The sequence below is a fragment of the Sminthopsis crassicaudata genome, chromosome X (assembly GCF_048593235.1).
Source record: "Sminthopsis crassicaudata isolate SCR6 chromosome X, ASM4859323v1, whole genome shotgun sequence".
Lineage (NCBI taxonomy): Eukaryota > Metazoa > Chordata > Mammalia > Dasyuromorphia > Dasyuridae > Sminthopsis > Sminthopsis crassicaudata.
This window is the reverse complement of record NC_133623.1, coordinates 72,634,255-72,692,883: the sequence shown is the minus strand read 5'-3', so window position 1 is coordinate 72,692,883 and position 58,629 is coordinate 72,634,255. Positions and strand designations below refer to the sequence as shown.

General features: G+C 49.0%; 1 protein-coding gene across 1 annotated transcript; it reads right to left on the bottom strand.

Moving 5' to 3' along the window:
- Positions 1 to 852: 852 nt before the first annotated feature.
- PLXNB3 (plexin B3) lies at positions 853 to 49,745 on the bottom strand. Its single transcript, XM_074278678.1, has 36 exons — positions 49,588 to 49,745; positions 47,284 to 47,372; positions 41,475 to 42,521; positions 41,005 to 41,184; positions 35,590 to 35,718; positions 35,391 to 35,491; positions 30,737 to 30,875; positions 30,429 to 30,585; positions 30,202 to 30,310; positions 29,872 to 29,986; positions 29,485 to 29,610; positions 29,274 to 29,390; positions 29,065 to 29,158; positions 28,768 to 28,937; positions 28,173 to 28,324; positions 27,120 to 27,225; positions 26,047 to 26,177; positions 25,510 to 25,686; positions 25,068 to 25,281; positions 24,748 to 24,987; positions 24,199 to 24,360; positions 23,836 to 23,987; positions 22,765 to 22,865; positions 21,373 to 21,590; positions 9,249 to 9,427; positions 8,431 to 8,497; positions 7,879 to 8,194; positions 7,157 to 7,260; positions 6,924 to 7,017; positions 6,184 to 6,350; positions 5,471 to 5,631; positions 4,221 to 4,368; positions 3,877 to 3,941; positions 3,621 to 3,696; positions 2,121 to 2,195; positions 853 to 1,659 (listed from the first exon to the last, which is right to left on the bottom strand). The coding sequence occupies exons 3-36, from the start codon at positions 42,510 to 42,512 to the stop codon at positions 1,555 to 1,557; spliced, it is 5,685 nt and encodes a 1,894-aa protein (XP_074134779.1). The 5' UTR covers positions 42,513 to 42,521; positions 47,284 to 47,372; positions 49,588 to 49,745; the 3' UTR covers positions 853 to 1,554.
- Between the last annotated feature and the right edge of the window lie 8,884 nt (positions 49,746 to 58,629).

Below are 58,629 nucleotides of genomic sequence, written 5' to 3'. Positions count from 1 at the left end.
CTGAGCCCCGGAGCCAAGGGGCGGGAGGCTTCTCACAGGAGCTGGTTCTTAAAACTGACTCTCACAAAAGAAGGGGGGGGGGGAGGTCATTACCTACCTCTGCCCAAGAGGCAGAGCGTTCCAGGCCGGGGGCAGGAACAGGCAGAGGCCGGGGTCAATGGGCCGCAGAGTGCACAGGGTGGGGGGCCCGAGTGGGCTGTGTTCGATCCCAGAGGCGATAAGGGACCCGAGGAATTGGAGGGGACTGGGGGGGGGACTGGGGGGGGAGGCTTCAGGGGAGAGAGAGTGAATTCTGCTTTGGACACAGATGTGTGGAGGGCAATTAATTGGAGACCAGGGATGGAAGGACGAGCTGAGGGTCAGGGTGGGATGCGGAGATTTGAGCATCACCAGGAGAGTGATGATGGCATCTCTGGGAGCAGGTGAACTCTGCCCAGTAGCATGGAGGAGGAGAGGGCCGGGCAGAGCCCTGGGGGCGCCTGGGGTACATCTGGGGAGGAGCCAACGAGGAGGCCAAGAAGGAGCCGTTAGAGAGGGAGGAGGGCAAGCAAGGGACAAGGAGAAGGCAAAGGAGAGGGAGAGAGAGAGTGAGTGTGTGTGTGTGTGTGTGTGTTGGTGTGCGCGCGCGCTCGTGCGTGTGTACACGTGTGTGCGCATGCGTGTGATTGCCCCTACACTCAATTCCCGCATTCTGTTCCTAGCCCCAGCTAGTGCTCGAAGTTGAGGTTTTCTTCTGCCTCAGCCCCTCTCCACTCTCACCCCCTTAAGGATGCCCATGGGCACCTCCAGGGAGCCCGCCCGCCTTGCCCCCACAGCCCCCCCCCCACAGATGCCAAACGAGGTTATTAGAACTTTGTAAAAAGGCTTAATCTCCATTTATTTCCAAATTTTCCAGCAAGTAAATAAATACATGGGAGGGGGGAGGGGGCGGGATTGGGGGCAGGCCATCCTCTAGTATCCCCCAAAGGGCTGGAGCTGGTGTGAATCAGGGTAACTCGGGGCTGCCGGGGACTCGCTGGGCCATAATTAACAGAGCTCTATAAGAAAGGCAAAGCTCGGCGCCCCCCCCTCCCCCCTCCCCCCCTCCACCAGTGATCCCAGGGTCAGGGGCCCAGGGAAGTGGAGGGCGGGGCCAGAGGGGCTTGAATGGGAAGTCCTGAATGTGCGCCCCTCCCCCTTCTCCGTCCCAGATAGGGCTCATTCTTCACTATTTCCTCCACACTTGGGAAAAATTGGATCAAGCTTTGACCACTGGGTACCAACAGTGTTCACCCGACCTCCTGGCTCAATCTGCCCCCAACCTCAGCGGAGGGTCTCGGAGAGAGAGCCTCTAGGCCCTCTCGAGCTCCATTTTGGGGGGAGGGGGGAGAGAATCCGTAAGGACGGAGTCACCCGCTGGGTCTATAGGGAGCTGGGACAAAAGGCACTACTGGTAGGAGAGAAGGGGCCCTGGCGTCGATGTGAAGCTGGAGGGTCTGGCTGGAGCAGCTCCCACACCCCAGGCCCCCGTCCATCTTCTGCTTGGCCCAATGTCTGGGCTCTGGGGGCGCAGACTCACAAGTCAGTAACTTTATTCTCCACCAGAGCCGCAATCTGTTGAAGCCGGTAGGCCAGTTGCATCTTCTGACCCACAGGGTCCTCCTCCAGGGCACTGATAATCTGGGAAAAGCCAGAGAAATCGGTGGTGAGCACGGCCTCCTGCTCACTGTCCCTTCCCTTTTTGCTCCTTCCTCCAATTTTTTCTCTGCTGAACTCCCAGAGTGCAGTCTTCCCTGGACCTAAACAGACCCCCCCCCCCCCAGAGCTGGAGCAAATCTTCCATGTCAGAGCCCCTGCTCCCAGCATGGCTGCTCTGAACTGGGCTGTCAGGATCTCTTTTTCAGGGAGCTGATGACTTCCCCTCTGAAGGCCTTTCGAGATGTCAGGCATTAAAGCAAAGCTCTGATCTAAGCAAAGCGGACTCTGGGAGACTGCGAAGTTAGTCTCCCTCAGCTCCCCTGCCTCACCCTCCTTTCTAACTATAAGTGCTTCTAGATATCTAACCTCAAGGGGCTTTTTTCCTCCCCTCCAGGTTCTAGGCCCTTCTCCAATCCCTACCCAGAAGCCCACTTGCTTCTCACCTGGTCATAATACTTGTTGATGTAATTATACAGCTCATGCAGGGCAACCAAGCAGGTGGTGTCAGAAGCATAATTCTGGGTTTGGGAGGAAGACACATTGTTGGGAAGAGCATCAAATCTTGGTGGGGAAGGGCCTTCTTTTGGACACTTGATCGTCTGCAGCCCTGTCCTGTCCTCCCTTCCCTCTGTGCCCCACCTCCCATACAATAAATCTGTCCCCATCCCACCCATCCAATCTTTTGCCCCCGCTCCCTTGCCCAGGTCTCCTTACAGCCCTTTTCTATAGTTCAAGTCTCCACCTTGAAGTCAGCAAGACTCCCTCCAACGTTTGTGGAGGCAGCTTGGCGTAGCTGGCCTGGGCTTCAGGGCACTAACTGTGGCCCTAGCGAGTTAACTTCTCTGAGTCCCCATGTCCTTATCTGTACAATCAGGGAGCTGGACTCATTAGTCCCTACAGTCCCTCCTAGCTCCAAAACCCATGATCCTCAAAGATGAAAAAATATTTATAGTTGCTCTTTTTGCCGTGGCAAAGAACTGGACATTAAAAGGTATCCATCGGGGCCGCTCGGTGGCGCAGTGGATAGAGCACCAGCCCTGAAGTCAGGAGGACCTGAGTTCAAATGGGACCTCAGACACTTAACACTTCCCAGCTGTGTGACCCTGGGCAAGTCACTTTACCCTAATTTCATCAGGGAAAAAATGTATCCATCTATTGGGGGATGGCTGAATAAATGATGGCATATGAATATAATGGAATATTGCTCTGTTGTAAGAAATGGTGAAGGGGTTGGTTGTTATCAGAGAAAGCTGGGAAGACTTGCATGAGCTGATGCAGAGGGAATCGAGTAGAACCAGAAGAACAACCAATAAGACAAGAAGAGTGTAGTCTTGAGAACTCTGATCAATGCCGTGAGCAACTGTGATTCTGGGGGACTCCTGACAAAACAGATTGCCTACCTCCTGGCAGGTGGTGGAGTCAGGGTGCAGAAAAAGACATACATTTTGGGAAATGGTCACCGTGGGAATTTTTCTTGCTGTTGACTGTGAGATTTGTCACAAAGGTTTTGTTTTGTTTTTTTCCCTCTCCCCCTCCCTTGGGCAGTGGTGGTGGTGGGAGAGAAGAAATCGATGCTTATTGTTTGAAAACATTTTTACCAAAGAAAAACTATGATCCTAAGCTCTATGATGCATTATCTTCAACCATTCCCCTCCCGCCTGCCTATCCTTCCAGATTCCTTTAAGGGGCCCCTCTTCCAACCAGTCTTCCCCAGTCCATCCAATCCGCATTCCTTCCCAACAATTGAAAGCTCTCACTCCAATCTGTTCACACCTTTTCCAGTTGGTTTAAAAACATCCTTCTGGAGGAGAGGCCCACCTCCCAGCTGGGCCAGAACAAATTACGGGTCTCTTGTCTCTTCGGTCTGCCCTGGTCGTTGTTGCCAAGGCCCTGTTGTCTGTTCAGCCTAGGGCAGCCCGGGCCGAACTAACCCTGCTACTCACCCCGGACAACTCTGTCAAGGCTGAGTTCATCTCCTGGTAACTGGCGGTTGTATTCTGCCGAATGTCTGAGTAATACCTGGGCAGCAGGGAGAGATGAAGGCAGAGGCGAGCGGCTTGAGGACCGGCGGGAGTCCCGTGTGGGCCTTCCCCTCATCCCAAACTTCCACCTCTGACAGAGCTGGCCCAGTGGGCCCCTCTCCTCAGTCGCCCTCCCTGCCCTCCCGGCAGCCCCTGCCCCCCTCAGCCAAGCACACACTTCTCCACCATCTGCTTGTATCGAGGGATCTCGCGGGCATAGAGGAGTTTATTCACAGGGGAATCCTGCCATCCACAGAAAAAAGAAGAAAGGACTCAGTGAGACATTGCAGGCAAACTTGTGGCCATCTGCCCTCGCAGCTTCTAGTCCCGCCCGCCACTGTGCACAGTTCTCATCGTCAACACCTCACCCTTCATGCCCCCAAGTACCCCTTGGCCGATATGTTGTTCTGGGTCAAGGCTCCCCCAGATGCTCTTTCTAGCTTTCTGAACTCCCCCCACCCCACTCCAGTGAAGTATCAAAAACTCCATTCTGGAGATGTCATTTCCCCCATCCCTTCTCACCCGGCCCACTTTGTGCTCAGAGATGGTGCACGAGTCGATGAATGTCTGCGCGATGACGGTGAGAATCGCATCCACATTGTCTGACACCCGGACATCAAAGATGAACTGGGGGTTCTTCAGGGTGTTTACCCAGAAGCGCAGCAGCAGGCTGGCAGTAAACACCAAAGAAGGAAGAGTGCCTTATGGCTTCCCTCAGACCCCCGGACCGGCCTTTCCCAGAAACACGCATCGTTGTTGAATATGAACCCTGGTCTAGTCTTTTGGAAGAGCTACCTGGCAGTTTCTTAAACAAGAGTTTTATGAAAGCGACGATAACACTGCATGCAGAGAGCCCACAGTTTGGCATATAGATAAAGAAAACCCAGACAGAGCTGCATTAGTCATCACCGGAGGGAGACAAGCGTGTGGGTTTCGTTTCTGTGGTCCCATAGCTCTACACAGTACCAGACACACAGAAAGTGTCGAATAGTTTTTGTTGCCGGAATGAATGGCTGAGACATGGAAGAGGAGTAGCTAAATGATGGTATTTTGAGAAAATCTAATACTATGGCAAGATTAAAGATGGCATACGTGAGAATTAGAAGGAAATATGGAAAGGCAGAAGACAGTAGAGTGAAAAAAAGAGCCGAACTCCAAGAATAGCAGAGAATTTGGCCAAACCCCTACATTTAGCCGTCTCTATGCAGGTATAAATGGACAAGGGTCAGAAGGGGTGCAGTGTGGGTCACTTGCTATTTTGATGGCAAAGGGTTCTGGTTATATGCTCGTATTGGGCTTTATTCCAGGGATTCCTGGGGTGGTGATAGTGAGTTGATAATAAAAAGGAATTCACAAAAACCCTCCAAGCCCAGGATTGGATAAAGTCATCCGCTCCTGTGGATTTCGTGAAGCATCATGGAAATGTGCGAACCATCTGTCCTTCCTAACATGGAGGAAAAGGGGATCCCCTGCCCTTTGGGAGCCTTGGGGGGATATAGTTCATGTAATTAGGGGACTCTTTCATCATCTTTCTACAATCTATTTTTTCTAATAATAGATTACAATCCATTATAAGGTGGCCCCTTCCCCCAAGAAGCAGGTAAGCTGGACTTGGGAGACAGGACACCTGGGTTCTGTCTCTGGTGCTATCACTTTCTCCATGTCCTTGGCAGGTCACTTTACTGCCACGGACCTTAGTTTGCCCACCTGTGAAGGGGGTAGCTTGAAGTAAGTGGTGGAAGTGCTTTTCTGGTGGGTTGGGAGAGGGCTACCTGTTGGTTTTCCAGATGTGCAGGGTCTCCTGGTCCTCAATGCCATGTTTGTCTGCCAACTCATCCAAAAAGTCAAACAAATACTTGACTGCAATGGGCACAGGCCGGTCCACACTAAGGATGGCTTGGAAGGTATCGTCTACAAACTTTTGCAGTGTGCCCTAAGTAGGAGATGGGTAAGATTCTATTTGTTTTACTTTAAATTTCTTTTCTCTCCTCCTCTCCCCCCCCAAATTCTAAAAGAAAAAATGAAAAGCAAACCCCATCATTCTCAAAACCTGGTGACAAATATGCAGTCAGGCAAAAGAAATTCTCTTTTTTGGTCCGGGGTTTGTCCATAGGTCTTTGGAACAGCCACTACTGGGACTCACTTTGCTTCACTGATGAATTGTAGTGGAAAGATCCCGAGCCCAGGCCTCACAAAGCTGGGTGATCTGAACTTTACTCCTCTGCCCTGTCTGGACCTGGCTTCTTCATATGTAAAGAGAGGGTTTGGAAGATAGCACTGAGGCCCCTTCCAGTCCCGGCTGTCTGTCGTGGCTGGGTTGGCTCCCTTCTCTCTGCAAGGCCACCATGGTCACCCTGCTACTTTGCCTAATCTTCCCCAGCATCTTATCTGATTTGGCCGTAGGTGTTCCCACCGAGCAGTTGGGCATATCCCTTCCCCGGCAACCTGACTTTGGCCTTGGCAGCCGGGACGCGGCCCCGCCCACCTTCATAGAGAGTAGGCGCGTGAGGTAGATTTCAGGGATGGCTTTTGCCCGTTCCCGGTCTCGAAGACTGCTTCTCCTCTGCTTGGCTACCTCAGGTTCCTCTGTAGATTTGACCAGGTGCCACAGCCGGATGCCACTCTCGTCACCATCCTCCAACATGGGTAAGCCTGGGAGGGCACAGATCACGTGGAGAGACTACCTGCCCCTTCCCCAGGGAAGACTGGCTCTGGTGACTGGAGGGAGATGGGTGTGTGGGGGGGACAAGTGCAGAAGGAGAAGGGAGACAGGGTGGAGCTCGGGAACCTCGACTCAGTGTGAGCCCTTGATTTCCCGGAGAGGATGGATGCCCACAGACTTGGGGCAATTCTTCCCCCCTCCTTCCTACTTTAAATTTCCCCTTTGGTTCAGCCCAGTTGGGCCTATGGCTAATTCGATAACTGATCCAGAGTTCTTATGGGAAAGAATCTGCCCCCACATATGTGCATCCTTCCCGGCCCTTGACTCCCCTTTGGTTTAACTGGGGAGAACTGGGTGGGGACAAGCTGGGCCCCCATTTAGTATGATTCTTCTATCCAAAGGAGCATCTAGTGAGTTAGGCCCACAGCATTCACAGATAATCAGTTTTAGATGAGGATTTTGGACCCCTGCCTTTGCCCTGATTTCTCCCAACAGCCCCTAGTTAGCACACCCCAGTCCACTGCAGTGCTTCCACCTGGCTCCAAACACCATATGCTACTTACTCTCTCCAGAGAGAAAGCTCTGATTAGGGCTCTTGGAGATGCTATTCCCGTTGTGCAGTCGGGGGATGAGCCCCACAGTTGCCCCGTCTGGGACCTACAGGGAGGGAGAGGGGAGCGGGACAAAGTTGGCAGGAGCGTGGCCTCCTCTGGGGTCAGGGACCAAAGGAAAGGACCGGCTCTGGTCTCCCTCCCCCCTCCCCCTTCTTCCCCGACTTCTTTGCTCATCCCAGCACCTTGTAATGCTGTAAGGTGTTGAGTCTTTTCCACTGATTCTGGGTCACAGAGGTCAAATCCTCATCTGACAGGGTCAGGTGCCCAGCCACTCCTGAACGCCACTCTAGGGAAATAAGGCAGGGAGGTGGTATGGGCTTGTGATAGGGGGAGATTGCAGGGGTCCCCCCACTAGCAAAAAGAAAATCTCCAAATCTTAGAACAGTCTTTGGGCCTTAGCTCCCTTGATCTTAGAGGTCGCCCTGGTTTAGCCCCTTTTCTCCAGCCAGATAAAGAATTAGGATTCTGATCTTATCACTCCCTTGCTCATCAGATAACATCCAAAGTCTTAAGCCTGGCATTCAAGGTCCCCCCCCTCCCCCCTGGCCCGCGACATCCTGGTTTGACCTTTCTAGTCTCATTTACACATACTGTTCTTTATGTTCCATGGAGCTAGGGACATGGGGTCTGTTCCTGTCCACCAGCCCATTCCCGTTCCCAGCATGCCTTCAGCCCTCCTCTCTGTCCCAATGAATTATCCCTCTAAGCTCAAGTCAGGCACAGCCTTCCCGGCCTTCCCCAGGCCCCAGGGTTTCTCCCCCTCAACCCATGTTACAGGGCTTAAATGGAGACTGCTCCACTTGGGATATTCCATGACTTGGCAGGTGGTGGTGTATCTCAGGGCTATAGGAAGAATCCTAGAGGGCTTCTCCAGATAGGGTGCTTTGGGAATCGAGTATCTCACCGAGGTCAAGGGCATGCACTGAGGGCCTCTGGGAGAAGGGTGTGCCCTTGTAGACCTGGTCCAGCACCTTCTCCTTGACTTGAGTGATGGTGTCGGTGTTGAGCACGCGGGCAGGCACACGTTGTGGCTCACTGGCCCCAGCCGCAGGCCCTACCAGCACGGTCAGTGTCAGCGGCCAGAATTCCACGTCCTCCCGCAGAAGCCGGCTGTCGTTCAGGGTCCTCTTCGCTTTGCCCGTCACCGCGTCCACGGGGCCCTTGTCGACCTGGTACTTGATGGCCCGGAACAGCATGTACAAGGGCTCCCCTGCCACCTCCTAGGATCCGGAGAAGAGAGAAATATCATCCATCAGTAGAACTGAAGGAACAGGGAGGCACTGGCCAATGAGATCAGAGAGAAGGCAGGCGTTCATCGGGCGATCCAACTTCAATAGTGAGGGTGATGTTGATGGGCAGGAGAGTAGGATCTGTGGTGCTCTGGGTCAGGAGACTAGGAATCAGAGCGCTCCCCACTCTGAAGTCCTCAGACCTTTCCGGGGGGGGGTTACCTCACCTTCAGGAAGGAGTAGAGGCATATGGACATCCAGTTGGTTAGGAGCTTTTCCACCATGGTCTCGGTCCTATAAAGTGACACAGACCATCACATCGAGAAGTGGGCAACTGCCCTGTGGAATGGTGCATGCACTGTCGGACTTGGTCAAAGTATAGATTTTGCTCAACTCTTTTTCTGTGTTACAGAGGGTGGGAAGGACTGTCAACCAAAAGGTGATGGTAAAGAAAAGGAAGGGCTTTAAGTCCTTGCCCACCCTTTGAACTCGTCCTAGACCTGCCTCCAGAGCATGGAATATGTGGAATTAATTCAGCAAGTCCCCTTGGAAGCAGTGATTCTGAGGACAGAATCACACAGAAGGTGGGAGAAGGCCGACATATCCTTCCCCCCTTGTTCTCTTTCTTTCTTTTTTGTAAGTGCTATTTTCTTTTTTCTACATTCATTTTTGTAAGATTCTGATTCCAGACTTTTCTTCCTCCTCTCTTCTTTCCTCAAACAATCTGATAAAGGGCGCACAGGTACTATCATGTTAAACATTTCCACATTAATGACATACCCTCAATAAGCACTTTCTACACAACTTTGCCAAGTTAACAGTGCAAAGTTGATCACTCCTGTGTTCGAGACGAGGAGATTGCGCTTCAGGAGAAAGGGAGATGACTAAGTCACATGACTGAACAGCAAAATCGGAATGGGAATTTTGGCTCCTAAGGCCAGCAAGATTTCTCCCCCTCCCCCCCCATCAGGTGACTTCAGCAGGCTTCCTAGGGGCAGTAAGTGGGGCTAGGAGCTTGGGCTCCTGGCTCTGTAACCTTCCTTACCTGCGAAGCATCAGTTTGGGGTTCTTGTGGACATACTGAGCTGTGAGGTCACTGAGAAGGGTCTTCATGATGTCGGTCAGATATTCTAGCTTGCCGTGGAGAGCCAGAGACAGCAGTGAGGCCACGTAGCACCGATCTCTCTGGGAGAACGTGGGCTGTTCCTCTAGAGTGTGGATAAACTTGGGAAGGGAAATGAGAGCTTAGTATCTTTCATTCAGTCTGGTCTCCAAGCGAGTATCATCACCAGTCCTGGGGGGATCCCTGATTCCCCCCGTCTCTCCAGCCCTCTCCCCAGCCAAGTTTTAGTGGATTGCGAACTCTTTTTTCTCAAAAGACAAAAAACAGCAACCGAGGACTGAGGGAATGACGATTTGGCCTGAGGAGCTGAAGTTCGGCTACCTGCGATGCTCACTGGCTTCAGAAGATCTGGCTGCTTGTCTTGTCTCTTCACTAAGTAATAAGGGGCTGAAGGGGAGGATTTCCCCACCTCTGCCAGCTTAGCTCTGCCAGCTGCGCCACTTAGTTGGAGAACTGCCTGGGGAACCGAGAGATCTGGGGCAAATAATCCACAACTACCTTGGGCCTGGCCTGGAGCTGGCAGCTAGGGAAAAAGAGCGGCGGGCTCTGCTCAGATGGAGCTGGCGTTCTTGAGAGGGGGGCAAGATGTAGACAGGGTATAAATACAAAATAAATATGGAGAAAATTCAAGGCGGGAGGAGCTGAAGAGGGACTGGCCAGATGAGGAAACGCTCAAGAAGAGCCTCACCAGAATCTGGAGATTCCAGGGTTGGAGGAACAGTCTGGGCAAAGTCAGGAGAAACTCATTAGACGCTTTTGAGTAGGAGAATGAGTGGTATGATCAGGCCTATGCCTTAGAAAAATTACTCTGTCTGGAAGGAATGCAGTATTTGGAAGCCTACCTACTGAGAAAAACCCGGGAACTCCACTGTTAAAACACCTTTCCCCCCCCTCCCCCCAGAAAGATAACTAATTGAAGAAATGTTCGTTACTCATGGGTAGGTCATACCTAAGTTAATTTCTCTGTCCAGTAACAAAACTACCAGAGGATTGTTTTGTATGGCTAGAAAAAAACAATAAAATTCGGATGGAGGAACGAATGAGCAAGAATATGAAAAGAAGTAATGGGGAGAAAAGTAAGAAGGTAGATGATCTAGGGCAGTTAAGTGATGCTCCAACGGACAGAGGCTCAAACCTGGAGTCAAGAAGACACATTTTACTGAGTTCAAATCAAGCCTCAGACACTTATTAGCTGTATGACCCTGGGCAAGTCACTGTTCCCATTTGCCTCTTTTTCCTCATCTGTAAAATGAGCTGGAGAAGGAAATGGCAAAGCACTCTAGAATCCCTATCAAGAAAACCCAAATGGAGTCATGAAGAAGTGGGCATTCTCAGTCTCAGTCTCAGATCTCACACTTCCCACCCACAAAGCAGCACAAATCAAGAATCATCAAAAATGGTTTGGTATTGGTTTTAAAAAAGAGAGGCCCTTTCCTCAAATATAGAGAGAACCTAGTCAAATTTTGAAAATAAGAGCCATTCTCCTGTTAAGTAGTCAAAAAATAGTCAAAATAGGGTCATTTTCAGATGATGAAACCTAAGTTATCTCTAGTCATATGAAAAAATGTTCTAAATCACTACTGATCAGAAGAAATGCAAATTAAGACAACTCTGAGATACCACTACACACCTGTCCAGATTAGCTAAGATGACAGGAACAAATAATGATGAATGTTGGGAAGAGGTGAAAAAATTGGGACACTAAGGCACTGTTGGTAGAGATGTGAACTAATCCAACCATTCTAGAGAACAATTTGGGACTACACCCCAAAGGCAACAATTTGTGCAGCGATATCACTACTAGGTCTACATCCCAAAGAGATCCTAAAAGGGGGGAAAGGACCCCACGTACAACAATATTTGTATCAACTCTTAACGTGACAAAGACATGGAAGTCAAGGGGATGCCCATCACTTGGGGAAATGGAACGATGAGCAGGTAGATTTCAGAAAAACCTGTAAAGACTTCCATGAACTGATGCTGAGTGAAGGAGAACATCATACACAGTGGCTGCTGGGAGCTTTAATAACTCGTTCCCTGGGGGGGAAAACTACATGTGTACATACTTTTTAAAGTTTAATGTGTATTATTAACACTTCCTTGACTCTAGACAATCAACAGAACAGTAAATCAAGCCTTGATTTTTAACTTAACTGCTTATTTTTGAGGTGTAAATACTCACTCTGAAAATTTAATAACCAGAATAGCTTCAGCACACTCAAAGACCCTAGTTTCTGGGGTGGGGTAAGGGACAGGGGAAGGAGAAGAAGGACACACTGTTAGACAAAACTTCCTGGGAAAATTGGAAAGCAAGTTGCCAGAAATTAGGCATGGATCAACATTCACACCGGATACCGAGATAAAGTACAAATGGACACACGACTTTTGATATCGTAAGCAAAACAGAACAAGAAACTTTTCAGACCTATAGTAGAGGAAGAGTTCACAATCAAACAAATGATAGGGACGTCACAGAAGATAAAAAAAAGGCAATTTTGATGATAAAAATTGTAAAAGTTTTTGTACAGCTCTAATGTAGTTACAATTAGAAAACAAACAGTAACTGAGTGGGGGAAGGAGAATCTTTGCAGCAGGATAAAATACTATTGAAAATAACATCTTATAGTCAAGATATATAAAGAATTGATTTGAAGCAACATCCAATAAATAAACAGCAAAGGATGTAATCCGGTAGTTTTCTTTCTTTTTTTCAATTAAAATAAAATGTGTGTTTCTTTTGAATAATATATATATATAATATATATAATAAATATATATATATATATATATATATTTAAACAGGCAATTTTCAAAGAAAAAAAAAATCCAAGCTATCAGATATATGAAAAAAAATGCTTCAAATCACTAATAATTAGAGACTTGCAAATTTAAAAAAACCTCTGAGGCTCCATTTGTCACATATCAGACTAGCAAAGATGACAGGAAAAAAAAGAGAACATCCAATAAATAAATAGCAAAGGATATAATCAGGTAGTTTTCTTTCTTTTTTTCAATTAAAATAAAATGTGTGTTTCTTTTGAATTATATATATATATATATATATATATATATATATATATATATATATATATATATATATATATATATATATATATTTAAACAGGCAATTTTCAAAGAAAAAAAATCCAAGCTATCAGATATATGAAAAAAATGCTTCAAATCACTAATAATTAGAGACTTGCAAATTTAAAAAAACCTCTGAGGCTCCATTTGTCACATATCAGACTAGCAAAGATGACAGGAAAAAAAAGAGAACATCCAATAAATAAATAGCAAAGGATATAATCAGGTAGTTTTCTTTCTTTTTTTCAATTAAAATAAAATGTGTGTTTCTTTTGAATTATATATATATATATATATATATATATATATATATATATATATATATATATAAACAGGCAATTTTCAAAGAAAAAAAATCCAAGCTATCAGATATATGAAAAAATGCTTCAAATCACTAATAATTAGAGACTTGCAAATTTAAAAAAACCTCTGAGGCTCCATTTGTCACATATCAGACTAGCAAAGATGACAGGAAAAAAAAGAGAACAGTTCTGGAAAGTGACTGGATGCCCATCAGTTGGAGAATGGCTGAATGAGTTATGGTGTATGACTGTAATGGAATATTACTGTTCCATAAGAAATGATGAACAGGCTGATTTCCAAAAAGCCTGAAGAGGCTTATATGAACTGATACTAAGTGAAGTGATAGAACCAGATCACTGTACACGGCAACAACAAGATGATGTGATGATTAACTGTGAGAGACAAAGCTCTTCTCAACAGTGCAACAATCCAAGACAATTCTAATAGATTTGGAATGGAAAATGGCATCCACATCCAGAGAGAGAGCTATGGATACCGAATGTGGATCAAAACATAGTATTTTTACTTTTTTTTGGTTTGTTTTTTTCTTGTGTTTTTTTTCCCCTTTTGGTCTGATTTTTTTTTTTTTGTACAACATGACAAATACTGAAATATATTTAAAATAATTGCACATATTTAACATATCAGATTGCTTGCTGTCTTAGAAAGAAGTGAGGTAAGGGAAGAAGAGAGAAAAATTTGAATACCAAATCTTAACAAAAATGAATGTTGAAAACTACCTTTACATGTATTGGGAAAATAAAATACTATTGAAAATAAGTTTTTAAAAAGGCAATGATTTGATAAGAAAGATACTTGGGAAAATGAGGAAGCCCTTCATACTCCTCTATTTTCATGAACAGATTTCACTATTACACAAGACAAAAGTTACGCACACACACTTATCATGACTTGATTTAGTCTTTGTTTTAAGAATCGGCTCCCATTTGACAATATAATTTTAATTTTGTTAAATCTGAACTAAAGTAATCATGTTTCATAATTTGTAATTTTGTTTTTCAAGACAAAATTTTAATCATACTTTAAAAAACCCCACTATTCCTGAATTCAAATCCAGTTTGCTAACTGTGTGATTCTGGGCAAGTCACTTAACCTTGATGACCTCCACAAACAAACAAAATCATTATTTACTATGAAACATTGATCCTTGGACCAGCTAGGTGGCAAAGAGGATAGAACACTAGCTCTGAAGTCAGGAGAACCTGAATTCAAATCTGCTCTCAGACACTTAATATTTCCTAGCTGTGTGACCCTGGGCAAGTCCCTTAACTCTAATTGCCTCAGCAAAAAAAAAAAAAAAAAAAAAAAAAAAAAAACCAAACAAAAAACAACAAAAAAAAACCAAACATGGATCCTTGAAATGGGTTAACTTTAAGTAGACTTTTCCTGGAACCAATTCTCTTTGAATAATGAGGACCTCTGAGTACTTTATACAAAATTCATTAGTTTAAATGTCAAAGATTACTAAATAGTTATAGTGAAATGCACTGCGGTTTAATGCTGTGCGTTTCCTAGAACATTTGATTTTAAAAACTCTTATCTGATCTGCTGCTGCATTAAGAGAACCAGCCTCCAAAAGAAGGGAGATGCCAGCCCTTGCTGGCTTTTGCCTCCTGGGGCCATAGTCAAAAGGAATAGGAAAGAAAGAAACAACTAGTTAAGTGTCTGAGATGGATTTGAACTCTGACTCTGGGCAAGCCAGCTAGAGCACTGTGTTCTTGTCTTCCGAGAATTAGGGATTCCCAACCTTGTCCTCCTTTATGCCTCATGTACCACGTGCCTCTAGATTTCTATTCCTCTGAAAAGAAATTGCTTTGGATTTGGGCAGAAACTCTGAGGGTCTTCCCCTCTCAGACTGATTATTTTGACTAATTTTTTCGGTCTCATATCTTTTAAAAAATATTATTTTTCCCCAGTTACATTTAAAACACATTTTTCACATTTGTTTTAAAAACGTTGAGTTCTAGATTCTCTCCTGTATGCCCGTCCCCCAGCCCGGCCTAAGAAAGCAAATGTGAAGTTATGCAAAACATTTCCATAAAAGTCATGTTGTGAAGGAAAACATATGTCTCTTATCTTAAAAAACCTCAAGAAAAATAGACACACACACACACACACACAGAAATAGAAAGACAGACAGAGACAGAGACAGAGAGAATGTTTTAATCTGTATTCAAACACAAGCCGTTCTTTTTCTGGGTACGGATGGGATTTTTCATCATAAATCCTTCAGAGTAGCTGAGGATTATTGTATTGCCGAGAATAGCCAAGTCATTCACAGCTGAGCATCCGGGAACGTTGTTCTTGCTTTGTATACAGTATACTTTGTATACACTTTGAGTTCACTCTGCCTCATTTCTTTCTTTCTTTCTTTCTTTTTTTTTTTTTAATAATAGCTTTTTATTTTCAAAATTCACTCAGATAGTTTTCAACATTCACCCTTGCAAAACTTTGTGTTCCAAATTTGTTCCCCTTCCTCCCTCTCCTAGATACTAAGTAATTCAATGTAGGTCAAACATGTGCAATTGCCTACATATTTCTGCGCCACTCCCCCCTCGCTTTAATCACTGAAGGGGTGCAGACTGAGACCCGGTGAAGACCTTAACTTAAAAAGGCCCAGGTCTCCCGTGGCATCCCAGGCCAGCTCCAGCTGTCCTGATCTCTATCTGGCCACTGGCCCCAGATGGCTCTGGAGGGGAAAGTGAGGCAGGTGATGTTGCCCGGGCCTCCCTCACTTCAATCCAGCTCACTTGTGTCATGGAAGCCCCTCGCTGATGTCACGGGTCCTCTTCGAGGGCAACAACAAAAGACAATACCCTGTGCGTCAGCCAAACTAGGCAATTCTGCCAACCCTGCCCCATCTTCCCTGCCTCCCCTTTCAGTGTGTCCCCTCATGCTTCAGGCCTTTTCTCAGGCTCTTTTTCTAAGTCTGAAGTGAGTCCTCCCCTTCTTCTCTTACCAAGCTCCCTACCCATACCCAACTCCAATGCTGCTTCCTCCAGGAAGTCTGCCCCAAACCCCTTGTGGTTAACAACAGGGGGCTCTGAAGGGGTGCTCTCTCTGGCCCCAGTCTGATTAACTGACTCCATCAAGCTGCAGACTGTATGTTGTGAGAGATACGGCACAGAGTGACACAGTATGGAGGGGAGAGAGCCAGCCTGGAAGGCAACAAAACCCAGGCTCAAGTCTTCACTTGGGCACATAGTGACCGTGTGATGGAGCTTAGCCTCTCTCTGCCCCAGCTGCGGAAAAGTCACTTGCCTGATTAAGCTTCCTCATGTGGCAATTTTCTCTATAACAATGACATTTAAGGTCCAATGCTCATTCTCTCCCCCCCCCCCTGCCCCCAAGCAGACTAGAAGCTCATGGGGCGGCTGCTAACCCTCACCTGGACTCTATCTCCCCATGCTCTGTATACAGTAGGCGCTCAAAAATACTGTTTGTATTATACTGTGCATTGTTTAAAGGAACATTTGCTTTGACTTGCCTCAAATGAAGAAGTAGGAAAGATGAAGTTCTCTGGAGAGTCAGTGATTTCTTTCTTAATAAAAGGAAGCTGAAAACCGGGGAGTGGGGATAGAAAGGACCAAAAGTGGTTTCGAGTCCATGAGCCCAGTCTCCAGTCAGAATCAGAGGGGACTAAGGAAGGGGAGGCCCCGGACCGCTAAGGTCTTGCAGAGGGAGGAGGTCATCCCTAATAATGGGCTCCCCGGGGCAGAGGAGTCAGAAAGTAGTACAGCCGGCCGGCCGCCCGAGAACTGGGGACATGTCCGGGCCCACGTGGCAGGCCTCCGAAAGGCCACGGCGGTGATTCAGGACTTATTCGGGTGCCCCCAGTAGGCAGAAACAATGGGTGGAAGGTTCAATAATCATGAGCCATTTAAGGCCCCCCCCCGGTCCAGACACCCTCTTCTCTGGATTTCAGGGCTATTCAGGGCCGTGCTAACTCCAGGGTAATAAGAGACTGGGGGAGGAAGTATCCGGACACAAGTAAGAAGAAGCGGGGGAAAAAGTAACAGTGTGCTCCAGAATGATAACAAAGTAGATGAAAAGGTCCCTGAGCAAAGTATCACAAGTTATCAGAACACTGATTACCAACCTGGTGACCCCGTAAGGAAGTGCCTCCCTCCTCTGGGGGTCAGATGCTGAGGACTGAGAACAAGGCTCGAGTCTGCTTTTCACGCCTTATCTAGCTCGGGCAACCTTGGTTTTTGCAGTTTGTAGCCATAATGTTTCCTTAGTGTTTTTTTTTATCATCGTTAGGAAAAATAAGAATCAATTCTGGGAGAGGGGAGTGAGACGGGGGCCATATCCAGAAACGGGGGGGCCGCCTCAGCAAGCTCCGTCCCACAGGCCTCCCCCACGTGCCACTATCTAGTCCTGCTTCCTGCTCCATCCATCCCTACACAGTTGATTTTTCCTGCCAAATATAGATCTTTATATTGCTCTTTTATTTTTTATGATGGCTTTTTATTTACCAGCTATCTGCACGGGGAATTTTACAGCCTTGACAACTGCCAAATCTTTTGCTCTCATTTTTCCCCTCCTTCCCCCCCTCCCCCCCAGATGGCAGGTGGACCCATACATGTTAATATATTGCTCTTTTAAAAACAGACTCTGATTTGATTTGGCCCGCCATCCTCCCAGTCACCTGGACTCCCAGCATTGCCCCTCCTCTTCCCTCCCCATATTCAATCAGTTGCCAAGTTTTGCACGTCCCCTGCGCCCCCTGTATGACAACAGTTTGATTTCGGACTCTCATCTTCTCTCACTTGGATCATTTCTAAGGGGGCTTCCTGACTAGGCTCTCCCCCCCCCCACATTCTCTATACACCTGCCGAGTGACGTTTCTACCCCTGTCACTCTGCCGCTGGAGACGTTCCGCAGGCTGCCTCTGGCCCTGAGATAAAATACGAATCCCTACTTGACATTTTGCAGCTAGGTGGCCCCGCAGAGAACGGCGCACAGGGCTTGGAATCAGAAAGACTCCCCTTCCTGAATTCAAATCCAGCCTCAGACACTTATTAGCTGTGGGGTCCTGGGCAAGTCACGTCACTCGGTTTACCTCAGCATTCTCACCTGCTGAAAAATGAAATGGGAAAACGCCCCAGTGACTCTGCCAAGAAAACCCCAAGTGGGGTCGCAAAGGCTCAGACGAGCACAAATCTGGCCCTGTTTTCGGAGGGGCTCCGTTTCAGTTTGTCTCTAATTTACCTTTCCACGCTGATTTCATGTTGTTTTCCTTACTTATTCTATGCTTCTGCCAAGGTGGCTCATCAGCTGTTCCCCTTCTACGTGGTCTTTCATGACTCGCCTTCCCGCCTCTGATCGGACTTTGCCTGCGCCTGACACGGTCTCCCTTTCTGCTGCCTCTTTGGGACCCCGAGCTCTCTTCAAGTCTCAACTCCAGCGCCCCTGCTTTCAGGAGCCCTTTGCTAAGTTTCCTCAGTCGTTAATACACCCCCTTTCCCATCTAGTCACTGTTTTATATCGCTATCCTGTAAATATACCATCTTAGTGGAACACAAGCCCCTTGAAGGCAGCCACTGTTTCCGTATTATCTCTGTGTGTCCCTTTGGGTGTGTCTCTCTCTGTCTCTGTGTGGGTGTCTCTCTCTGTCTCTGTGTGTGTGTCTCTCTGTGTCTGTGTGCCTATCTCTGTGTGTCTGTTTCCTTATCATGTCTGTCTGTGTGTGACTATGTCTGGGAGTGTGTGTGTTTGTCTCTGTATATATGTGTCTCTCTGTAAATCTGAGCATCTCTGTCTCCATATGTGTGTCTCTGTATGTTTGTATGTGTCTCTATATGTGTGTTAGTATGTGTGTGTCTTTGTGTCTGTGTGTCTGTATGTGTTGCTATGTGTGTGTGGTCTATTTCTTTATTATGTCTGTGTGTGTCTGTATGTCTCTCTGTGTGTCTGTCTCTGTATAAAAGAGGTTCCTTGTGTCTGTGTCTCTGTGGGTTTGTCGCTAGATGTGTGTATGTCTGTATACGTGTGTCTCTGTGTCTGTATGTGTGTGTGCGTGTGTGCATGTGTGTGTGTTGGGGCGGCAAAGCAGGACCAGCTCCCCCCTCGGCCGCCCCCTCGGCTGTTCTGTAGCCGTTGCTTTGTGGATCCCTGCCGCCGCCCGCTGCGCCTGCTCGCCTTCCACGTTTTACGCCACCAGAAAACTGTGTGGCCTCCCCCCCCCCCCTCAATGTGGGACTTAAAAGGAAGGAAGGAAACAAACATCTTAAGTTCCTACTAGTGCCAGGCACTGTGCTAAGGGCTTTAATCCTTTCCACAACTCTGGGAGTGGGTGCTATTATGATCCCCATTTTATAGCTGGGGAAACTGAGGCAGAAAGCGAGGCAGAGAGGTTAAGTAACTTGTCAGGGTACCACAGAGAGGATGTGTCTGAGGTTAAATGTGAATTCAGGTTCCCTATCTCCAGGCCACGTGGCGCCACCTAGTGGCTCCTGGTTTTTTTTTTTTTTAAAGTTTGAAGGAACCCTATAAAATCAGCTAGTCCAAGCCCAGCACTTTCCAGAGGAGGAAACTGAGGGGAAGGGATGTCGTGCCCAAGGTTACACAGCCGGTGAAGTCTGGGGGAGCTTCTGAGGCCGGCTTCCCAACTCCAAGCAGCATTCTTCCCACTTCACTACATTCCCAAATCAAATCCCAGCTGGATCTCTCCCTTGTGACAATCAGCCTGGCCAGGCCCAGACATGGCAGCCTGGCCCAGCCCAGCCCAGACATGGCAGCCTGGCCTTGCCTAGTTATGGCAGTCCGTCCCAGCCCAGCCCAGACATGGCAGCCCAGCCCAGTTATGGCAGCCCGGCCCAGCCCAGTTATGGCAGCCCGGCCCGGCCCAGTTATGGCAGCCTAGCCCAGTTATGGCAGCCCGGCCCGGCCCAGTTATGGCAGCCTGGCCCAGCCCAGTTATGGCAGCCCGGCCCGGCCCAGTTATGGCAGCCTAGCCCAGTTATGGCAGCCCGGCCCGGCCCAGTTATGGCAGCCTGGCCCAGCCCAACCCAGGCATGGCAGCCTGGCCTTGCCTAGTTATGGCAGTCCGTCCCAGCCCAGCCTAGCCCAGCCCAGTTATGGCAGCCCGGCCCGGCCCAGTTATGGCAGCCTAGCCCAGTTATGGCAGCCCGGCCCGGCCCAGTTATGGCAGCCTAGCCCAGTTATGGCAGCCTGGTCCAGCCCAACCCAGACATGGCAGCCTGGCCTTGCCTAGTTATGGCAGTCCGTCCCAGCCCAACCCAGACATGGCAGCCTGGCCTTGCCTAGTTATGGCAGTCCGTCCCAGCCCAGCCTAGCCCAGCCCAGTTATGGCAGTCCAGCCCAGCCCAGTTATGGCAGCCTGTCCCAATTATGGCAGCCCAGCCTGACCCAGCCCAGTTATGGCAGCCTGGCCCAGCCCAGTTATGGCAGCCTGGCCCAGCCCAGCCCAGACATGGCAGCCCAGCCCAGTTACGGCAGCCCGGCCCGGCCCAGTTACGGCAGCCCGGCCCGGCCCAGTTACGGCAGCCCGGCCCAGTTATGGCAGTCCAGCCCAGCCCAGTTATGGCAGCCTGTCCCAATTATGGTAGCCCAGCCTGACCCAGCCCAGTTATGGCAGCCCGGCCCAGCCCAGTTATGGCAGCCTAGCCCAGCCCAGCCCAGACATGGCAGCCCGGCCCGGCCCAGACATGGCAGCCTAGCCCAGTTATGGCAGCCCAGCCCGGCCCAGTTATGGCAGCCTGGCCTTGCCTAGTTATGGCAGTCCGTCCCAGCCCAGCCTAGCCCAGCCCAGTTATGGCAGCCTGGCCCGGCCCAGTTATGGCAGCCTGGCCCAGCCCAACCCAGACATGGCAGCCTGGCCTTGCCTAGTTATGGCAGTCCATCCCAGCCCAGCCTAGCCCAGCCCAGTTATGGCAGTCCAGCCCAGCCCAGTTATGGCAGCCTGGCCCAATTATGGCAGCCCAGCCTGACCCAGCCCAGTTATGGCAGCCCGGCCCGGCCCAGTTATGGCAGCCTGGCCCAGTTATGGCAGCCCAGCCTGACCCAGCCCAGTTATGGCAGCCCGGCCCAGCCCAGACATGGCAGCCCAGCCTGGCCCAGTTATGGCAGCCCAGCCTGACCCAGCCCAGTTATGGCAGCCCGGCCCAGCCCAGACATGGCAGCCCAGCCCAGCCCAGACATGGCAGCCCAGCCCAGTTACGGCAGCCCGGCCCAGCCCAGTTACGGCAGCCCGGCCCGGCCCAGTTACGGCAGCCTGGCCCGGCCCAGTTACGGCAGCCCGGCCCGGCCCAGTTATGGCAGTCCAGCCCGGCCCAGTTATGGCAGCCTGGCCCAGCCCAACCCAGACATGGCAGCCTGGCCTTGCCTAGTTATGGCAGTCCGTCCCAGCCCAGCCTGACCCAGCCCAGTTATGGCAGCCCGGCCCAGCCCAGACATGGCAGCCCAGCCTGGCCCAGTTATGGCAGCCCAGCCTGACCCAGCCCAGTTATGGCAGCCCGGCCCAGCCTAACCCATTTGCACAAGCCAGGCCTTATAGATACAAGCACTGGGCAGTCTCCTCTCACACCCTCCTTCTCTCTTATGCACCCAGCCTTTCTTAACTGCAGAGTCAAACGCTGCCCACTACGGCGCCTGGATCCCCGCTGGGTCTCACCTTGATGAGGAAGAGCTTACTGTTGAGCAGGTTGGCGAGCTGATTGAGGCCCTGTTTTACCGTGGCCTGGCGGGCGTCGGGCACATCTATCTCGGATCGAAGGGGTGACCCGTGGTGGCCGGGAAAGAAGACGCGTTCGGTGAAGGTTTTATAATCCAGGAAAGGGATGCCGCTGCCTTCCAGATCGCTGCTGAGGTCTGTCATCTCGGTCATCAGATCTGCCGTGGAGGGATGGGAAACAGGAGCCATGAGGCCTGGATTCCCAAAGAGCTCCCCCCGCCTTGGTGCTAGTGGAGCTCAGTCATCATCACCACAATAATATCTCGTGTTTCTGTAGCGTCGTCAGTTTATACCTCATCATGGGCAAACTCTAAAAATGAGGGCTCGAGTTATTGTTTTGTTGATTTAAGGAAATCCTGCAGATTAAACTCGAAAGTGGCTCCTGTGTGCATGTTTTTCCTCTGTCAGTTGTTTAACTTTTTCCCAGCATACTCTTGACTTTGTTTTCAAAAAGCTTTACAAATATCTTATTTGGGCCTCACAATAGTCCTGTTCTCTTAAAAAAAAAAAAAAAAAAAATATATATATATATATATATATATATATATATATATATCCCCCTGTGCTCTTATGACATCCATTTTACAGAGGAGCAAGTTGAGGTGAGAGAGTCTAAGTGACTTTTCCAGAATCATACAGCTAGTAGGAGATGGAATTTGAATCTAAACTCTAGAGGACAAGGCTGTGTTCCCTAAACTGATGCCGTGTCCTAACGCGCCCAAGCACCCGTCTGGGGAGGAGGGAGGGAAGAAGGGGGCCAAAGAAAATGCGACTGGGAAATAACGAAAACAAAACTGCACTAGAACGCAGATAACATTCATCTGTGGTTCTCTAAGTTATTGGGAAGCCAGCAGGGATCTTCAGGTAGGGATTAGTAGCCCCAATTTCGGCCCCACACCAGGCTGCCTTAAAGCAAGCAAGCACCACTTCCGACCTCCTCGGGTTAGGGATGAGGGCTTCTGGCCTTCAGGACTTTTCCTATAAAGGCCTGTGGCTCTAGAGACAGAAGCAGAGGTGATGGGCAGGGGGTGGGGCGGGAGCATCTCTCAGTTACTGTCGCCTCTCCTCACTGCCGCTGGCCTGGATTCTGACCTGGCCCAGCCAGCCAGCCCAATCACTCAGCCCAGCCCAACTTGGCAGTCCAGTCCAGCCCAAACTCAGCCCAGCTCAACCAGCCCAGCCCAGCCAATCTAGCCAACCCAGCCCGTCTAGCCAGCCCAGCCCAACCAAGCTAAGCCTGCTCCCTCTAGCCACCCAAGCCAGCCCCGTCCAGCCCAGCCCAGCCACACTCAGCTGAGCCCGAGCAAACTCAGCCCAGCCCAGCCCAGACACCTGTGAACTCTTTGCGGCACTGGTCCCCAACGCTGATCTCCAAGTTTTCTAGTTGTACCAGGACTTTCTTGTAGTCTCGCATTGCCTGCTTGCTCTTCCGCCTACACCAAGACAGGGGTCGGGGTCATCAGGGACTCATGAGGAGAGAGAAGAAATGGGGAGAAACCCTTCCGGAGAGCAATTTGGAACAGTGTCCAGGGGGCTATAAAACTGCGCGTACCCTCTGATACAGCAATGTCTCTGCTGGGTCCGTGTCCCAGAGACCACGAAAGAGGAAAACCCCACATGTACAGAACCATTTCTCACGGTGTTTTTGTGGTAACAAAGAATCGGAAGCTGAGGTGGCCGCCCATCGATTGGAGAATGGCTGAACGCGCCGTGGTATATGCGTGTAATGGAATACTGCTGTTCTATAAGCTAAGCAGGCAGATTTCCCAAAAAGCCGGAAAGACTTGTGCAAGTTGGATAAATGCTTGTTGAATTGAAATCAAAAAGGTTACAGACTCCTCAGGTGCCAGAACTGAAGGCTCTAAGGAACCAGCTAATACGATTTCCGTTTTGAATTTGAGTTTTAAAAATGTATATTTGATTTTTTTCAATTATCATCAAGCATTTTCTCTCGCTCTCCCTCCCCATGGGAAAAAGAAAAAAGAAAAACAAGGTCTTTGTAACAACTGTGCAGATGGTCAAACGGGCAAGCCGAACACATTCCCACATGCACGGCCCGAGTCTGAAACCGGCAGTTTCCTTCTGCAAATTAGTCTGTCACCTGTGTCTTGGAGGTGGGAGACGTTTGTCGTCACTGCTCCCTTGGAACAGGAAAGGGTCACCTGGAAAGGTCTCGCAGGCCCAGAGAGGAAAGCCCAAACCCACAGCAATTTATAAAAACGTACCGTTCTTTCCCTCATCTATTTATTAGTTAACCTAGTCGTAAGAGGGTCTGACCTTCGGACCAGTGTGCGGGGGAGGCTGGAGGGTGGAAGTTTAACCAAAAGAGGAAGGAGGACTGCTGGGCAGAATCAGGAGAGGAGAAGGCTGCTGAGGAAGGGAGAGAGAAGGCTGGGAGATCACCTGTACATGAGGATGAGGAGGAGGACCATAGAGATGAGCACAGCAACTCCCACCCCCAGCCCGATCTGGGCCTCCGTCGGGAAGCTGGGCAGGGCGGTCTCCACCTCATATTTCACCGGGCCCAAGTTCAGCTGAAGGTTCCCCATTTGTACCTGAGGGCAAGGAATGGGACCCAGGTGTTTGGGGCTGTTCTGTCAGCTTCCCCATTCTTTGGGGTGCATTTCCCCCAACTCCTTCCTTATGGGGATGCTAATGGGCCCAGAAATCTCCCCCCCCATAATACACTATTTTCCATGGAAACCAGCCCTCTGCTCTCCCTCCAAGAGGTGGGATTGGGGAGGGAGAAGGAGGTCAGACACTTACTATGAATTCAGGCAGAGTACTGGAGCTATTGAGGGGCTGGGGGGGCCACATGGGGGGTTCGCAGTACAAGTGAGTCAGTGTCAATGTCTTCACCACACACTCGCCTTTTCCAATTTGCACTTGGACCTCCTCCTTGCTGATCCCCAAGTTTAACCCTTCACCCTGAGGATGGGGAAGGGGGAAGAGGGGCTGAAACCACTTTGGTCCCCACTCCAGTCTCCCTTGTGCTCTTCAAGGCCCTGGAGCTGTCTTCTCCATTGGGAGGCCATCATTCTCTGGGTTTGGCTGAGTCCCGAGGCCGCTGGTCACCTTCCTTGCTTCCCATAAACCCTGACCTCAAGCCCTGGCGGACTGGGCTCATGGTCAGCTGTGAGGAGTGAGGACAAGGAGCTGAGGTCTCAGCTCTTCCTTTCTTGCCCTCCTCGTCCAATCCCCACAAGAGTAAGGCCTTCCCTCCCGCCGTGGGCCCGAGCTGCCTCTCCTGCCTGGAGCCCAGACTTTCTGAGCCTCCCCGCCTCCCTCCAGTCACTGCCTGCCACGGTGGGTCACCTCCACATCCAGAACATTGCCAGGCTTCAGGCGGTAGGGGTGCGCCGGCCTGTCTCGGCTCAGGGGATGGAGACGAGGATTGGGCTGGTACGAGAAGTCTTTCCCGCCGCTCGCGTTGGCGAAATCCACAAGGACGTTGTCCAGGGTGAAGAACATCCGCCTTAGGCGGGCAGCCCCCGGGATGGCAGGACTTGGACACAGGAGCAGGCCCGAGGAATTGGCCCAACACACGGTGGAGCACTTGGAGGGAGAAAAGACGTTCAAGGCTCCAGCAGGAGGAGAGGATCGCAGGGCTGGGGGTGGCAGGGTGGGGTCCTCACCTCCAGAAGCCCCGCCTCCAGCCAGGTACAGGTCTGAGGGGCGGCACTGCGCTGGGCAGCCTGGGGACGGCCCCCATCTTCACACTGCTGCTCAGCCGGTCGCTTTGGCTCCAGCTGTTGGGGCCCGGCCGGGGCCTCTGCCAGCCACACTGACAACAGGGGCCTCTGAACCACATCCAGATTGCTCCCCGTCACCCGGATCACTCGACCCCCCCTATGCCAGGAGGGTCCACGGTCAGAGGCAGCCTCATTCTTACCCCTCCCCCCCGGCACCTCCTCCCCACCCAGCGTACCCCTCTTGCCTTCTCCATCCTTCCCAGTTTTTCCCACCCAGGCTGGGACCCCTCACTCCGCAAGGATTGTGAAAGCCCAGCTTTGTCAGCCCAGAGGCTTCCAGAGCTCTGAAGCCCTGATGGGACCGGCCCAGAATCCTCTTCCTCACCCTCTGAAGCTGACGCTGGGCTCGGCCGACAGGAGCTGGGGGTCGGGCTTGTAGGAGAAGCGGCCTTTGGCCAGAGTCCTCTGGGCCAAGCCAAAGACCACGAGGAGATCTGCCTCCCCGGGGGTGGCCCGGGGCCCAGTCAGGCACACAATGGTTTCAGGGCACACAGGCCCCTGGCTGCAAGGAGAGGGCGAGTGCCTTGGGACCGCTTGCCTGAGGTTCTTGTTTCCCTCTTCCTGTCCCAGACTCCAGCCCACTCCCACCCCCAATCCATGCCTCCCTAGTGGCAAAGCTGGACCCCACAAAGGATGCTGACTAGGAGGCCCGATTCAGAGAGCCGGGGATGAGGGGGTCCTAGATTCTGATTTGGAAGGATGCTAGTCAAACCCATGGATTTTACAGAGGGGGAACCGAGGCACACAGAAAGAAAAGAAAGGGACGGCCTAGCAGAGCGAGTTAGGGGCAGAACTGAGGACTAGAAGCCGGGCCTGGGCCCAGCCTCTCTCATCTCCTGGAAGGCAGCACCAGGCCACTCACATAAGGCAGGGCTCATCTCCCAGGAAAGCTCGGACGTTATTCTCTGTCAGCAGGTGCTGCCCGAAGATGGTAAGGAGCGTGCCTCCTGCCTTAGGGCCCTGCCAGGGACTCAGAGCACTCAGGACAGGGTCCTAGAGGGCAAAGAACCAAAGGGAAGAAGCTCTCAGGATCTTTCAATGGCTCCGACAGAGAGGATGTGTAGCGGCCCGCCCGTCTCCCTCCTCCCCTCCACCATCGACCTTCTCTAAACCCATCAGTCAGGAACAAACTTCCATTGCCTTCTTTCACCTCTCTCCTCGTATCCTGGTAATCTGATTTCCATTCACTTATTCCATTTACTCACCAAGAGTCTAAGCACCTACTATGTGCAAGACATACTACTTTCATTCCCAGAATCCCAGACTCTCGAGCTGGAAGGGATGGAATCCTACCAGCATCCAACTCAAATCTCCCCAATGACATTCCTGACCAATGGGCAACCGGCCTTAGCCCAAGGCCCACCACTCCGGGGGAGGCACCTGCTTCCTCTGAGGCCGCCCCTTCCATGAATCCTAGGAAGGTTTTCCTTGGATCCAGGCCTCTGGAATAGAGGCACTTCAGAAAAGCTGCTTGATCTTCTTGATCGATTTAAATCTACCCTCTACTGGTTATCAAAATGGTGCCCCGGTCCAAAAGGCCATCCCAGCCCTTCCACTACCCCTCCCAACCCCTCCAACTCTCCATTTGGCCTTCTTTGGCTCTCTCCAAGGAGGCACCCCTAACCCTCACCTTGGAGCCACCCTCGAAGCCACTCTCTTCCTCCATTCCTTCCCAGTGCTCCCCACCAATCCAGTTGGTGGCCAAATCCCACGGAACAAATCCCACGGAAAGGATCAAGCCCTTATTGTTTCACACATGGCCTCACTGTTGGAGGGACCTCCCCGCCACCACTGTCTCTTCCTTCTAACCCATCCAACGGACCATATTTGTAAAGTGCCCAGCGCTGAGCCTGGCACGTAGCCCCTCCCCCCATCCTGTAGAAAGCTCGGGGAACCGAGGGAACATGGGGATGGAGGGTCGGTTTAGGAACTGACCCGGTAGGTGAAGAGCTGGGCAGACTTGCTAGGTGGACGGTTCTTGATGGTGACTTTAATGGGGCCCGTGGTGTCCTTGGGAGCAGGTGATGTCACACATACTATCCTGGAGGGGGGAGGTGAGGAGGCTGCTGAAAGAATCTGAGAGAAGCCGCTCCGTCCCCTCAGAATCTGAGCCAGCCGCGAGATCAGTGGGGCAGGGGCCAGGGGAGAGTATCCCACCCACAGTCAGACGCAGAGTGACAAAAGGATGCTGGATCCCCGAGAAACACACGCACACATTCGCTCCCTACTGCCCTTCTCTCTTCTCCTGGCCTTTCTCTTCCCTGGTCCCAGGAGACCCCCCAAGTGACAACTGTGGCAACTCCTGTGAAGGCACGTTCTCTCTGACCCCAAGCTAGGCGTGCTTCCACACACCCTATTCTCTCTGTGTGTGTCTGCCTCTGTCTTTGTCTCTGTTTCTCTGTCTCTGTCTCTTTCTTTGTCTCTAGTCTGTCTTTTTCTGTTTGTCTCTGTCTCTCTCTATATATATATCTGTCTCTTTCTCTCTCTCTTGTCTCTCTCTTCGTCTCTTTGCTTCTCTCTCTCTTTGACTCTTCTCCATGTGTCTCTTTGCTCCTTGTCTTGTCTCTTCCTCCCTTCCACCTGCCTGTTTCTCCATTTTCTTTCTCTATCTGCTTTGGGGCTCCCCCTTCTCTCTGTGTTTATCCATTTCTTTGCTTCTCTTTTTCTCTGCTTCTCTTCTCCTGCGTCACCGCTCCACCTGGCTCTCCAGTTGTCTCTCAGTCATTCAACAAACAGTCCATGAATACCTCCCGTGCTCCAGGAGCTAGATGTACATATGGGGATGACAATTCCCGTGCTCAAAAAGCTCCTAGTCTAGCACTCTCGCTCTGCCGAGTCTGGGATTTCAAATCCCACGGCCTGGCCCCATCCAGCCTTTCCCGCTTTCTTCCCCCAGTCCTCTAGGATCTAGAGCCCCCCCCCCTCCCTTCTTCCCCTGACTTCTATTCGCACTCAGTCCCAAGCACCCCTCATCCACAGTCGCCTCACTGGGTGGAGATGCGGTAGAGGGTCGGGTCCAGGCGACAAGGCTGTCCCGCAACGCTCACAGCATTGGTCACGTCCTCCAAGCGACTGCCCAGGTTAGAGCCCAGGATAGTGAGGACCACCCCTCCCTCGGGGGGGCCTGTCAGAGGCTTGATCTGGGAGGACAGAGGAAGACGAGTCAACCCAAGCTTGGGGCACAAGGCCAAGATCAAATCTCAGAATAAATCATCCTTGGCCTGCGCTGGAGTTAGATGTCCCAGGATTCGTGGCCCCGATGTGCAGACAGGATGAGCAGCTTGCCCAGCTCTCATAGCGAGCACAGTTGGGGCACACATCCAAGGATCTCTGCATCAAGGGCCAGCCCTTCTTACTGCGCCGTTCAGGCAGGTTGGGGGTTTCCAGTGGCAGGGGGGCCAGAGGCTTGGCTCCTGGGAGTCTCTGCCCTCTGCTGGCTTGCAGAGCCGCTTAGGGGTTGGGGCAGAAAGGGTACAGTTCTTCCTGGAGGTGGGGGATGAGGTGATCCTGGAAGGGGGTGGGCACATTGGTTAGGGAGTTTGGGGCTAGGATCAGCTTTGGGGGTTCATTGACGTTGCCTCACCGAATGGATGCTGGGCAAAGGACAGAGCGACTCCACAGCTTCTGGTGGGCACAGAGGCCTGTAGTTACAGACGGGCCTGCCCTGGCCACACCACACACAGCTCAGATTCCTGTCAGCGGCCTGGCAATGGCTACAGTCCTCATGGCCCACAGTACAGTCATATAGGGTCACTAAAGGTGAGAAGGGGGAGGAACTAAGCTCCTCCATGGGCACCCCTTTCCCCTCCAGCCCCCAGGGGCTCCTCGGGGCCAGCCCCAGCCTCTGGGGCCCTCCTGCCCTGGGGCCCTAAGCACTCACCATAAATGTCAGCAGCATTGTCTACTCTCTGAGTGTTGCCCCTGGTAACGTAGATGGGCACCCGGAGCTCCTTCCGTGGAGGGGAGGGTCTGAACTGTGGGGATAACCGTTGTGAGGGGGATTAAGGGGGAAGTAAGGTGGGTCCCTGGAAGAAGGCACTGAAAAGTTTGGGGGATAGAAAACGGGAAGGAAGATGGAGAGTGGCGTACCTGCTGAGCTTGGCACCAGATGAGTTGTGAACCCTCGTCTCCCTCTTCCAGGGAGGCCTGGAGCCCTAGAAGGGCTCCTGGCAGCTCCAACCAGCAGTGATAGGAGGCTGCCTTGTTCTAGGCAAGAGGAAGCAATTCCCTGTGGGTTTTGTCACAGTTTTCCCTCCATTCCTTTCTTCTCCATTTGTTCCCCTCCACCCTGTCCCCATACCTGATAGTAATGGAGGTTCCGAACCCGTAAGGCAAGCCTGGTCTCCCAGCCCACAGGAACAAGGTGGGACGTACCCAGACCTTCCACATGGGGGCAGAAATCAGGGCCCTTCATCAGGACATCTGCCTGGGGAAAAGGGCAACCTCAGTGGTGGTGGGGGGAGCTTTTCCGTTAAGCTGGAGGAGAAGAGGCTCAGAAAGGGAGGGGGGCAAGGGAAGTTTGGAGTAGACGGGTGGGACAAGAGTCTGTGGAAGTGGGAGGGTTGGCAGAAATGCTGCTGCACCCTCAGGCAGAGTTCAACTGGGAGAGAGCTGAGCCGCGGACAGCGAAGAGATAGGGAAGGGCAAAGCGGGGCCTGCCTTCCTCTAGCTCTCTTGAGAAACTTACTTCCTGAGCATGGTAGACGGTCTTCTCCCCATCTGGACACCCATCCCCATACACACAGAAGGCACTTTGGGGACACCAGTGGCATCGCCAGGGGCTTCTCACGCATGCACTGCACCTGGGCACAGGGGTGGGATTCAGCCCCAACCACTCCCGAGAGGGATCCTCCCGGCTCTGGTGGGGAAGAAGACTGAACCCCTGGGCGGCAGGATCTGGCCCTGTGTTTCCCCGAGGGATAGCGTGCCCTAGTGTGAAAGGAGGTAAGGCTGGCCTAGGAGTAGCCATAATGGGGATGAGAGCCAGCAGGGGGCAGAGTAAGGGCCCAGGACTCACGGAGCGGCTATATCCAAGGCCCCGGTAGCCTTACAGTCATAGAAGGAGAAATTGGTGACAGCCACGGACACATCCTCGAACATTAGGGCCAATGGTACGGTCACATGATCTAGGGAAAAGAACACAGGGATGAGGCGAGGGCCTAGTCTGTTCTTCCACCTCCCGTCCTTTTCTCTTGCTTACCCTCCACACCCTCTCCATCTCCCGGGGCACTATTCCTCTCTTACCTGTGCCCTCAGTATTGGGTGGCAGCTGGTCCTGCGGGGGCGACTCACAAACCACCTGGGTTCCTTCCACATGGGCCAGTGTCTCATAGTTGTGGAAGGCACAGTGAAAATACTTGTCTGGTGCCAAGGACGGAAGCTGGGGCACCACCATGGTGACCTGAGGAGCGGGGGGCATGGAGAAGAGAAAAAAGGGGAGTGGGAGAGAGACCAAGAGAACTGGGTGCTAAGTTCTAAGATGTGCCCCCCAACCCCTAGCCTAGCCCTGACTGGGCCTGGGCCACTCGATGACCCTGCCCGCCCCAGCTTACCTGGCCTTGCTCTTGGCGAGGCTGCTGGCTGGGCACCAGGCTTTCGATAGCCAAGCAGCGTCTTCCCTCGGGGGGCCCATAGCTCCATAGCCACTGATGACTCTGCTCAAATCCCGTACACTCCTCCTTCCTCACACACCTGCAGGCACGCACATGGTAGGAGGGGGTACCAGGGAAAAGTAGGGAGGGAGATAGATAGGGCAGAGCACTTCCTTCCAGGAACCTCGTGGTGTTCTCTCCACTGTGTCCCAGGCCTCTATCACCAGCCTCCCGACCTCAGTTTTAGCCAGTATGAAGAAGAAATGAGAATTCTATAGGTACAGGCCTCACACAAATATGGATTCTCACCGCCTCCCCTATATGTACTTGCCCAGCTCTTACAAGAGGTCCTTTGGGTCCCTCACACTTATGCCCATGCTGGGTACGAGTTCATGAAGAAAGAGACTCAGCCCTTAGCTCTAGAGAAGGCAGGGGTGGGGAATCTTTTTCTGCCAAGGGCCATTTGGAATCTTATAACACGATTCTTGGGCCATGAAAAATGATCACTGTGAACGTGAAATGTGATTTGACTGGATATGCTGATTGACCAATTCCTCGGGTACCTGCCAATTTTACTTGCCATGGAGAAAATAGAGCCGTCTTATTTTGTTAAGAATTAACTGTGCGTAGGCTAATGGTACACTGTTTCAAAGTCTAATTTTTTTTTGAACAGCAAAATAACTGTATGGGCATATGTACATATACTGTATTTGACTTATACTTTAACATATTTAACATGTATTGGTCAACCTGCCATCTGGGGGAAGGATGGGAGGAAGGAGGGGAAAAGTTGGAACAGAAGGTTTTGCAATTGTCAATGCTGGAAAATTACCCAGGCATATGTCTGGTAAATAAAAAGCTATAATAATAATAATAATAATAATAATAATAATAATAATAATAATAATAATAATAAAAAGAATTAACTGGGTGGAAATGTTAGTTAAGGAGCAAAATTAAAGTAGAAGCGTTATCAGAGATAAGAAATAAGAGATATACAGAAACACTACAAGGATCAGGAGTACAATGGACTAGGAAAAAAAGTAGGGCTCGTAATCATCGATCTTAGAAAAAGTTAGACTTAAAGATGCTATCAAAAGAAAAATTCATATTATATATCAACCATATTATTATTGTTTTCAATGAATGGTTACTTATATGTATATATGTCAGCATATGTGTGGGTGTGTATGCATGCAGGTCTATGTGTGTATATATATATATATATATATATATATATATATATATATATATATATATATATATATATATATATAGAGAGAGAGAGAGAGAGAGAGAGAGAGAGATGTATTTATGTCTGAGTTTGTGGGTATGGGTGTATGTGTTGGGGTGTATACACACATGTATGTATATAAAAATATATCTGTGTTTAAGTGTAAGTTGCTTGGAGGAGGTAGAGAGGTAGAGAGGATGAAAGGGGAGAAAAGTTAAGTATAAAGTGCTCAGCAGAGAACAAAAGAATAATCTACAAGGAAGCAAAGAAAAGATTCATGAGTAGAATTTCTCCTATTATTAAATATGTTTTCATGAAATTGAAATTTATTGTTATATATTTTGAATCTTTGAACGTTCTGCTGGGCACATGAAACTTTTTTTTTATCTTATTTTTTCTGTCTTTTTTCTATTTTTTTCCTTATTTTGTAAAAAAAATATTTAAAAGAAAAAAGATTAAAATAATTATTAAAAGGAAAAAAAAAGAATTAACTGTGTGACTATCATAATCTAGTGTCTGATAAACCCAAAGACTCCAGTTTCTGGGATAAGAATTCACTATGTAACAAAAATTGCTGAGAAAATTGGAAAATAGTATGGCATTGATCGAGAAACTAGGCATTGATTTGACCTTATGGTCAAAATGGGTTCATGATTTAGACATAAAGAGTGATACTATAAAGCAAATTAGGAGAACAAACGATAGTCTACCTCTCAGATCTATGGAGAAGGAAGGAATGTATGGCCAAAGGAGAACTAGAGAACATTATGAAATGAAAAATGGATAATTTTGATGATATTAAATTAAAAAGGTTTTGTACAAACAAAACCAATGCAGCTAAGATTAGAAAGGAAGCAGAAAACAGGGAAATTTTTTTTTTTACATCCAAGGACTCTGAGTGAGGCCTCATTTCTAAAATATATAGAGAATTGACTCAAATTTATAAGAATACAAGCCATTCTTCAATTTATAAATGGTCAAAGGATATGAACAATTTTCAGACAAAGAATGAAAACCACTTTTAACCATAAGAAAAAAATGTTCCAAAAATCACTATTGATCAGAGAAATGCAAATTAAAGACAGTTCTGAAATACCACTATACACCTCTTAGATTGGCTATGATAATAGGAAAAGATAATGATAAATGTTGCAGGGGATGTGGGAAAACTGGGACACTACTACGTCGTTGGTAGAGTTGTGAACTGATCCAATTATTCTGGAAAGCGATTTGGAACTATGTCCAAAGGGTTATCAAACTGTGCATACCCTTTGTTCCAGCAATGTCTCTACTGGGTCTGTATCCCAAAGAGATCTTAAAGGAGAGAAAGGGACCTGTATGTGCAAAAATGTAGCGGCCCTTTTTGTAGTGGCAAGGAACTGGAAATTGAATGGATGCCCATCCATTGGAGAATGGCTGAATAAGTTGTGGTATATGAATGTTGTGGAATATGATTGTTCTGTAAGAAATGACCAGCAGGATGATTTCAGAAAGGCCTGGAGAGACTGACAGGAACTGATGCTGAGTGAAATGAGCAGGACCAAGAGATCATGGTACACAGTAACAACAAGATTATGTGATCAATTCTGATGGGTTTGGCCCTTTTCAAACACTGAGGTGATTCAGGCTAATTCTAATAAGCTTGTGATGGAGAGAACCATCTGCATCCAGAAAGAGAACTCTGGGGACTGAATGTGGATCACAACATTTCTACCGTTGCTGTTATTGTTTACTTGCCTCTTTTTTTCTTTCTCACTTTTTTCTATTTGATCTGAGCATGATAAATGTGGAAATATGTTGAGAAGAACTGTACATGTTTAACTTATACTGGATTACTTGTTGTCCAGAGGAGGAGAGGGAAGGGAAGGGGAGGGATAGAGAAAACTTTGAAGCACAAAGTTTTGCAAGGATGAATTATTGAAAACTATCTTTGCAATTGTATAAATATGTTTACATATCTTGGATTTAACATATATTTTAACATGTAGAACATACTTGCCATCTAAGGGAGGGGGTAGGGGAAGGAGGGGAAAATTTGGAACACAAGGCTCTGCAAGAGTCAATGTTGAAAAATTAGCCGTGCGTGTTTTGAAAATACAAAGCTTTAATAAAAAAAGAAAACTATCTTTGCATGGATTTTTAAAATAAAAAGGCTATTATAAAAAAAGAACTTACTGTGTTGGGGGGAATGATTAACAATGCTCTTTAATAATTTATTTGTTATATAAAGTTATTCATATGATTTTGCTAACTATCGCAAGTATTCAAATGAGCAACTTGTGAATAAAGTGGCAAAACTAAAAATAAAAAAATGATCAATTTATAGAACTCAAACAGTGGGAGGTTGTTGTACCTAGCTTTCAGCTCGTCATCACCTGCAGTTGGTATCCAAATGATTTTGCAGGCCTCATACAGCCCAAGGTCTGGCGGTTCCCCATCCCTGAGCTAAGGGGTGCTCCCAGTAGCCCTGCAAGACTATATTGGCGGTGACTATGACAGGGAGGTCTATAGAGACTGAGGGAAGGAGCTTCTGGGAACTTCAGTGGGGGAGGAGGTGCTGGAAGCAGCCAAAGATAGGTACTCTTAGACGGGCAAAGGGGACAGTGTGCCAAGGTGGCCAATTGCTCTGGCTAGCATATAGAAGGTGGGAAAGGCAGCTTGGACTAGCTTGAAGGGCGGGATGAGGATTTTTCTTTACCCTGTAGGCACTGCACCTAGGCACAGGGGTAGGATTCAGCCTTAAATACTCCCGCTTTGAGTTCTTTTTTCTACCCTAGATGGGAGGCCTGATCCCTTAGTTTCCACAGGGAATAGCAGGCCCTGGTGTGAAAGGAGGCAGGACCGTCAGCAAGGGTGAGCCATTGGAACTTTTGAGGAGGGGAGTGACCTAGGGAGACCTGAGGTTTGGGAAGATTATTTTAGCAGCTGTGTGAAGGCTAAGTTGGGATGGGGAGAGAGAGTGACCAATCGTCTAGGTGGGCAGTGATGAGGGCCTGGTCAGGGTGGGGTGGAAGGCCCAGGAATCGAGCCTGGAGAATGATGGGGCTCCTCACATAAAGAGGCGAGTCAGAAAGAGGAGCAGTTTGGGGAGGGGAAGAAAATGAGAAGCCAACCAAGAGAGGTCACGTGTGTTTGCAGAGTGTCTATGGTAACAGAAATTCTCTGTTCCAGAGAGCCTCCATAACTAAGGACCCCCACCTTCCTCCATGTGGTTAGGACCATCCTAGATCAACATGGGCTGAACAGAAGCCTGTGCTGTGTACTATCTATGGAAGCCGCAGCAGCCTGTTCACTTGGGAAGCTCAGGCCCAGAGCACTGGTCCCCACCTCTTCCTCCGAGAGTACTACGGGTGCCTCCGAACCCCTTCTCCCAACACTCACCTGCCCTGAAGGACACACCAGCCACAGAACGGGTCCTGGGCTTGGAGGCAGCTGGGGCAGTCCATAAAATTTTGGCAGGAAGAGATGGGCAATTTGGTTACCTGTGGAGGAGGAGTTTGGGCTCAGTAGGAGGGCGACAGGGAGGCTCCGACATTCCCTCTTCCTCCCCTGCCCCTTCTTTCTCCCACCCCTACCTCACCTGAGAAGTTGTCATGACGTAGAGGTGGCTCCCATTCCTGTTCAGGATCAAATCAGGGCTCACGGCGGTACCTGGTGGGCCCACAGGGAGAGAGCTATACAACTGGCCTGTGGAGCCATTCAGGAACACCTTGGGGAGACAAGACCAAAGAGCCGTAATTCCCTAAAGCTCAGAAAAAAAAGGGGGTGGGACATCTGGGAGGAGAATGAAAAAAAAAAGGAAGTGGAACCCTGTCATCATTCTTTACCGCTCCTTTTCGGTACTAAAGAACATCATCCAACTGTAGAGAGAGCTTCGAGGTGCTTTGTGCTCTGCGGGGGCTCTCCAGTACTTCAAGGACTAGAGTTGCCTATAGAAGTGTCACAGAGATGCAAGGGAGGAGCGGTGGGGGCTATAGGTCATGGCTGACAGCAAAATCAGAGACAACTGTGGCAATCAGTGGGGGGCATCCTGCCGAGTGCATTACATCAAGGGAGGCAAACTTTTCCAAACAGCATTTTTGGAGGCGGCAAAAAGCTGGAAATAGCCGATGGCCATCGATTGGTGAATAGCTAAGTCGATATCGATCGACTAAATGGCACATGTGAATGTAATAGGATGTCGCTGTGCCATGAGAAATAATTCATAGGAAGGATGCAGAGAAACGGAGGAAGCCTTTAGGAGGCGATGCACAATGCAAAAATCAGAACCAGGGAAACAACATGCACATATAGAAATGCAAATGGAAAGAACCCAAATGCAAAAATCGATGTTCCGTTATTCTTGGCCTGGAGAAGAAGTGAGAGCGTGGACCTCCCTGCTTTCACTGAAGAGGTGGGGATATTCATTGCACAGTGTCAGACATGGTCAATGCTTTGGTCAGGTTTACAGAACCATTCTTTACTCTTTCTCTTGAAATCACTGTTACGTGAGATGGTTCACTGGAGCGGGGAGAAGGGAGGGATATATTTGTTTGGATACAAGACATACATTAAAAAATAACCCAGGGGTCAACCCATTTCTGAGGCCTTTCCTGAGGACTTCCCCCGAAATGGTTTTGTATTTACTTCCTTGTGTGCATACATTGCGTCTTCTCTGCCCCACCATGCCCAGAAAAATCCAAGCTTGCCGAGGGCAGAGATAGATTGCTTTGGGGATCCTGGCACAGTGGCTGGGGACAGACTACAGTGACACATGGCCTGAATTCATGCTCCAAGGCCTAGCACACTCTTGCCCCATCGTGCTCTCTCCATTCCAGGGATTCCGAATCCCTGGTGGTTGTATGAGACCCATGGCCCATTTCCACTGAAAAACAACTGGCAGCATTTCTCTAATGCTTTCGGTTTTGTAAAGTACTTTATATCCCATTTGATCCTCACATCAAGGTGCTAAAATAAATGCTATTATCTCCATTTTGCAGATGTGGAAACTGAGCTTGAGTGACTCGCTTGGGGTCTTCCTGACTCCCAAGTTTAGTATCCCATGCCCTTCATCACTTAGTTGCCACTTTCTGCTCCTTTGCTTCCATCTTCCTCAACCCTAACCAGCCCCTCCCCTCCTTCCACCAATACCTCGCTCCAAATCCATTTTATGCTGTGCTTTTGAGGATGTCTGTCCCATAGTTAACAGGCCTGTCTTCATCTTAAACCTTTTCCTTTTCCACTCCCTCCATCTTCTGATTGTCACTGATTACTGGCTCCCTCCTCATGATACAGCCTCCCTAGCAACTCTTCTTCCCAGCACTGGTTGAACATTTACTCACACTGCCCCTTTCTCCTCACCGGCAACGTAGGGGAGCGGTGATACTCTGTGTCCTCCGGCGCCACTTCCAGGTTCTCCCGCAACCACCATCGCTCGGTACCCTCTCTCTCTCTTTTTTTTTTTTAACCATCACTCAATTCCCACTTCCCACCTAATCAAGATTCTGGTAGCTGTTACCTAGGGACATCCAGGACGTGCTCCTTGTTTCCTCAGTGAATTCAGGACTTGACTCATAATCTTTCTCTACTCCCCGACTCCCACCCTCATATTAGGGGACTTCAACATAAACAGAAATGCTCCTCCAAACACTCTAAGCTCCCGATTCTTCAACTTCTTCATTTCCCATGATTTCCACCTCCGCCATTTCAGCTACACACACACGGCCACACCCCTGATGTTGTCATGACCCCCAAACGCACCACTTCCATGTTCATGAGTGCTGAAACGCCTTTAGCCGATCATAATCTAGCATCTTCCCTCCTTCCCATCCGGCTATTTTCCTGGACTAAATAATCTCTACAAACTCATCACTTTGAAAGAGGAATCAATTCTAAAACGCTCACCTCCTTAGGTCATTTCCCACCCCAGTCACAGGCTTTATCCTACAGCCAAGCAAGGCAGGCAACCTCCCTCCCCCTTGCCTCTTCAGCTTCTTTTTATATGGCGTCTCCCTCATTAGACTAAGCTCCTTGAGGCTCGGACTATCATGGGCTTCTTTGTAGCCTAAGAACTCAGCACAGGGCCTGTCCCATAGTAGGTGCTTGATAAATGTTTGCTGACTCTTCATTGAGCGCTAACCCTGGTCTTTGCCCGACCTGGTCCCATCCCTTCACTCGGTTTCTTTCCACACCGTTGCTCTTGCACTGGTCTACACTCTTCTTTCTCCATTTTAAGCAGTTGGTGAACCAGTGGCGCTTCAAACCCAAATCCCTTCCCTATCGTTCCTTATCCTATCACTGGTTATGCTCCAAGCCTCAATTTGGGATTCTTTGGATTATTGCCTTTGCTCCAATTCATGTCTTGGGTTATATCTGGCCTGGGTTTATTACAGCTTTATGTTACATCATCTTAACTGGGCCTTCACAGCGAGACGATTGTTTTCAGATCCCTAATGAAACTGCTTTAAATCTTCCCGTTCATCCTCGGGCCTCCCATGGCTCTCCCTCCCCTGCTCCCTCAGCCAAGACCTTTGCCTCAGTTCTCCCTTTTTTGTTTCTTTCTCCTGTCATCTCCCTTCACTCGGAGGTCTTCGCTCATTATTTCCTTGCCAAGGAGAAACTGTCCACACAAAGCCTTGATCTTATTTCATCCTGTTTTCTGTAGCAAATTGTCCCTGTATCATCCCCACTCTCCAATCTTCATTCTTTTGGGATCCACCGGCTCTTTTCCTGCGACCTACAAACACACCTTTCTCCCCTCCATTCTTTAAAAAAACCTTTTCCCGATCCAACTATCCCTCATAGATCTCTTCCTAGATCTCCTTTTCCTGTCATGGCTAAATCTGTTCAGAAAGCTGTCTACAATTCCCGCCTCGACTTCCTCTCTTATTATATGCTTCTAAGCCCTCTGCGTGTCTGGCTTCTAACTTCATATTCGATTGAAAATGGTTTCCTGCTTTTTCAAAAGTTACCAAAGATCTCTCCATTGCCAATTCGAATGGCCTCGGCCCTCAACCTTAACTCCAGCCTCGGATCCCCCTGCTCCTTCTCTTTCCTCTTTTGGATCCTCTCCAGATCCCACCCTGTAACTATGGGTGCCCCTCAGGGCTCTCTTCTCTTCGCCTCTAGATCACTCTACTTTCTGATCTCCTCAGCTCCCATGGACTTCATTACCGTCTCTATGCCGATGATTGTCATGTCTCCCTATCCTGTCCCCATCTCTGTTGGCCTCCGATCTCCCATCTCTCCCATCTCCCAGACATCTAGCTCAAAATCAAAATGTCTAAAATAGAACTTATGTCTCTTCCTGCTCCCCCGCTCCCAGTCCTCCTGTCTTCCCAGTGCTTCTATTACTGTTAAGGGAACCAGCTTCCTCCCAGAACGAGAGGCTCCCGCTCTGGATGTCATCTTCCCTTAGCATTTCGAACCCCGGGTAGCAGCCTATCATCAAGTCCTGGCATCTTCGTGACATCTCTCCGATACTCCCCATTCTCTCCTCCAGCGTCTGCCCCAACTCTGGTCCAGCCTTTATCACCTCATACCTGATTATGATAATAGCTGCTGGGCTGGGGCAGTCTGTCTGCCTCAAGTGTCTCCCCAACTCTACTCAGCCATCCAAGTGATCTTCCGAAAACCCAGGTCTTACCATGTCACCCTCAACACCACTCCAAAGTCAATCAACTTGAGAGGCTCTGATGTCAAACATGAAATCTTTTGCTTGGCATTCAAGGCTTTTCGTAACCCAATCTCTTCCTACCTTTCCAGAATTCTTAGAGATTCCCAATCTCAATGTACCAGTGACCCTGGTCTTTTTGCTATTCTTTAGATAGTCCACTTCATTTCTTGGCTCTGCACATTTTGGCTGGTTGGCCCATATACTTGGAATGCTCTTCTTCCTCATCGTGGCCCTCTGTTTCTTCTACTTCTTTCAAGACTTAATGCTGCCTTCTGCCTCGGTTTCCCCGGTTGCTAATGCCTTCCCTCCCACTTGGAATAGAAACACGTTACGTTTTTGCCTTTCCTTGTATTCTTGGTGCTTAGCAAAGTACTTTGGCACACAGCAAGCACTTAATAAACGCTTAGTGACAGCCTGTTGAACTGGATTATATCCTTGTAGAGGCAGCTGGGTGGCCCAGTGCTAGGCCAGAAGTCAAGAAGACCCGAATTAAAATCTTACTTTGGGCATTTACTAACTGTGTATTCTCTGGGTAAATCACTTAACTTCTACCTACCTCAGTTTCCTCAGATATAAAATGGGGACAAATAACAGCACCCACCTCCCAGGGTGGTTGTAAAGATCCAATGAGATACTACTTGGAAAGTGATCCGCACGGTGATCGGCACATAGCGGACACTTGATATTAATATTCTTCGTGCACACTAGAAAAGCTGTCTTTCTCCTCCAGAGGATAACTCCAATAACTATCCAGTACCCCTCGGCTCAAGGAAAGAAGGGCCACAGCCACCGTGTCTGTTTCAATTCTAACCTAGCACAGATCCGCAGAAGGCCACATGCACAAAAATCCTACCAGAGAGCCTCAGGTCCCTGATGAGGGCATTAGGTGAATGAACGATTCTCTGATTTGTCCAAAGCATGTGAAGTCCCTTCTCACTCCAGAACTCAAATCCTGTGTATTTCTGAAGGCCAGAAATCATGGAGCAGCCCTCCCCCTCAGAACAACCCCCTCCCCTTCTGTGTATTTATGGAGATCCTACATAAAAACCAAAACCAAAACCAGACTCATTGTAGAAAAGAGATGGATCTTGGACGTCCGAAGCATTGGCCCCTAGCCTCGGTTCAGCCACTAGTACGCTCTGGACATGCTTCTCTGTTCTGAGTCTCAATTTCCCCAACTGAAAAATGAGGGGACGAGTTTGTGACTAAAAAGCCTCTAAGGTCCTTTCCAGAAGGAATGTTCTAGTAGGACTATTCTTGCCTCCCACTTTAGCCCGCTCCCCAGGTTTGTTTAGGCCCCAAATTTGTGCATCTCCTGAGGTGCTAGCTGGAGTATCTCACCTTGTGTAGCTGGCCCTGGGTGTCCCCCAGGAAGACAATGGTGTGCCCGACCTCCTCGAGAGCAGCAACGGCACTGAGGTGAGGGATGCTGGTGAGCAGGGGCTCTGCCTCCAGTGGCTGGTGACTGGCAATGGGGCTGGGAGTGTGCTCGTCCCCACAAGGGTAGGAGTCCGGGGAGTCCTGGGGGGTAGGGGTCCAGGGATAGGTCAGGGGAGCCTTCAGTCCCAAGCCCCTCAGGGGGGCTCATACTTTCAAACAGAGAGAGGTGACTAAGACAAGAGAGACCGAGTGAAACAGAGAGAGAAATGTGGGGACATACACAAGGGACGCACGAGCACGGGAGCAAAACGAGATACCGGAAGACACACGGAGAGGGGCAAACACTGAGGATCATAGACATCGAGAGAACAGAGAGAGGTGGAGCCAAAGAGCTGGGAACCCATCGCCTCCCCCCATTCCAACCGGCTCACTGAAGGCAGGAAGACACAGCGGGATGTGACACCATATTCAATGGTAACTTCCTCCCCAGCCGGGCCCTGTCCGCCCACAGTGTAGCAAAGTCTCCGGGCCCGTTCCATCTGTCCATCGACCTCTTGCAGCGGGAAGGCACACAGTGCGGAGCCTCCCATAGGCCCTGGGGAAGCCACTACCAGCAGGGTTCCCCCTCCTTGACCCGGGGCCAGGTAAGCCGCCTGCACTAGGCTATGACCACGGCAAATGAGCGGCATTTCAACATAAGAGTAGAGGTTGGCATCGTTCAAGCATACGCGGGCAACGTAGGAGCGATAGTCAGCTTGGGTGCGGGAACCCCGGCGACGGAAGATGAAGTAGGCGAACTGAGTGCTTGCGAAAGCCCCCACGTAACTGTTGTTGTAATCCGAGAAGTCCCCCACGACCAGGCGGCCCAGGCCTTCACTGGAGAAGGCCTGGGGCCCGGCCAGCTGGCGCACAGTCAAGGGGGGCACCCCGGCGGACAGCTTGCCTGCCAGGCCCCGGGCCACATACAACAGGTCTCTCCCTGCGGTCGACACCACGAGGCCCACGGTGGCCACTCCCGGGGCATTGGCAGCTACGAACTGCCCGTCGCCGGGATCTTCGGCCCGGAAGAGAAGCTGTGCCACATTTCTCAGGCTCCGTTTCTCACACACACCTTGGCGTACCTGTCCGCAGGCCACAAGCTCCCTTGCTCGCCCACTCACAAGCAGCAGTTGGTTGGCGTTGTCTGTGGGCCTGGCTTGTGGGCACTCAGCCGGGTCCCGGAAGGGCAGGCAGTCGGGACTGTCCCATATGGGGCCCGTGACCGCCTCACCTACTTGCTGCAAATCCGGTGTCAGCTGGTATAGGTGGTTCACAGCGCCAACATAGAGCATGCCCGTGTCAGCATCCATGGCCAGATGGTTGAAGGTGGTATTGGGGGCAAAGAAGTGGTGCGCGAGGATGAAATGCCAACTTTTCCACGAGGACAGTGACAGCAACAGCAGGAAAGGGGTCGGTAGCAGCCTGGCCATCTTGAGGACCTATACCAGAGGGGGGGGAGCAATCAATGAATGACTCCCTCTCAAGCACTGTGCTAAGTGACTGAAACACAAGGCCGGCAGGAACTTGAGGCCTCATGGGAGAGTCGGAATTCTATGTGGGAGACGGATAAAGAGACCAGTGAGCCAGCATGGATCCTAACACCTTTGCTTACCATGTGCCCCGCAAGGAGCTGAGCTGAAAAGTGGAAGACTTGGCAGGTGAGGTGCGGTGAGGAGGGAGGGGAAGGTGCCCCAGAGGCGGAAGTCAGGGAAAGCCCCCTGCCAATCAGAGCTGTTCCCAAGTGGGCAGTTCTTCCGCCTGGGAGCTATGGGGCTCCCTCTCACATCAGAGGCTGCACGATCACTTGTTATGGGGGGGCGTACCTCGCTGAGCTCAGGGATGGACTAGATAGAAGCCTCGGGATTCATTCCAGCTTGGAGGTCCTCTGAAGTGGAGGGGGCCTGTGAAGTCCCCAGGCAAAGGGGAGCTGGCCCCGCCCCCCAACCTGTCACGGTGGGGCCCCTCAGGACTGAAAGAAGGGAGTCTGGGGGCTGATCCCCAAACTGCTGGGAATCCAAGCCCCTCTTCAAAATAGAGGCAGAGAGATGTGGGGGCAGTAGCAGGCACAGTTCCCAGAAATCCCTGAGTTCCCTTCTGCCTCTGGGGGACCTTCATAAGGCCAGGTGATTAGGGAGCAACTCGGTTTCTGTTAATTTTCCCTCCCTCCTCCTCAGCCTTCTCGCCAAAGCGGGGTAATGCCCTTACTGGGAGTGGGGGGCAAAAAGCCCACGAGTGCGTCTCTGTCTCCCTCCCACAGCCTGCCCTCCCCCGTCCTTCTCATGACACACACGTCACACAGGCCCGATCTCCCACGTTACCCCCATACACACAGCCCCACCCCCCACATGTTGTTCCCCATACACACAGACACCCCCACATCCACACACGCCCCCACCCCCACAATTATATGTGCCATCTTCAGAAAGCCCAGACGCCGAGGCTGACACAGGGGCCAAAATGTGGTCAAAAACCCAGGCAGCCCCACGTGGGCCCAGAGCAAAAGGGAGAACAGTAAAGCAGAGAGGCAAATGTGCAAGACACAAATTCAAAAGCAGCTACGGGGGAGGGAAAGGAGAAACTAATTCAGGCGCCGAGAACTGGAAAGAAACGCGGCCCGAAGGAGGGGTGGCCGGGAGGTCCACCGACGCAGGAGCGAAGTGGAAGGCCGCCACCTCGCCCTCCCACTCCTTCCTTCCGGCTTGGCAGAATCTTCCTCCTGCCCTCCGACTGACTAAAGTCACTTTGTAAATATTGGCATCCGAGACAAAGGGCCGGTCTTGGAGTCTTCCGACGCACAGCACCTGGGGCTCCCGGCCGAAGCATTCCAGCTCTCCGGGCCGGGAAAGTGTCCAAGAGAGGGGTCAGGCTAAGTGGCTGATGGGCACGAGCTACGCGGAGAAGGGGCTTTCGACTCCACAACGCAGACCAAGCGATGGGATCGCCGCACCGAAGACTTCTCTGGGGCTCGCTTGCATGCTCACTTCTTACTGCCAGTGAGCCTGAGCTTCCACAGAGCAGGGGTGTGCATCTTGATGTGTCTGCCCAGCAGGTGAGGGGAAAATCAGTGCTGCTTGTTCAGTGGGGGTCACGTAGTGGTGGAAAGAGACAAACAGGCAGGCAGAAAAAACAGAAAAGGGTAAGGGGGGGAGAAGACAGAGAAAGAGAAAAAAGAGAGAGACAGAGAGGAGAGAGAGATAGAGAGACAGAGAGAAAGAGATAGATAGATATATATAGAGAGAGACACAGAGAGAGAAAGAGATAGAGAGAGAGAGAGAGAGAAAGAGAGAGAGAGAGAGAGAAAGAGATAGATAGATATATAGAGAGAGAGACACAGAGAGAGAAAGAGATAGAGAGAGAGAGAGAGAGAGAGAGAAAGAGATAGAGAGAGATAGAGAGAGAGAGAGAGAGAGAGAGACAGAGAGAGAGAAAGAGATAGATAGATAGAGAGAGACAGAGAGGAGAGAGAGATAGAGAGACAGAGAGAAAGAGATAGATAGAGAGAGACAGAGAGAGACAGAGAGAGAGAAAGAGATAGATAGATAGAGACAGAGAGGAGAGAGAGAGACAGAGAGAGAAAGAAAGAGATAGATAGAGAGAGACAGAGAGAGACAGAGAGAGAGAAAGAGATAGAGATAGATAAATAGAGAGAGAGAGAGAGGAAAAGAGAGAGAGAGAGAGAGAGAGAGAGAGAGAGAGAGAGAGAGAGAGAGAGAGAGGAGAGAGAGGAGACAGAGAGAAAGGAGAGAGAGGAGACAGAGAGAGAGAAAGAGAGAGACAGAGACAGAGACAGAGACAGAGAGACAGAGAGAGACAGAGAGAGAGACAGAGAGACAGAGACAGAGACAGACAGAGACAGAGAGAAAGGAGAGAGAGGAGAGAGACAGAGAGAGAAAGAGACAGAGAGAGACACAGAGAGAAAGAGACAAAGAGACAGAGAGAGAAAGAGAGAGAGGAGAGAGAGAGACAGACAGACATACAGAGAGAGAGAGACAGAGAGAGAGAGACAGAGAGAGAGAGAGAGAGAGAGACACAGAGAGAAAGAGACAAAGAGACAGAGAGAGAAAGAGAGAGAGGAGAGAGACAGACAGACAGACATACAGAGAGAGAGAGACAGAGAGAGAGAGACAGAGAGAGAGAGAGAGAGAGACAGAGAGAGAAAGAGAGAGAGGAGAGAGAGAGACAGACAGACATACAGAGAGAGAGAGACAGAGAGAGAGAGGGAGGACAGAGAGAGAGAAAGGAATAGAGAGAAAGAATGAGAGAGGAGGAGAGAAGAGAAGGAAGGAGAGATAGAAAGGAGAAAGAAAAGAGAGAGGAACAGAGAGATATAAGGGAGAGAAAGAGGCGTATAAAGGAAAGGAGAGGGCCAGGGAGCAGAGAGAGAGAGATGTTTGTTAGAAGGGAGAGAAAGAAGGGTTGAAATGATCACCCAAATATAGTCTGTACTGAATTCCTTGCTGTCTAGGGGAGGGGAGGGAGAAAACAAATTTGGAGCTTGAAATCTTAGAAAAATGAATGTTGAAAACTATCTTTCTGTGTAATTGGAAAATAAACTGTCAAGAAAGAGAAGAGGGGGGGATAAAGAGGCACTGGGGCAGAAGGAGAGAAGAGGGAGCAGCGAGAGGCATGAGAAGGAAGTGGCTTATGTCACTAGTAAATGTCTCAGGCTGGATTTGAACGCGGGCTGGCTCCAGGATCAGGGCTCTATCCAAGAGTGCTGTAGCCAAGACCACCTGGACTAGAATCCGGTCTCAGAGCACTTCGGCTAACTGGCCTTCCTTTTCCTTCTCTGTAAAATGGGGCGGTTGGCCTTCTGGCTCCGAAGAGACATCACCAGGGACTGTGAGCCAGGCTGGATTCCCAAGTGCACACACCTTGGGACAGTCACAGAGCAGCTTAGGAAGCCCTGGCCTGCTGGCTTGGGTCCAGCCCCCCCACCATGCTAAGATATCAAGGTCAAGGTCAGCTTGGGCCTCAGAGTTCTGCAAGGAGGGCCAAAGCTGGGCCCTCCCCAGGAGGGTCACGTTGGCGTTTGTCAGTCGTGCACAGTGGGACAGGATCATTTAGGCCACGTCCGGAGAGAGATCACAAAGGGGAGCCGAGGAGGCCGGCAGTGCTGAGACTCCCCGGGAGGCACAGGTACGGAGAAGCCCGGCCGGGCAATGAGCACCGGGTACAGAGCCTGAGCTGGGAGGCGGGGGACAGGGAGGAAGGGAGGTGGAGAAGGGAAGACAGAGAGGCAGCGGGCTGTGGGGCTAGGATGGGAGCACAGCCAGTGCAGACACCCAGTCCCAGCAGGCTAGGCAGGCCGGGGCAGGGAGCCAAGGCACCTAGCGACGGTCACATGCACACACAGGCAGGCGTGTGGAGACGTGCTGGAGCCCCGACGCTCGTGTCCTTTCCCCTCAGAGGCCCAGACACCCAGATTGCCCAAGCGTGTTGTACGGGTCCCCTCCACGTGAATACACACGGAAATGCAAGGACCCCTTCCACAGGCGCACACCCCCTGCCCCCCACCGTCCCGGGAATCCAGAGACACAGCCGCTAATACTCTGCACACAGGAACGCAGGTGTCTATTTCCAAGCACAGGCATACATGAAGACCGGAATCCTCCAAACCCAACCTTCCTAAAACAGATTCACAGGTACAGACTATACCGACACACACACACACACACACACACACACACACACACACACACACACACTCCCACACTCCTTGGCTGGGGAGGAAATTGGCTTTCCACAAAGACATGGCTCCTAACTATCTCCTCTTTCTTCCCAGGATCCCTTATCTCCAGAGGCCAGAGACAGGAAAACCAGTGGAAGGGGTTGACAGCGTGAGGATATGTTGAGTAACTGGGGCTACACAGGGGCTGGGGGTGGGGCCCCCTGGAGAATGGATTCCTGGGGCACAGGGCTAACGTTGCTGTCACCTTCCCTGGGGGTTCCTTCACAAGAGCGCAGACGGGCCCAGATCGCATGCAATACCCAGCAGGGGCAGGCCTGGCCCCAAAGTGGGACTGAGAGATGTTAGAGGCCCCGGGACCCTCTTTCTTCCCGGAGAATCCAAATGAAATTTGGCCTTCCCTCCTCCCAACTGCTGGCCCACCTGGCTTTAGGTGAAGCAGGGGAGAGGTGTCCCCTTGCCGAGAGCAGAGCCCGTACCCCGGGCTGCAGGAAGGTGTGTCTGTCACTTACCGCGAAGGTCGAGGCAGAGGGGGACCTCCTCCGCTCAGCTGCCCCAGGACACTGCAGCCTGGCACACTGTGGATGTGGTGGGCATTGTCCTGAAAGGGGGTGAGAGGGGGAGATGCTTGAGCCCTTGTTCATTCTGGCCCATCTGGGGGAGGGACAGCAGGGTCCACCCTGAGCACAGCTGGTACTTTCGTCAATAGCGGCTATGATGGTAATTTTCTCCCCCCGTCCCCAACAATGTCTCCTCTGTTTCCCTAACCCCACCCGGGGGGTTCCAGGGACCTATTATCCAGCCCTCCCCTCTCAGGCCTCTGTCCGAGGATTTCTGGGAGCTGAGAGAGCTTTTTCTGCCACTCCAAGGACTCTCGTCAGTCACACAGATGCCTTCCTGGCATGGGGGGGTAAGGGGACCAGAAATGCCAACCCAAGAATTTGATCCTCTTCCCTTAGGATTCAGAAGCTTAAGAAAGATACCCACGTTGGGCCCCAAGCCCAGCCTGGCACCCGGTAAGCTGACCCTACCCCTCAGAAAGGGGAGCTCTGAAAAGTGCCCACTGGGGTTCAGGAAGGAGGAAGTGCCCTCTCTCCCCCGATTCCTGGCCACAGTTTGGCTGGAAAGAAGGCCATTGGGGGTGTTTGGCCCGAAGCTGGAATGGGAGGAGAGGGTGGATAGTGTCCCAGGAATGGGATGGGTGGCCCTGGCACGTGCCCACCCCAGCCTCTGTGCCCTCCCCAGCTCCTCCTCCTCTCCTTGAAATGAATTGCCAGCCTTAGGGGTTCAATGCCTGCCTTTGTCTAGCAGAAGGGAGGGGGCAGGGGGCCCGGGGACAGAGGCCTAGCTGATAAAAGGCAACACAGTACCCGAGACCTTCCTCCCCCCACCCCCCCAGTGAGTGACTGTCTCCCCTGTGGCATGCCCCCCTCAGCCCTCCCTGGGTTAACCCTGAGCGTACTGGATGGGGCTACCCCGCACTCCCTCGCTCACATGGTGACCTTTGTGCAGTGCAGGGACACAGATCCCCTTATCCCTGCTCTGCCAGGCTCAGGCCACAAACAGCCGGGAGGACCACCCCGGTGGGAAAATGCCCAAGAAGGGAATGTGGGACGATGGGAAGGGAGTAGAGCCCCCCTTCACCTGATCCGGAAAGGGTGGGGCCCCAGAGATGGCACCTCGGCGCATTTCCCTGCAACTACCTTCATGGCCGCAGGTATGGAAAACGTTGGTCACAGGACCCACCCTTCCTGGCCACCTACTCCCGGGGAAAACAGTAATCCTCCAGCTTAAGTGTCTTCGGGGAAATCCTCTTCCCTAAAGCCTCAGCAGCTCTCTCCCCCCTCGGCCTTGGTCTGGGCAGGCAAGTGTTACCATCCGCTGAGATGGTCTCCGAGGGCTCTGGGGCAAGCTCCTGGTGGCCCGGGCCCTACGGGGGTGGGTGTGACGGTGTGGGTCTGCGGGCATCCTCCCACAGCGTTGGGTCTCCCCCCCTCTATTTGCCCCATTTCTAAAGTAGGAACAGTGGGGGGGGGGGTGGAAGTGTTGGGATGGTAGGGGGATTTCCACTTGCTGTGCCTAGCGGTGGGCATGATGCCTGGGGACGGGCGGTGGGGGAGGAGGAGAAGAAAAGGGCAGACACAAGAGGCTGGGAAAGGAGGTGACGGCTGGATCTGTAGCCCGGCCAGGCTGGTTGGGTGGCTCTGGGGGAAGGGAGCCCGGAGCCGCGGCCCCTACCCTTTCTGAAACGCCAGAGCTCTGGCGCGGGGCACTCGCCATGCAGAAAAGCATCCCTCTCCTTGCCCATCTGCCTGCCCCGCACCTCGGCGCTGGTGCCGGGCTCCTGCCAGCTCTGGGACAAAAAGGCGGCTGGCACAGATGGCAAGGCGAGGAGTAGCCTTTCTCTCCTTATCTGTGCCCGCCAGAGGAGCCAGCACCTTCGGAATCAAGGCCACTTGCCATTGCCCTGGCAACCCTGGGGGGCTCCAAGGCTGGGGTCCCGCCGGGCTCGGGGTCTTCCGCTTGCTGCAGCCAGATGAGCAGCCCCCCAAAGCCGCACCTTCCCTCCCCGCCCCGGGATTGGGGAAAGAGGGAAAGGGGCCCTTTCAGCCCTTGCCATCTCTACCAGCTGCCTGGCTCCCCCCCACTGAAGCGCTCCGAGCTTCCCTTGCCCCATCAGGATCTCCCGAGCTGAGATGGGGGAGCAGGAAGGGTGGGGCCACCTGCTCCCCAACCGAGCGCCCCCAAAGCGGCCTCTGCCCCCCTACCAGCTGTCCACGGGCTCCCCCGCGAGGCAAGGGCATATACCCACCTACCTGGGCAAGACTCCCGCAGGGGCAGAGGGAGGGAGGAGGGAGCGGGCACAGGCCGTCCCGAGCGGGAACTGGGGGAGTTGGACAGCCAGGCAGGAATCTTCCCTCCCACTTTCCCTCCCTCCTTCTTCCCTCCTTGCCGGTGCCCCAGCTTCCCCACAATGCAATATGCCCAAACCAACCCGGCCAGCCCTGCCCCTTTGCCCGCCCTCCCTCCGCCCCCCTCATTCCCAAGGCCGGGGGTTGCTGCCCTCTGCAGGCCTTCCAAGGCAACTGTGGGTGCTGGTGTGCGAGGGGGGGGGGCCCCCCTCTGGGCTGTGTCCGCGCGTGCGCACATGCATGCGTGTGTGTGTGTGTGTGTGTGTGTGTGTGTGTGTGTGTGTGCGCGCGCGCGCATGCGTACTTGCTTGCAGGCACATGGTCACTAGGATAAAGGAAAGGGTCTCCTGGTGGAGAAGAGAGGAAGGGCAAAGCCAGGGATGCCTCGGCCTCCCCTGTCAGGAGCCGCTCACCCCTTTCAGGAAAGCTCCTTCTCATGCCCCCAATCAAGCCATCAATCCTCACCAACTAGCTGACAGGCATTGTGTCAGCCGCTGGGAAGACAAAGAAGAAAACTAGCTTTATTCCCAAGGAAATGGCATCCAGGTGAACACAAAACATGGTACCGTGTATTTCCAAGGTGCCCCAAGGTTTACAAAACACTTAAATATAACTACAAACCCTACAAAAGAGACAGAGTTATCATCCCCATTTTACAGATGGGAAAACAGGGGCCAAAGGCTGACAAAGGTTACGTGACAAGACTGGATTCAAACTCAAGTCTTAATTGCAGATTAAGGACTAGATGCCAGAAAGTAGCTAGGTAGAAGCTGTACCAGGCCTAAAACTATATCGTAAAGCAGCAGTCATCAAAACCATTTAGTACCAGCTAAGAAATAAAGTAGTCCATCAGTGGAATAGGTTAGGTTCACAGGACAAAATAGGCAATGATTATGGTGATCTAGCGGTAATCCCAAAGAGCCCAGCTTCTGGGATAAGAACTCACTATTTAATAAAACTGCTGGGAAAATTGGAAACTAGTATGGCAGAAACGAGGCAATGACCCACACTTAACACCCTATGAGAAGATAAGGTCAAAATGGGTTGATGATTTAGACATAAAGGGTGATAATATAAGGAAATCAGGAGAACAAAGGATAGTCTACCTCTCAGATCTATGGAGAAGGAAGGAGTTTATGGCCAAAGAAGAACTAGAGAACATTATGAAATGCAAAATTGATTATTTTGATTATATTAAATTTAAAAGTTTTTGTACAAACAAAACCAATGCAGGTAAGAGTACAAGGGAAGCAATAAACTGGGGGAAAATTTTACATCGAGGGGTCCTGATAAAGGCCTCATTTCAAATATATATAGAGAATTGAATCAAATTTATAAGAAGACAAGCCAATCGACAAATGGTCAAAGGATATAAACAATTTTCAGACATGAAAACCATCCATAGTCACATGAAAAAAAATGCTCTAAATCACTACTAATTAGAGAAATGCAAATTAAGACAACTCTGAGATACCACTACACACCTCTCAGATTGGCTAAATTAACAGAAAAAAATAATGATAAATGTTGCAAGACATATGTGAAAACTGGGACACTGATACATTGTTGGTGAAGTTGGGAATGGATCCAACCATTCTGGAGAGCAATCTGGAAGTATGCCCAAAGGGCCATTAAACTATGCATACCCTTTGCTCCAGCAGTATCTCTACTGGGTCTCTATCCCAGAGATCTTAAAGAAGGGCAAAGAGCCCATGTGTGCAAAAATGTAGTAGTTCTTTTTTTGTAGTGGCAAGGAATTGGAAACTGAGTGGATGCCCATGAGTTGGGGAATGACTGAATAAGTTATAGGAAGAAAATGGAATATTATTGTTCTATAAGAAATGATCAGCAGGATGATTTCAGAAAGGCCTGGAGAGACTTACATCAACTGAGGCTGAGTGAAATGAGCAGAACCAGGAGATCATCATACACAGCAACAACAGGGATTATGTGATGATCAATTCTGATGGATGTGGCTCTTTTCAACAATGAGGTGATTCAGGCCAATTTCAATAGACTTGGGATGGGGAGAGTTATCTGCACCCAGAGACAGGACCGTAGGGACTGAATGTGGATCACAACACAGTTATTTTCACCTTTGTTGTTATTTGCTTCTGTTTTTTTATTTCTCATTTCCCCCCTTTTAATCTTATTTTTTATTGAAGCTTTTTATTTTCAAAACCTATGCAAGGATCAGTTTTCAAAATTAGCCCTTGCAAAATCTTGTGTTCCAATTCCCCCCCCCCAACTTCTGCCTCCCGCCTCCCCTAGATGGCAAGTAATCCAATATATGTTAAACATGGTGAAATATATGTAAATTGAATATTGGCATACATATTTATACAGTTATCTCACTGCACAAGAAAAATCTGATCCATAAATCCTCGGCATTTTTATCCATCACCAACAAAATCCAACAGCAAGAGATACAAAGAGGAATTGCATTCAAAATAACTGTCCATAGCATAAAATATTTGGGAATATATCTACCAAAGGAAACTCAGGAATTATATGAGCAAAATTACAATCACTTTCCACACAAATAGTCAGATTTAAATAACTGGAAAAATATTAAGTGCTCTTGGATAGGCCGAGCGAATATAATCAAGATGTCAATCAATACTCCCTAAACGAATCTATTTATTTAGTGCTATACCAATCAGACTCCCAAGAAACTATTTAAAGGACCTAGAAAAAATAACAACAAAATTCATCTGGAAGAACAAAAGGTCGAGAATTTCAAGGGAAGTAATGAAAAAAAAATTAAGTGAAGGTGGTCTAGCTGTACCTGATCTAGAACTGTATTATAAAGCAACAGTCACCAAAACCATTTGGTATTGACTAAGAAATAGACTAGTTGATCAGTGGCATAGGTTAGATTCACAGGGCAAGATAGTAAATAAAAATAGCAATCTAGTGTTTGACAAACCCAAAGATCCCAACTTTTGGGATAAGAATTCATTATTTGACAAAAACTGCTGAAAAAACTGGAAATTAGTATGGCAGAAATTAGGCATGGACCCACACTTAACACCATATACCAAGATCAGATCAAAATGGGTCCATGATTTAGGCATAAAGAACTCGATCACAAATAGATTAGAGGAACAGAGGATAGTTTACCTCTCAGACTTGTGGAGGAGGAAGGAATTTGTGACCAAAGGAGAACTAGAGATCACTATTGATCACAAAATAGAAAATTTTGATTACATCAAATTAAAAAGCTTTTGTACAAACAAAACTAATGCAAACAAGATTAGAAGGGAAGTAACAAAGTGGGAAAACATTTTTACAGTTAAAGGTTCTGATAAAGGCCTCATTTCCAAAATATATAGAGAACTGAATCTAACTGATAAGAATTCAAGCCATTCTCCAATTGATAAATAGAAAAAGGATATGAACAGGCAATTTTCAGATGATGAAATTGAAACTATTCCTAGTGATATGAAAAGATGCTCCAAATGATTATTAATCAGAGAAATACAAATTAAGACAACTCTGAGATACCATTACACACCTGTCAGATTGGCTAAGATGACAGGAACAAATAATGATGAATGTTGGAGGGGATGTGGGAAAACTAGGATACTGATGCATTGTTGGTAGAGTTGTGAAAGAATCCAACTATTCTGGAGAGCAATCTGGAATTATGCCCCAAAAGTTATCAAACTGTGCATACCCTTTGATCCAGCAGTGCTACCACTGCGCTTATATCCCAAGGAAATACTAAAGAGAGGAAAGGGACCTGTATGTGCCAAAATGTTTGTGGCAGCTCTTTTTGTAGTGGCTAGAAGCTGGAAGATGAATGGATGTCCATCCATTGGAGAATGGTTGGGTAAATTATAGTATATGAATGTTATGGAATATTATTGTTCTGTAAGAAATGACCAGCAGAATTAATACAGAGAGGCTTGGAGAGACTTACATCAACTGATGCTGAGTGAAATGAGCAGAACCAGAAGATCACTATACACTTCAACAACAACACTGTATGAGGATGTATTCTGATGGAAGTGGATATCTTCAACAAAGAGAAGATCTAATTCAGCTCCAGTTGATCAATGATGGACAGAATCAGCTACACCCAGAAAAGGAACACTGGGAAATGAGTGTAAATTGTTTGCATTTTTGTTTTTCTTCCCAGGTTATTTTTACCTTCTGAATCCAATTCTTCCTGTGCAACAAGAAATGTTGGTTCTGCACACATAGATTGTATCTAGGATATACTATAACATATTTAACACGTATAAGACTGCCTGCTATCTAGGGGAGGGGGTGGAGGGAGGGAAGGGAAAAGTCAGAACAGAAGTGAGAGCAAGGGATAATGTTGTAAAAAAATTACCCAGGCATATGTACTGTCAAAAAAAAAAGTTATAATTATAAAATTAATTTAAAAAAAAGAAAAATGTGATCAAAAAGGAAGAAAAAATGAGACAGAAAATAAAATTTGAGCAAACAACAAAAAAGAAGTGAAAAGAAGTGAAAATACTATGTTGTGACCTACCCTCAGTCCCCATAGTCCTCTCTCTCAGTGTAGGTGGCTCACATCATCACAAGATCATTGGAACTTGATCTGATATTTCTTGTGCAGCATGATAAATGTGGAAATATGTTTGAAAGAATTGCACATGTTTAACCTATATTGGATTATTTGCTGCCTTGAGGAGGGTGGAGGAGGGGAGAGAGGGAGAAAAATTTGATACACAAGATTTTGCAGGGGTAAATGTTGAAAACTATCTTTGGATTCAAGCCATTCTCCAATTGATAAATGATCAAAGGATATAAACAGACAATTTTCAGATGAAGAAATTAAAGCCATTTATAGTCAAAAGAAAAAATGCTCTAAATAATTAATGATCAGAGAAATGCAAATTAAGATAACTCTGAGATACCACTATACACCTCTCAGATTGGCTAAAATGACAGGAAAAGATAATGGTGAATGTTGGAAGGGATGTGGGAAAACTGGGACACTGATGCATTGTTGGTGGAATTGTGAACCTATCCGACCATTCTGGAGAGCAATTTGGAACTATGCCCAAAGTTCTATCAAACTGTGCATACCTTTTATCCATCAGTGTTTCTACAGGGCTTATATCCCAAAGAGATCTTAAATGAGGGAAAGGGACCCACATGTGCAAAAATCTTTGTGACAGCCCTCTTTGTAGTGGCAAGAAACTGGAAACTGAGTGGATGCCCATCCATTGGAGAATGGCTGAATAAATTGTGGTATATGACTATTATGGAATATTATTGTTCTATAAGAAATGACCAGCAGGATGATTTCAGAAAGGCCTGGAGAGACTTGCATGAACTGATGCTGAGTGAAATGAGCAGGATCAGGAGAATACCATATATAGCAACAACAAGATTATGTGATGATCAACTGTGATGGACTTGAATCTTTGCAACAATGAGGTGATTCAGGGAAATTCCAATAAACTTGGGATGGTGAGAGCAATCTGCATCCAGAGAGAAGGGATTGAATGTGGAGCACAACATAGTATTTTCACTTTTTATCATTGTTTGCTTGCATTTTGTTTTCTTATTTTTTTCTTTTTGATTTGATTTTTCTTGTGCAGCATGTTGATGTGGAAATAGGTATAGAAGAAACGCACATGTTTAACATATATTGGATTACTTGCCGCCTAGAGGAGGGGATGGGGGGAAGGGAGGGAAACATTTTTGGAACAAAAGGTTTTGCAAGGCTGAATGTTGAAAATCATCTATGCATATATATTGAAAATAAATATCTTTAATTAAAAAAGAAATTAAAATAAAAAACAAAATTATATTTGCTTGTATTTTAAAAATAAAGTATTTGAATAAAAATAATGAATACAAAGCTTTTAAAAAATAGAGTAGCTAGGTAAGGGAGCAGTGAGGTGGGGAACAGCTGGGTAGTCACTAGGTAGAAGTAAGTAGAGAGCGGTAGAGAGTAGTTAATACAGACTAAAGATGGAATGTCTCACACAAGGTTAGTGTGTAGAAAGGAGAGTAATGTCTAATGAAGCTGGGGTCCCAATCTGATTCCCTCCTGCCCCTGTCCTGCCCCTCCTAGTGAAGGGGAGATTCTCTTCCTCCCCCCACCTCCCTCATCCTTACACCTCAGACTGGATTGATTAAAGCTCAAAATTTCCGTATGGGCAGGAACAAATAGTGGAAATTAAGGAACCAAGACGAGATTGGATACACTTTCCTATCTTATTGTTCCCCTGCTCAGGGACTGGGGCTGGAGAAAATCCAGGTCCCCTCCTAACCTTGCTTCATAAGAGGAAGACAGATGTCCCTTGAGAATTTATGGGAGGGAAGTTGACTTTGTCTACTAAGCGTCTTCATACACAGGGGAAAACAAAATCCATGCAGTGTCCCATTAAAAACAAAACAAGCTAGGTTGCTATCTACTTAAAAGAGAAAAGCAGCACAAAAATATTCTAAACTGGTCCTTTTTTAAACCATAATTTATTTTGTATTTTATTTTTCCACAGTTACATAGAAACAATTTTTGGCATTCATTTTTAAAACTAAGTTTCTATGCTCACAGCGTTATAAAACTGTATATGGCAATACCACCACTGAGTCTGTATCCCAAAGAGATGAAAAAAAAGCAAAACAACAACAACCCAACAAAAAAGATCCACATGTACAAAAATGCTTACAGCAGCTTTCTTTGTGGGACAAAGAATTAGAAATTGATGAGATGTCCATCTTGGAAAAAGCTGAACGAGCCATTGTATACGAATATAGTAGAATATTATTGTGCCATAAGAAATGACAAGCAGGTGGATTTTAGAAAAACCTGGAAATACTTATGTGACCTGATGTCGAGTGAAGTGCAGAACCAGGAGAACACCGAACAACACTGTGTGATGATCAACTAGTAGACTTAGCTCTTCTCCGTAATATGGTGGTCTAAAAATTCCAAAAGACTCATGATGGAAAATGTTATCCATATCCAAGAAAGAACTATGGTGTCTGAATGCAGATCGAAACATACTAGCTTCACTTTTTTTGTTTCTTCCTCGTAGTTATGTTGGAAAATATATATATATATATACACACACACACACACAGAGAAAACCCAACCTTTGAGTTCTTTTTTTTTTTTTCCCCCCTGAGGCTGGGGTTAAGTGACTTGCCCAGGGTCACACAGCTAGGAAGTGTTAAGTATCTGAGATCAGATTTGAACTCAGGTCCTCCTGAATTCAAGGCTGGTGCTCTATCCACTGCGCCACCTAGTTGCCCCCCAACCTTTGAGTTCTAAAATTTCTCCCTTTTTCCCTCCCCATCCTCCCCAATCAAGAAAGCAGGCAATTTGCTAAAGGTTATACACACGTAGTCAAGCAAAACATTTCCATAATAGAAAAAAACAGACATAAAAGCCCTCAAGAAAAATAAAGTACGTCCTCGGTTCTTTCTCCGGGTATCGATAGCGTTTTTCATCCTAAGTCCTTCAGAGTTGTCTTGGATCATTATATTGCTGAGAATATTTATGTCATTCACGGCTGATCTTCTTACAATATTGTTACTTTGTATACATAAGCTGGCCCTTTGGTTCACTTCCTAAATTAACTGTAGACACTCAAATCTTATTCCATAGTTTACAGCAAATCACAAGGGAACTGCGATTCCCCATTCTAGCCAATTAAAGGGCAAAGCCAGAATGGGGAGAGTGGACAAGGTAGGAAATGGACACAGAAGCACACAGGCCACTTTGATGACCTCTTTAGTCACGCTTCTTGGGGGAATAAAGTGCTACTAGAAATGAAACCTTGGCAAAGGTTTATTCTAAAATAGTTTTTCCTTGCTCCCTAAAGTTCAGAACTACTGGAGATATGAAGAAGACAGGTTTCACGTTTTCCATTGTTTCTAAACTGTTTTTCTTGTTCTGTTGTGGAATCTGACTCTTCATTACTGCATATCACACTGGTCTCTTCTGTCCTCCACGTACCGAAGTTTGCCAAACTTCGCGTTAGTTGCTTTCATAACACAATAGGACATCTCATCCCCTACCAGCCTCTTTTCCTTTTGCCTTCAATCTTTCTCAACAAGAGGATCTTTTCTGATTATTTGGCCGAAGCGCTTAAGTTTCAGATTCGGGATTTGACAATCTAATGAATTGCTTGAATTACTTTCTTTCTTCTTCTCCTCCTCCTAAAGTGGTGATCTCCTTCCTGTCCAAGAGACTCTCAAAAGTCTTCTCCAGGACCACAATTCAAAAGCGTAGATTCTGTGGCACTAAGCTTAGAGTCCAACTCTTACGTCGCAGTACAATGCAACTGGAAAAACCAGAGCTTTGACCAGTTGACAAAGTGATGTCTACTTTTTAGCGTGCTGTCCAGATCCGCCATAGCTTGCCTTCCAAGGAGCAAGTGTCTTCATTTTCTGGCTGCAATCGCCATCTGCAATGATCTTGGAGCTCAAGAGTATAAAACCTGGCTCTGCTTCCATTTCTTCTCTCTATTTGCCAGGAAGTGATGGAACCAGTTGCCAGAGTCGTAGTTCTTTTTTTTTCCGATGTTAAGCTTCAAGTCAACGTTTATACTCTCTTCTTCCACTCTCATCAAGAGGCCTTCCCTTCCTGTCATCAGAGTAGTATAGTCCATATATCTGAGGCTGTATCAAATTTCTCCTGATAACCTTAATTCTGGCTTTGATTTGTCCATCCTGGCATTTCGCCTGATGGACCCTGTAAATCAAATAAATAGGGTGACAAAATTCAACTTTGTCGAATTCCTTTTCCAATCTTTAACCAGTCAGTTGTTCTATGTTCTATCCTGTTGCTTCTTGATCTGCATGCTTGTGGAGACAAATAAGATTATCTAGCACTTTCATCTCGCTGAGAACTTGCCACACAGTCAAAGGCTTTAGTGTAGTCAATGAAGCAGAAGTAGGTGGTTTTCTGGAAGTCCCTTGCTTTCCCCACCTCTTCACAAACCAGCCTGC

Bases quoted from the DNA above. Each gene is read 5' to 3' on its own strand.
- PLXNB3 (XM_074278678.1), bottom strand. From the start codon at position 42,512: ATGGCCAGGCTGCTACCGACCCCTTTCCTGCTGTTGCTGTCACTGTCC. The intron at 27,226-28,172 runs GTGAGGCGACTG...TCCCCCCTCCAG, and splicing joins CTCTACCGCATCTCCACCCA to GATAGTATGTGTGACATCAC. The intron at 3,942-4,220 runs GTGAGAAGGGAT...TGTGGATGGCAG, and splicing joins CTGAGCACAAAGTGGGCCGG to GATTCCCCTGTGAATAAACT.